Here is a 72,089-nt window from a genome sequence, read left to right as displayed (position 1 = left end):
TGCTAAAACTGAAAATCTCCTAAATTCTATCTTTATGTCACTTCTAAAACAGGATTATTATGCCATTAGGAAAAACAGATTAATGAATTATACTGATTAAGGTAAAAATTAAGTCTGCATATTACATTAATTAAAAATAGAACTTCCCATAATTCAAAGTATGATTCCTGTCTTGAAGAGTATAATTGTTATGCTATCAAGGTTCACACATTCATCCCTGTTAATTAGACATAATTTACATACACATTTTGCTAATCTTAGTCTGTTTTGACTTGAATGAAATTTTTAATCTTTCTCAGTACAAACTTGTGAGTTTTATCGATACGAAGACAATACTGGTAACTTTACCCCAGACCAAATTTTGGCAATGAAGCACACTTTCACCCTCTCGGTAATCTTTCATTTATTAAATTGAATTTAGATTTCACAAATTCATCAGAAACTCACCATGTGACAAAATGACATTTTGCATCAGGCTGCTCCATTTGTGGTAGTTTTTAAAGGTCCTTATTAATCATGATCCTTGGTCAAGCTGCTTAATAAGTAGTAGAAAACAGTGATGGAGACAAGCGCATCAAGGACAGCTGCTTGGCTATTGTGAATAATTATTCAGAATAACTGTAATTGGGAACAAAGCCAAAAATTAAAAAAATCCTTTCTAGAAGGTTGCTTGTGATTAACCAGATGACTATGTGAAAAAAAAGTCTTATTAAAATATTTTGTCAATTGGTACAGCAATTAACACTCTTCCTAAATGCTATCCAATAACTTCTGATAATAAGATGAGAAATGACACATTTCTGTGCTCTTTTGGTTCTGAAGAAGAGTCACACTCAATTCAAAATATTTACTTAGTTTCTCTCCACAGATGCTGTCTGACTGGCTGAGTTGTTTCAGCACATCTGCTTTTATTTCAGATTCCCAGCATCCACAGTATGTTGCTTTTATTATAATATAATTGATGAACAGTTCACTTTCTACAGTTTTGCAACTCCCAGAGGGGTTATCATGGGGGTGAAATTCATTTTTCAGTGCTTCTCTTGAGTTAAGTGATCTCTGTGGAACTCCCTGAATGATTTATTTGAATCCCTGAACTGGTTCCAAGGGAGCTGCAGGGCTGACCATGGTACACTCCCTGGACAGTATCCAAGATGGAGGTTAAGTGGAGGAAGGAGCAGAATGGAGCTGCCAAGTATCCAATCTGAATTTTGTGCGAGGAAGTGTTACTCTCAGTTGTCTCTGCCAATGGGAGAATAACAAACCACGTATAGCTGAAATAGTAGGAACTGCAGATGCTGGAGAATCTGAGGTAACACGGTGTGATGCCGGATGAACACAGCGGACCAAGCAGCATCAGAGGAGCAGGAAAGCTTGACATTTCGGGTCGGGACCCTTCTTCAGAAAATATAGCTGAGATGAAAATATAACATGCAACTGAGATGGGATTAGATAGTAAGGAGATGTAAATGCATGCAAACAGCCTTTCACGACTCACTAGCAATATTCTCATTTCACTGGTTGAATCTTGTCAATAAAATCAGACTCTTTTTTTCAAGAATCTCATTTTCTGATCTTAGCATATTTTCCCAAAAGACTTGGCATTACCCACATTGTTCAAGGGCTGGAGAATTCTGGTATCATGTCGAAGACATCTTCTTGCAGATACTCATTCCAAACTGGTGTCTTCTTTCTTACTATTGTCAGGGCCATGTGATCAACTGTGTTATCATGATTTGCATAAATCTCATTATTTGGGGGTGCAAACAGTTAAATATAATTTAAGAAGAATTGCACTGACCATCTTGAGAAATGAAACAGCAAAACAGCAAAGTTAACACAGACTTCATCAAAGTGGTCAGATGGCACAAGATTGCTGATTGAAGAGGAAAAGAGATATTTAGAACAGGATAAGGTACAGATATATGGGAACTGCTGATGCTAGAGAATCCAAGATAATAAAGTGTGAGGCTGGATGAACATAGCAGGCCAAGCAGCATCTCAGGAGCACTCCTGAGATGCTGCTTGGCCTGCTGTGTTCATCCATCTTCACACTTTATTATCTAGGGTACAGATAGTTTGGTCAAGGCCTGCACATGTACCTAAAGCACATCATGTGCCAATTTGACTGAATTACATTTTATCATTTATGTTGTTGATTGATGCCCAGAAACCTTCTGTAACAATTATTCAGACAAATATATTCAGAAGTAAACATAAAAAAAACCTGTTTCAAGAATTTAAGATAACAAGGTGTAGAGCAGGATGAACTGAGGATGAACTCAGATTCTCCAGCATCTGCAGTTCCTACCATCTCTGTTTCAAGAGTTTGATTTGTTTACATTTTTAAGGTCTATTTTTATCTGCCCATCTCTAGAAGTAAGATTCAGGACTTTATAACACCCAAGTGTAATTTAAATGGAGCTCCTGCAAGAAGATGGTGGGAAATATATGGAGATCAGTGGGTGGCAATGCAATATAATGGGCAGGGAGCAGGGGGAACCAGGGGGATAATTTCTTCAATTAGTTAATTTGGTCAGGAAGAACCTGATGTGACAACTGCCTTTGATGGTTATGTGCCTGTCTGTCTGCACCACATCCTACTCAGAGTGTCATTGTATGGACAGGCTTTACTTTCCGAGAATTAAAATGGCGTGAGTGCCTAGCAGAACACAGCTGTGTTTTTGGCGTTAAGCCCTTACTTATGTGTAGCAAACTGGTGCAAGAGACAAGATGATATTGTTATGGACCAGACCAGATCCCCTCTAAACATTTTAAGAAGGTAGCCTAGACCTAACAATTTCTTAATTTAAAGGCAAATATGAAGAGCCATGTTCCAGGTGCAATGCATACTTGATGTTAATTAAAACAAAACATAATTTATTTAATCACTACAGTTAAAATTCCAACAAAAGAAAGAAGAACCTAGAATAACTGAACTCTATTGGAAAATTTAACTGAATAATAGATACAGTAACTATTATTTATTAACTGTTCCAATATAGTGACATTTGATAAACACATTGCTTGGCAAAATGGAAATTCAAACACAAATTCTCACAGTCAGTTATCTAATCCAGGAGGAAGAAACATCAAGAGAAAATTCAGAGAGAGTAGCAGCCAGGAGACACTTATTCAAGCTTGCAACTCTGCTGAGATTCCAATAGCTTCAGATGATACTGAAAAACCAAAATCCTGACCTGTGAGAGCTGGTCACGTTAATTGAGGCTCTTAAAAGAAAAATTCAAGGCCTCTCAAGATGTTTACTCAAGTGCTATCACCACCCAGCTCATTACCTCTTGTTCAATTTCTCTCTTAAACAAATAGCAGGACAAAAAAATCTCTTAAAGGCACACCATTGTCACAATATTAAAACGATAAGAACATAATGACAAAGTGGTAAGAACCACGGCATCAGTTCAAACACTTCCTGATGATTACCACCGCCACCTGAATTTTCCAAACAATCCACTGATGGATCAGTATTCCTCTGTGTTGGCCACCTCTTGGAGAAGGGACTCACGGTGGGAAGGGTGCAGAATTTGTTCTCAGTGCGGGCCTTTAGCTTCTATCACTGAGTGTGGCTGTGCAGCATTGACCTGGTTATGTTTTAAAGGACATTGTTCCTAGTCTGGGTCTGAACAAAGGGAAAATACACTTGACTTCATTCTCACTAATCTGTCTGCTGCAGGTGCATCTGTCCATGACAGCATCAGTAAAAGTGATCACTGCACAATCCTTGTACAGTCTCATTTTCACATTGAGAATACCTGCCATCATGTCATGTGACACTACTGCGGTACTAAATAAGGTAGACGGCAAGCAGGCATTCATGAAGCACTGTGGGGCATTTGCTTGGGCAGAATTGGATTCTACCAGCATTGCCCAGCAGATCTCAGATTCTACCATTGCCATCAACATTGGCATCTAAATGACAGTTGGGAAAAATAGCCCAGGTATGCCCTGTATGCAAAAGAACAGGACAAATAACATCAAACCACTCATCAGGAAATTGATAGATGGTGTTATCATGTCCTAAACACTTGCTTATCTATAACCTGCTCACAGATGTTTAGTTTGCATTCTTCCAGGGTCACTCAACTCCTGACCTCACTACAATATGTACAAAAGAGTTAAATTCCAGAGGCGAAGTGACAGTGACTCTGCTTGACATCATGGCCATATTTGACCAAGTTTGGCATCAGTGAGCCTGGGAACAACTTGAATTGAGGGAAAACTCTCTGCTGATTGGAGTCATACCAGGCAAAAAGAAATAATGCTGGGATTGTTGGAGGTCCGTCAGCTCCTGGAATTCCAAGAGTAGTGTCCTCGGCCCAACCTTTCAGCAGCTTCATCAATAACCTCTGCACATAAGGCCATAAAAGGGTGGTACGGTGGCTCAGTGGTTAGCACAGCTGCCTCACAGCGCCAGGGGCCTGGATTCGATTCCAGCCTCGGGTGACTGTCTGTGCGGAGTTTGCACATTCTCCCCGTGTCTGCGTGGGTTTCCTCTGGCTACTCCAGTTTCCTCCCACAGTCCAAAGGTATGTAGTGCAGTTGGATTGGTCATGCTAAATTGCCCATAGAGTCCAGGGTGTTTAGGTTAGGTGAGTTAGACATGGGAAATGCAGGAGTCTGGGAATGGGTCTGGGTGGGATGCTCTTCGGAGGGGTGGTATGGGCTTGTTGGTCTGAACAGCCTGTTTCCACACTGCAGGGAATCTGTGATTTCTGTGAGAAATGAGGATGTTTCCCAGTGATTGCACAATGTTCAGCACCATTTGCAATTCCTAAAATATTGAAGCAGTCCATATTCAAGACCAACAAGATCTAAATAATATCTTGCTAACAAAAGACAAATAACATTAATTGCCAGGCAATAACCATTTCTAATAAAGAATCTATCCATCTCTCCTTGGTATTCAATGGCATTGCCATCACTGAATCCACAATTATCAACATCTTGGAGTTCTTTTAATGAAGATTGAAAACTGAACTTGTGGCTGATTGAGTAGGTCACAAACTAGGAATCCTAAAGGCAATAACTCACCTCCTGTCTCCACAAAGCTTGTCAACTATCTGGATGAAACAAACCACACGCATGATGAAATAAATGTACCCCACTTGCCTAATGAGTGCAACAATCAAGAAGCTTGACACCATTCCAGACAAAGTAACCCAGTTGATTGACACTATATTAACATATATTCACTCCCTCCACCACGAGTGTACAGTGGCAGTAGTGTCAACCATGTATAAGATACACTGCAGAAATTCACTATGGGTCTTTAGACAATACCTTCTAAACTCGTAAGTATTGATGTCTCGAAGAACAAGGGCAGCAGATACATGGGAATGCCACCACCTGTATTACAGTCAGAAGCAAAATATTTGTTTATTTTGCCCTCCACTTTCCTATTTTCCACTGTCAAATCTTCATTGTCACAGTCTGAATGTGCAATATTCATTTGATTTTCTCTTTTCTTTTTTAGTTACATATAGAAAATGTTGCTATAGATTGTTACATTCTTAGCTAGCTTCCTCTCGTGCTTTAATTTATTTCTCCCGATTTACTTTTTATGCATTACTGCTGTTCTTTATGTTCTAACCAATTGTCTGACCTGCACCCAGCTTTGTACAATTTCCTTAAATATGATGTTTTCGTCAACTTCATTAGTTAGCCGTGGATGGCTGTCTCAGGTTGTCATCATTTTTCTCCATAACAGGTAACCATATATACAGAGAAACCTGAAATATTGCCTTCCACTGCATCTCTATCTGTCTATCTCATAATTATGATCTAACCTCAGGAATTCAGTCTTTAACTAAAAAATGTGATGATCACCTTAAAATGTTGAAATTTAGTGAAAGGTAGCATCTCTTATTCAATGAAAATCAGAAACCCGTATGGTGTAATTCAGGAATATTTGGGCAGCTTTATGTGATTTTATTGCTCATCTTATTTGCAGGTACCATTGAGAATGTGTGTTCAGTTAGGAATGTTTAAAATGTTACTGTTATCTGATCTCAGGCACACAATAGTTGGATAAATGTGTTCATGGTATTGCATGAGAAAAGATTATGATGTCCTTCCTGATTCAATATCCCTCTAATGACGTGGAATACAGTCTGCTGTGCATGTAAAGAATGGCCACCATACCCAAGTGATGGATAACTACTAATAACCATGGAGTGTTAGCCAACAGCTGATTGTTTCAAGTAGTTTTGTGGCTGAGAAAGAGGAGGTAGAACATTGGCTAAAAAAAACCTTTTATCAATTTCAGCGGCTACCTAAAAACTTTTCACTATACTCATTGAGTATATGTGACAATAGAGGCTAACTCTAATCCCAATGTAAAATAGGTATATATATCATTATTTTCTAATAATATTATAATATTATTTTTGTTTATTTTTAATAATTATATATTATATTGGTTATATTATATTATAAATTATATTAATTTTACATATGTTCATGTTAGTGATATAGTAAACATTGCAGGAAGATTTCCCCTCTTCTTCTACTTCTCTTGAAATCATGCATTAATTTGGAATAAGTTGTTTTCATCATTTTGTGAGACACAATGAAGTGAGACACCTTTCCTTCATGAGGACTGACTTACAATAGTGTGTCAAGTGCACTGAAGCCTTCCCTCCCCTGCATCATGTCCTTCACCATCCATCACATGGTCACATTTAAATTACGTCCCAACCTGACACCAAACGTACATTTGCTTCATCCTTGTTTCCTTCACAGCAACCAGTTGCTACACTTTCTTCTCAAGCAATAGCCTTTGCAGAATCATGTATTTCTCTCCTGTCTCCTTTTGTCCCTCAGATTTCAGCCACTTACTTTGTTTTACAGCAGGGTATAGGTCAGTTGGAGGCACAGATAGAAAAAAGGCAGATGGAGTTTAACCCAGACAAATGTGAGGGGATGCATTTTGGAAGGTCAAGTTATACAGTGAAGGCAGAACGCTTAGGAGTATTGATATGCAGAGGGATCTGGGTGTGCAGGTCCACTGAAGGTGGTAGCGCAGGTAGATAAGGTAGTAAAAAAGGCTTATGGCATGCTTGCCTTCATTGGAAGGGGCATTGAGTACAAGGAGAGACAAATTATCTGCAACTTTATAGAACTTTAGTTAGGCCACACTTGGAATACGTTTCTGGACGTCACACTACCAGAAGGATATGGATGCTTTGGAGATGGTACAGAAAAGGTTTACTAGGATGTCGCCTGGTTTGAAGGATTTTAGCTATGAAGAAAGGTTAACTAGGTTGGGCTTGTTTCATTGGAACACAGGAGGTAGAGAGGCAACATGATAGAAGTTCATAGGGTTATCAAGGGCATGGCTAGAGTGAGAAGTATGAGGTTTTTTCCAGGGTGGAGGAGTCAATTACAAGGGGACACAGGGCCAAGGTGCGGGGAGGCTGGGCTGAAGTTTAAAAAGGATGTGCAAAGCAAGTTTTCAGACAATGGGTGGACAGTGCCTGGAACATGCTGCCGGAGGAGGTGTTGGAAGCAAACACAATAGCACCATTCAAGAAGCATCTGGATGAATAAATGAACAGGAAGGAAATAGAGGGATATGGATCCTGTAAGCGAAAACAGTTTTAATATGGAAGGGCAAAATGTGACAGCACAGGATTGGAGGGCCGAAAGGTCTGCTCCTGTGCGGTATTGTTCTTTGTTCTTTGCTTTGAACAAATACACATTCTTCTGATATTGAGTTTTCTAATCCTCAGCATATATACCTTTGCCAGAAGCTCATTACATGAGAACTCTCCTTTGCAGTTGACACTCAGTAAGTCTTGGCACTTCTCCATAATGAAAACGCGGCTCCCAGGACCAGAGTCAATAACAGCCAAACTGGTGATCTTCTCTGTCATGCCCCAGAGATCAATAGCTCCAGTAGAATCTAGTGAAACGACAAGTTTGAAACTTTAAGCTTCCCCCAGATGGTCCCTGTCTGCCTACCTGTATACACTGGTGCACCTCAGGAAAATCAATGGATAATATCAAGCACTGTGAAGCCTGTTAATGCCCAGTCAAGAATTTTTTTTCCCTGTTTTTGTATCCCTCTGTGCTCTTCTCAGTTGCAGGGTTCTGAGGAGGACAACTTTTCTGAGGTGGCACTGTCACAACCTCAGATCCTTTAAACACTAACCCAGACATTGACTAAGAAGATGAAGGGAACTGTATGTAGTGAATCACTCTGCATAAGGGTTTTTTACAGGGATTGTTTAACCTGCAACTTCATTTCTACAGCTGGAAGTAGGGTCCTGCCTCTAAACTGGACCATGGCATCTTACATGGCATCAGCACCCTTCAATTCACTCTGAACAGTGCAGCCAGCTCCAAGGTTGCATTTGGGCTCTGCCAAAACAATGGATAATTGCAGCATTTTGAAACTTTGGGGAAATATCAAACAATTAAATTCAAATTGTGCCTTTTATTAGCTTGTGCATCTGTTATCCTGCAAATCAGTGTGACTGGGGAATTGCAGCTCTATGGGAACAGCAGTAGTGCAATAGGAGCAGCACTTCTTGCCTTCTAGCATTTCTGCTCTCTCATCTACCTCTCAACCAGTACCTGTCATGGTGCCAGAAAAACAGCTGAGTCAGACTGTGTCTCTGCTGTGCTCAGAAGTCACAAGGCCATAAGGGAATCAGTAAGCATAGCTATAGCCCCTCTGTACACCGTTGGCTTAGTAGAGTTAATAAAGCTTTTAAGAGAAACAGTTTGGGTTGATAATTAAATGAGAGAGACATTCAAGACAATTAATGTATTTGACATTAAACTGAGTTGCGGTGTTTTATTCAGCAGGTCATGTGTTTGTATTGTCAGTATTTAATTGACAAATAAATGAACATTTTGAAATGGTTTTGCTGTTCTTTAATAAACGATTGGAAGTGGTAACAGAGTCCACTCAGAGACGAGGGTTCTGTGGAATCTGCTCGACATGGGACCACTGGAAGTGTTGGTCGATTGAATTACACCTGGGTCCTCAGGCCAGGTTGTGCCATTACCATTGCACTGCCAATAGTACCTAAATGAAGTGAGGAGTTTGAGAAGTGGGACAGTGACATATAAGATAATGGCTCTGGAGGGTTAATATTGGAATCTGCATTAGATTCCACCCAATCTGATGACATCATACAATCTTGGGTGGAGAATTGCGTCCAGCTTGAGATCCTGATCATTTCGGACGTGTAGTCTCTGGTTTATGATAAACTAATCACTATATTTAAGTAGTCAATGTAACTTGTGTATATTGCTGGAATGCAATAAACTACATCTTGTTGTGAAGAAAATGTCTATTGTTAAGATTCATTCGTGGCTCACCCTCGAGCTCTTTGAATCTAACAGGTCCTTAGGATCAATGCAGAAAGGGGATCTCAGCAGTGGTTTTACCCCAACTATCATCTGGCAGCTGTTGGTTCTACAATACATTCAACACGATGAATACTGACGAGATACATTATAGGAGCAACATTTTAAACAAGTGAATTCGACACAGAAGAAAACAATAGATTAAAAGACTCATGAGTTTACCACTTTAAGAATAGTCAATCAGTTAGCTACAACCTTTGAATTGACATTTATGAGATTAACAGTCCACCAGGTAACGTTATGGGACAACTAATTGAGTTAGCAACGACCAGTTCCCATATGCAGGGAATTCAGGATATTAAGGGCTTCCTACATAAGGTAATGGACCAACTACCTAGTTCAGCTGTCATAGCATCCTCTGTGAAGGATATCTGAAATATAATAGGTCTTTTTGTGGAGAAATGATTTACACAGGAGATCCACATCAAGGTCAATAGCAAAGACAAAGACCTACAAATCTTCCAAATCCAAAGATAACCATGGTTTGGAATGATTGTAAGAACTTCAGACTACATAAGATTGGGAAGTCAGAGGCTGGCTTGGAAATGGGGTCGTGGTAAAGGAGAAAAAAATGAATGCATAAATACAAACAACAGGAAAAAATCTTGAGGTTAAAGTCACATTAGATAGTGGTTCAAAAGGGTTACTAGTGAGACTACATTTGGCTCGACTCTATCAGAAAGTCAACTATTCTGCTTGAACCTTCTCTTCCAAGTTACCCTAGCTTTTAATGTTAGATATATACTAGTGTTACATCAGTAATAAACCTGTCAATTGGCTTGATGGAAATGATGTTCATTGATTGTATAACTTTGTTTTTCCTCACAAACTCTGCTGACTTTTGCAAACTAATGTTTAATGATGTTCGTAATGGAAAACATTTCTGCCAATCCAGATAGATACAGGTTTCCATCTTACTGACAGTATCGAATAAATTTATTATGTTCAGCATAACAAATCTCAATAGATTTTTTGTTTGGTTAAATTCTGCTAAGAAACATTGAACAAGTAGAAACCTAGAAAATAGGTGTAGGAGTAGGCCATCCAACCTTTCTAGCCTATACTGCCATTCAATACGATTATGGCTAAGCGTGCAATCTCAGTATCCCATTCACACTTTCTCTCCACATCCCTAGATCCCTTTAGATGCAAGAGCCACATCCAGATCCTTCTTGAATATAAGTAATGAACTGGCCCCAAAAACCTCCTGTGGGAGAGAATTCCACAGGTTCACAACTCTACGCATGAAGAAATGTTCCCTCATCTCAATCTTGAATGGCTCGCCCCTTATTCTTCGGCTGTGGCCCCGGTTCTGGACTTCCCCAACATTGGGAAAACTCTTCCCACATCAGGCCTGTCCGTCCCATCAGGATTTTATATGTTTCTATAAGATCCTCCCTCATTCTTCTAGGGAGTCTAGGGAGTCCCATCCAATCTGTTACTCACACTGGCTTCCATCAGGTTGCTCCTCAACCACCTGCTCCTTGGCTGGTTGATCTTTGACATTACTTGCTCTGCCATTTTAAGAATACTGATGTCAAGTCAGGCCTTCCTGCTGTGATGGAGGTTCGTGATTAATGATTACTGTTTGGAAACTTGCATTATGAAGTGGGCAGAACTGTGTAAAGTTTAAAATTTCATTTGTATTTCTGTAGTTTGTAGGTTAAGAAGATAAGGAACAAATTATGGATTATATTTTGTGTTCTCTGCATTATGTTGGGAAGTTGGGAAGTGTGAAGATTTGTTTATATGCACCCAAATAAGGCTTCTGCAAGTCTCAAGCTGATTAATTTGCTGCCTTTGCAACAAGTGTAGAATAAAGGGAAATCAAATTGGGCAGATCGTCCATGACACACAAGCACAGATACAGAAAGCATATTTTTTAAGAAAAACAAAACCATACAGAAAGTTAATAAGTGAGCAGATTTCTTTCAGGAAGAGGAGCAGGCCAATCAGAGAGAAAAAGTTTGTACCAGCAGCAATGCATTTCAGCAGCCTTCAAAACAGAAAGCACAGAAGCAAGAAAATCCTGGGTGACTTCAAAGTTAGTAAGAGAGAAGTTTCAGTAAAACAAGATTTTAAGGTGTCAGAGAGGGACCCATCTGACAAAGCTGTTGAATGTATTTAAAGAACACATGGAGTCATAGTAAGCCTTGCAGCAAGTAAACAGACATTTTCATCTAACCAGTCCCTGCTGAACGTAATCCCAAACTAAATTAGTCCCACCTTTCTGCTCTTGGTTCATATCCTTCCAAAGCTTTCCTGTTCATGTACCTATCCAAATATCTTTTAAATGTTGTAATTGTATCTACATTCACCCCTTCCTCAGGAAGTTCATTCTATGCATGAACCACCCTCTGTATGAAAAAATTACCTCTCTTGTCTTTTTCAAATCTCTCTCCTCTCACCTTAAAAATATACTCCCTAGTGACGTAAGTGTGTTGTATCTGCAGTTTGTTTAAGGGCTAAAGGAGAGGCACATACTTAAGAAGATCAAGTCAATGCAGATATTTACTGGAAATAAATCATACATAGCCACGCTGACAGAACAAGTAAGATTCAGGATTGAGAGGAAACCTCTCAGCGGGAAGATATCGTCTGAACCCTAGGAAGGGGCAGGACAACTACCAAAGAAATGAAAACAGAGCAAAGTTGTATTGACACAGAGAGGCAAGAGACAACCTTGTAGTGACCAGCATTCTCTGTTTTTGTTAGTATTTCATTTGCAAAGTTGACTGTCAGCCTTCTGCTTGTTATTTTCCATAATCCACAAGGATTGAGTTGACTTTTAGTTTGATACATCTCTGCAACAGAATGTTACTTATTTTCTTTCAACTGTCCTTTTGATCTGCTTAGCTTTGTGAATGCTTAAAAAGTGTTTGCAGACCTTGTACTCAGCCAAAGTCAGAGTTAAAGCAATTGTGATTTACTACCATTTCCACTACCTTATTCTCCTTGATACTTGCAATAAAATGGTACTTGTGTCAAAAATATCTGAGTCACATTAGATATGCCACTCCCTGGCATATTCGATTGAGCTGTCCATAAGACCATAAGACATTGGAGTGGAAGTAAGGCCATTCGGCCCATCAATTCCACTCCACCATTTAAATCATGGCTGATGGGCATTTCAACTCCACTTCTCTGCACTCTCCCCGTAGCCCTTGATTCCTTGTGAGATCAAGAATTTATCGATCTCTGCCTTGAAGGCATCCAACGTCCTCCACTGCACTCCGTGGCAAAGAATTCCACAAGCCCCCCACTCTCTGCCTGAAGAAACGTTGTCTCATTTCTGTTTTAAATTTACCCCCTCTAATTCTAAGGCTGTGCCCACTGGTCCTAGTTTCCCCGCCTAATGGAAACAACTTCCTAGTATCCACTCCTTCTAAGCCATTCATTATCTTGAAAGTTTCTATTAGATCTCCCCTCAACCTTCTAAACTCTAATGAATACAATCTGAGGATCCTTAGCCGTTCATCATACTTTAAACCTACGATTCCAGGGATCATCCGTGTGAATCTCCGCTGGACAAGCTCCAGTACCAGTATGTCCTTCCTGAGGTGTGGGGCCCATATCCTTAGACCGCTTCTCATGTACCTTACATGCTCACTATTGCTACTTTGCTACAGAATACAATGAGACTTCACCGAATCTTACAATGCCTGACCAACCTCACTGACAATTCCTCCAATACTAGGTGTAAAAATCTGTTCCTTCCACGCAGATCCATAACTATGGTGAATTGCATTTTGGCCATTATCTACCTCACACTCTTAAATGTGATGGTGAGGCTTTGAGAACTGCAGATGTGGGACATCTTCCCTGAGGAATGTAAGTACATGACCTGGATACTGCCGTTGCTAGTTCAAGCAGCATATATGGAGATAACCAACTGGATATCACAACTTCTGCCTGCTCCCCAAGATCTTACTGTTATTTTTAATTTCCATCAGAGTAATCTGTAGCACCTTGATTGTAATCCTCAATTTGTAGGTGTGCGGTACTCTGAAGAATGAAGCTGTCTTGAGCCCCACACTTTGCTGACTACAAGAGAGATTTCAGGTCTGATTTAGTGCAACACATGTCTGCTCTGGTCAAGGCTGCTCCACATCTTTCACTTTGGTGAATGCCCTTACATCCTGTTGGTAGAATAAAACAACAACTAATGTTAGAATGGTGAAATATATATATATTAACAAAAGTACAGATTATATATGATGACTGAACACCCATTGCATTGATGTGATCCTAGAAAGTTTACTTTTCCTTTCCATCCCATTACTTCTGGGTGCTTGGGCTTTATAGCTGGCACAGAGGAATTCTGCCAACTTGGATTACTTTGAAACTTCAAGACATTGGCAGTCATTGCCCAGGGCTCTGGACCAGGGTAGCCCTGACTCTAGAGATTCCCCTGCGTAGGTACAAGCTTTCATTCCTTGGCCTGAGCTGCTGGAGGCAATAGAGCCACTGGCAGATTGAAAGTGGAGGGAACAGACACCTCTGACATGGCCTGATCTATGTGTCTTTCCATTGCTTCTGCTGGCACCAGCCTGCCCCATTGAACAGAAGGATGGCTTGGTTGAGGTACTTCATTCATGCTGTCTCCTTGCGATTAGTGTTGAGTGCATGTGACTTGGGCAATGGAGATCCAAGCATGTATCCAGAACCCATTAAGTATTCAGTTGACCTGCGTCTCCAAGCCATCCACCAATCTTTCCAATGGTACAGCCAAGCCCTCACTGTTGGAGCAATTGTAGGAGAAAGAGTGTGGATGGATTCCTCCATCTTTTAGTTCAATCTGCTTGAAGGTCTTTGCTAGATCTGTCAGAGGTTCTCACCTCCCTCTGCTGATTGACCAGCTCATATGGCTCAGTGCAGGATACTTCCTCTTCCAGAGGCTGAGCAGGAGCCTCACTCCTGACAGTCCTCCAAGTGCCAAAGATGATAGCTGATATTTTACCTCCATCAACTGTGAGTCTGTGTCAGTGATGTGCATGTTGGACAGTGCCCTCTCATCTGTGTAGTCCAATCTAGTGAGAGTACGCACCGTGGAATGGCGGAGAATCAAATCCTCTGCTATGATGCCTGCAAAGCCCTCCGAGAGTCAAACCATATCCTGCATTATGCTCAGCATAATGCAAGGAGGTTTAAAACATTTTAAATAAGAATGAGGAAAAGAATTTCAATAGGCTCTGAACCTTTAAAAATTTTCACAATGGATCATTGAATTGTGAAATGGAGCAGAAGCATACTAACGGGTTATTGATTGAGATGTTGGCCTGACACTGTGGGCACTTCATGCGTGAAAGAACTGACTGTAGGATTTCAGTTGTGGAACCAAATCCACGATTCAATAATGTTTTTACTGGATATACCTTGGATGATTTGCTGGGCAAATGCTGCATGTTATTTCAACAAATAACAATTCTGGGCAGCAGGAATCTCATGTTGTTTTTAAACTCATAAGATCCTGAAACTCCCTTGTGAATTCTGTCTTGCGACTGAAATATATGTTCCCATTGAGTGCAAGTTAGTTTGTGCCAAAGTCACTTTGCTTCCTTGTTTCTCTAATAGGCATATGGACACAGATGTGTTATTATTTTTCTTCAGAATATTTGGAATGAAGAAAACAAAGGGAAGTTGGTCACTTTGCCTACAACCAGTATCATATCAAAATAATCTCTCTGCCTGTTTCAATGGATTTTAAAGATTCATTTTGTCAGAAGGAAAGATTTCTACTTGGCCTGACCCTATTTGTCCCTAAACCAATGCTCTCAATATAGTTAACGCTAATGTTAATCATCTTGTTGTTTATCAGATCATGTAAAATTTAATTGGATGGTTAATGATTGGTGATGGAGCCCTTTGAAACTTCCTAACAATGTGAAAGCTGTTGAATCAAGATTGTCCAACATGCCCAGTGGGCACCAGGCCAGTGCGCCATGGTTTCTATCCCAACTCGACTCAATTCAAATAGTTAATTGTAAGTGGCCTCGTCGCCCGGTATTTAGGGGACCATCCATCCTTCAGGAGGTATTCCAATGTACCTTCTGATAAACACCCACGTGACAGGATGAGCCTGTGACAATGCTGCCTGAACAGTACATCAGCCTCTTCTTCTCTTCTCACCTGGTTTGTTGCCTTCTAGAAACCTAGGGTTTGTTTCTCACTTTCCCTTTGGTCAAAAACCCTGGCATCTCTTCCTTGGTTCAGATTTGTAGGTCATGCCCTTTGGCTATTTCTAGACCCACAATCTGACCTGCATGTGATGCACAGGATATGTACTCACCTTCCACTCGTCAGTCTCTGTGATGTACCCCGCTAACCATTAGTCAGCAACCATAAAGTCACAGAGTTGTACATTCAGAAACAGATCCTTTCGTCCAATATGCCTGTGCTGACTGGATATCCTAAATTAATCTGGTACCATTTTCCAATATTTGGCCCTTCCAGTTCATGTACCCATTCGGCCTTTTAAACGTTGGAACGGTACCAGCCTCCACCACTTCCTCCGGCAGCTCATTGTATACACGCACCACCTTTTGCATGAAAAAGTTACCCCGTAGGTCTCTTGGTCCTAAATCTATCCCATCTCCTCCAAACCCCATTGTTCACCAACAACTCCTGCCATCTCAGTGATAGTGGTCTAACAATCACTCATTAGAGGTTCATTAACTCTCTGATTTAGTTTATTTAAAATACTATAACATATTAGGCTAGATACTCCGATCCAAGGCAGATATCTTAATTCTGGCCTTGATGGAATTGCAAAATATCCACTTATCTTGAGATGACCTTCTAGAATGAAATGCCCTTTTGCAGTGGTCAGTATGCGATACACTGTGATTTACATCGAGGCATACAGTTGTACAGCACAGAAATAGACTCTTTAATCCAACTCATTCATGCTGGCCAGATATCCAAATTAATCTAGTCCCATTTGTCAGCATTTAGCCCATTTCCCTCTAAATCCTTCCTATTCATGTGCCCATTATTATGGACCATGCCAGACGCCCACAAAATATTTTTAGAAGGTAGGCTAGGCCTTAACTTTTTCTTATTTTAAAGGCAGATGTGAAGAGGGCATTCGAGATGTGATGCAACTGGTCAAACAACTCAGCTTAAGGCAAAACAAAATTTATTTAAACACTACAGTTGAAACACGAGCAAAAGAAAGCAGCATTTAGAGTTAACTTAATGACTGGAAAACCTAACCGACCCAACACAATAATGGCAATTAACTGTTCCAATATAGTAACATCCCACAAACACACCCCTTAGCGAAAAGGTAAATTCAAACACATATTCTTGTAGGCAGGTGGGAAAAACATCCACAAAGTGATTTCAGACCAAGTTAGAGGAATCCTTTTCAGAAGCTTCAACGCATGTTGTAGTCAAAACATCTTGTGATAACACGATGTGAAGCTGGATGAACACAGCAGGCCAAGCGGCATCAGAGGAGCAGGAAAGTTGATGTTTTGGGTTGAAACCCTTCTTCAGAAATGAAACAAAATGATCTGGTGCCTGCTGCAGCTAAAAAAAAGGAAAAACCTGAACTGGGAGAACTGGCCACTCCCCTTATGTTGTAAAACTGCGAGTCCCTCGACACTTTGGTGTCTCTGTCCTTACAACCTCTCTTAAAAGAAAACCAAGGATAAAATAATAAAGTGTGAAGCTGGATGAACACATCAGGCCAAGCAGCATCTCAGGAGCACTGAAGAAGGGTCTGGGCCCAAAACATCAGCTTTTGTGCTCCTGAGATGCTGCTGGGCCTGCTGTGTTCATCCAGCTTCACACTTTGTTATCTTGGATTCTCCAGCATCTGCAGTTTCCATTATCACCAAGGATAAAATAACCTTTTTATAGTGACAGCATCATCACACTCTCCGGATGCCTGTTAAATGTCGTGTAGAGTCAAATCCAGCAGCACTGCCAATCACTTTGAAAGATCCTGTGAAATGGTAAGTCTATCAGATTTGTGAGAGGATTGGGGTAACAGGTGGGTGAGGAGGGTCCAGTGGGGGTAAGAGTGGGGTTATCAAATAAGGAGATGCTGTTGGATCAAGCCAATGTGGCTAATAGTATCAGTAATTGGGGATTTGTTGCCAGGTAGGAATGTGGGGTCTGGAGGGGTAAGGTGGGTGTCAAACTAGTGGTGAATATCTTAGAATTCCTACTGTGTGGGAGTAGACCATTTGTCTCATCAAGCCCACACTGACCCTCCAAAGCGCATCCCATCCAGACCCAACCCTTTAACCTTGCATTTCCCATCACCTGCACAACCCTGGAGACTATGAGCAATTTAACATGGCCAATCTACTAACCATGCACATCTTTGGACTGTGGGAGGAGACTGGAGCTCCCAAAGGAAACATTCGCAGATACAGGGAGAATGTGCAAACTCCACACAGTCGCCCGAGGGTGGAATTGAACCCGGGTCCCTGGCGCTGTGATGCAGGAGGCACTGAGCCACCGTGCCGCCTGATCATTTCAGGTCAGGTCGGTGGGATGTCAATCCTTGAGAGGAGTTTTTCTGGGTCAGATTGAAGATCTGATGACTTTGCGAGGGTTGATTAATTCTATTGGTTAGTTTATTTAAAATGACAAAACACAATTATAAAGCAGACATTACAAAGCAAGTGAATTCCAAGTGAACCCCATTTCTGAAGAAGGGTCTCGACCCCGAACATCAGCTTTCCTGCTCCTCTGATGCTGCTTGGCCTGCTGTGTTCATCCAGCTCTACACTTTGTTATCCCTGAATTCCAAGTGTGCAGCTTTCAAATCCATAATAGACACATTGACGAGCAGAGTTGCAACGATGCAAAGTCAGAGTCAATGGAGTCCTTAAATGCAAAATCTCTCAGAGGCAAAGTACAGAACACAACACATAACATTTACGAAGCATATAGACTTAAAATGCCAGGACCCATAGGCTAGGGACAAAGTGCAGGTTAATGGGATTAGTAAAGTTTAGTTTTGGTTGTTGCTGTAGATTTGGTGCATCAAAGGCCCTGTTTCTATGTTGTAAGACTCTATAACATTATGACTTTACCTGCACCCAACTCCAGCATATTATTTAATAATGACACCTACCCCCACAGTTGTCCAACATCCCCACTCACCCCCACTGTCCACCTACAGCTTCTCTCTCATGGTTAGCAACAAGCTGTCTTCCCTTTTTTGTGCAACACTTTCTCTTCTCCATTATTCCCCACTCTACCCCTGCACCTACACCGCACCCCAGCCACCCTATTCCCATTTTCCCCCAACCATACCAGCTTTTCTCGAGGAAACCCTTATGATCTATCCATCACCAGTCCTGTGAATGAGAATGAAGAAGAAATGAGGCCTCTTGAATGTAAAGTTTCAGTGCCCCAATTTGATTTAAGTTGATTTGATTGTTTTATTGTTGCGTGTATTTTGTTACAAAACACAGTGAAAATTGTTGTATCATGTCGCCACTCTCTGGTGCCATTTTAAAACGCAGACAAATACACCAAAACATAGAAAGTGAAGGCAGAAAAATGAAGAAATAAAGGAATAGTGTTCAACTTGAAAGTCCTTCTTGTTAAGTGCTCCGTCATTGGCCATGGGCCTGGTGGGCAGGCATGAGACCCCTTTGCCACGCTCTGCCTTTGGAATGTAAGTTGCCAATCTTCAGCACCACTTGGCCACTGCTGATGTCCTCTTTGCTATGAGTCCTTGCTGGACCTTGCCAATGCAGACCCCCATCGATGCTGCTTGGGTACTGCAATGGCCCAAACTCGATTCCACCGTCACCATGAGTCTGCCTCAAGCCCACTCTTGCCGAGGCATCTGCTGATGATGCTGCTGCCAGCCCTCGTGTTGGGCCCAAACTTGCCTCGGCCACTGCAACCGTGATTCTGCGCCGGATGCAGACGCCACCCAGAACCCAAACTTGCTACCGTTGCAGCAGTCAAGAGTAGGTTGTCGGACCACCTTGTTTCCGAAACCATCGCTGGCCGGGCCTATTCCAGTCCATGCTGCTGGGCCCACTCACTACCGTGAATAGATGCTGTCACCATGACCAAGTTCAACCCAAGAGATTAGTACAATAAAAGTGTTAAAAAAAAGAAAATGTTGAGACAAAAAAACAGAAGTAAAGAAAAGAAATGCAGACAGAGCGGACAAGCCCCGGAGCTCAGAAGCTCCACTCCATTGCCACCATACCGGGAGTAATCAATGCATGCATTTTCTTTATGTTCTTGCTGTGCCAGGCAGCAATTTCTGTATCAATCTGAAAGAGGACAAATAGGTACAAGCGACACAACATCATTTTGAATCGAACTGCAGGAGGTCACAGCACAAAGGCATTTTTCTTTCTTTACTAAATTTTGGTGCTTGGAAGTGCAGGTCTGGTCTTAAGAAATCCACAATATACACTGTGGATCATGGTCAGCCTTCGCCTACTCTGTTCCAGTTGGTCATCTGCCATCAGGTGACATTGACTTGCCTGGAAGCCAGTGGATGGTGCTACTGGTAGCTCTCCGATTTGACCATCCCCAAGCCCACAGCATGTAAGCTAACTTTTCCAACAACTTGCATTACACCCTAGGAGGATCAAACTTTCATGATCCTACCAATGGCCTAATAAGGCCAAACTGCTTTCTAAATAGAGATAACATATCAAAAATATAACCTCTTTTTTTAATACACAGAAGAGCTGTCATACACAACTGAGTAACTTTCCCATCACCAAAAATACTGACATTTTTTTGTTATTTTTTAACTCCTAACTACCACCAGTTATTACCTGCATAGCCAATTAAATATTTATGTGCAAACCATCAAAAGTGAGGGGCAGGTAGGCAAAGAGAGGAGAGCTAAATCTCAATGGAGTTGGAGGTGGAAATTGTGTATCTCCGTGGAACATATAACTTCTTGGAGGAAGTTCTGAGAAAGGGTCACTGGGCCCAAAATGTTAACTCTTTTTTCTCCTTCACAGATGCCACCAGACCTGATGAGCTTTTCCAGCAACTTTGTTTTTGTTCCTGATTTACAGCACCCACAGTTCTTTTGGTTCCTGTATAACTTCGTAGTATTTTCAATGCACCTGTTCAGCAATGTTATGGTTCACCTCTCAAGCTGGTGGGACCTGAGCCCAGGCCTCTTAGCTCAGAGGTAGGGACAATGCCACAGTGCCAGAAGAGCCCCTAAAACATGATGTTTTTCTTGCTTTGCTACATAGGTTTCTTTAATCAACCCTGTTCAAGGATGTTATCACCCATCTCCTAGAGCAAGTGAGACTTGAACTTGTACCTCCTTTGTCAAAGGGAGGGACACTACCACTATCCCACCAGGGCTCTCTAGGAACTACTATTTAATAAAAAAAATTTTGCATGAATGAGGGCCCACCCTTATGCTATTTTGGTTTTTCCTTCAACTGTGCCGCAAGGGGGGGATGTCATCTTACTTTTTTTACATGTTTCCCAAATTACCTGTGGTTAATTTCCATGTTTTAAATATAATTCTCAAAATTGATGTAAAATAGGATGTAAAAAGACCTGGGCACATAACATTTTTGCTAATTGGTGACAGATAAATGAATGAAATAATCACTGCTTTGATGTACAATTTTTGTGTTATCCAATGCATTCCCGTGTAATGACAAAGATGTGAAGCTCTAATATATTTTCAGTGCTTAAACATCCTGATATATTCCAAACAGAGGACTCTAAATTCGCAGAAAACTAATTGCTGTACATACAGCAAATCAGCAACAGTTGGCTATATGTGCACCACCCAGGAGCAGGTATAGTAGAATCCTTACAGCATGGAAGCAGGTTATCCAGCCCATCAATCCTCCAAAGAGCATCCCACCCTATCCCTGTATTTCCCATGGCTAACCCATCTTGTCTGTGCATCTTTGGACTATGGGAGGAAACTGCAGCATTTAAAGGAAACTCTTGCAGAGATGGGGAGAATGTGCAAACTCCACACAGACGGTTGCCTGAGGGTGGAATTGAACCCGAGTCCCTGAGGTAACAGTGCTAACCACTGAGATGAAATTTCTGAAACAAATTAGTCATAGAGTCATAAGGCTTAGAAATAGGTCCTACAGCCCACCATGTCTATGCTGACCATGAAGCATCAAACTACATTAATCCCATTTATTTTCACTTAGATCCTAGCCTACTAGGCTGTGGTATTTTAAGTGGTCATCCAGATGTTTCTTGAAGTTCTTTTTTTCTAAATGATACTAGAAAGCTTGTGAAATTATAGCTAACAACACTGAAAAAATAGGTCTTCTTTGAAAATATAATCAAATTACCACTGGTAATTTACAAATTATTTCAAAGGCACAATTTAAGTTTCCATTAAAAGTTTCGATTAAAAAGTTTTGCTTTTGTACAACCGAAAACGGCTTGTTTGTGTGATTTTTGAAGTTACGAATGATACTGGAGGTGTAAATGTTACATTATTAAACAAAGAATAGTGTGTTGCTAAGCAACACCAGCAGAAGGAAACTTCCTGGTAACCTAGAGATAATGGGAACTGCAGATGCTGGAGATTCCAAGATAATAAAATGTGAAGCTGGATGAACACAGCAGGCCAAGCAGCATCTCAGGAGCACAAAAGCTGACGTTTCGGGCCTAGACGATCTGATGAAGGGTCTAGGCCCGAAACGTCAGCTTTTGTGCTCCTGAGATGCTGCTTGGCCTGCTGTGTTCATCCAGCCTCACATTTTATTATTTTCCTGGTAACCTAGTTCACTTGAGGTATAGAATGAATAGATTTCTCAACTGTTAACTTAAAAGAAGGCACTCACAATTATATAGCACCGCTTCCAATTGTCCAAAAACCTTTCAAAAATATAAGGGAAAGGAGTGGGAGTAGAAGCCACACATCCCTCAAACCTGATCTATGAATTATATGTAGGCTAAACTTTAACGTCAACTCAATTTCCGTCCTGTTCCATGTCCCTTGTTTCCCTTAGCACAGAAGAAAATCTATTGGCCTCAGTTCTGAATATTCTCATTGAAAGACATCAACAGCCCTCCTGGGTAAAGGATTCGAATGATCCACAATATTCTAATTGAAGACTTTTACCTCAGTCCTTAATGGTGGGCCCCTTATCCAGAGATATTAAGACCTGTGCCAGATTACCAATTGCCCACAGTGACTGAAACACCAATGATTAGATTAGATTCCCTACAGTGTGGAAACAGGCCCTTCGGCCCAACAAGTCCACACCGCCCCTTGAAGCATCCCCCTATAACCCACACACCCCTGAACACTATGGGCAATTTAACACAGCCAATCCACCTAGCCTGCACATCTTTGGACTGTGGGAGGAAAACGGAGCACCCGGAAGAAACCCACGCAGACATGGGGAGAATGTGTAAACTCCACACAGACAGATGCCCGAGGCAGGAATCGAACCCGGGTCCTTGGAGCTGTGAGACTGCAGTGCTAACCACTGGACCACCGTGCCGCTCTGAATGAGCGTGCTTTGAAAATAAAACATCTCAATGGCTTGGCAGTGTCCCGGCATTTTTGGGTGGGTGGAATTTTCAAAGTGATGGCAAAGGAGAAGAGGAGAGTCGGGAGCCTATTTATCTCTAATTAATTCTTGAGAAACACATTAATCAGCCACAAAGGGAAAAAAAATGATTTTCAGTTTGTAAATCACTGAACCAAAACGATCTAGTGCACAGCTATAAGGCTCAATGCAAACAGAAGTCAAAAGTTTTATTTTATTCCAAAAAGGTTTGGGAGCTGGGCTTCTTGCGGTGGATTATGCACATTGCCTAAGCTTGGCTCTTGCATCACTTTTGCACTCCTTCCCTCAAGTCAGTGACAGGCCCCTTCGTAACAGCCTTTGTTGCATGCTCTGTGTAGGTAGACCCTGTCTCCTGGTTACAGTTGATGTCACTAACTAGGCCCAGAGCTTCCCTCTGGCTCAGTCAAAGTATTTCTATTTGACAATTGCATTAGCTGTTGTGCCTGTTCTTTACAATCCTTTGTGTATTTTAATGAATAAAAGCAATAAAATTTCTCTGTTGTCAAATAAACCTTTGAATTTGTCATTCAAACTATTGAAAAATCATTGTCATCATTGTTAAATTGTTACTTCAAAATGTAATGACGATTCTTTTTCCCGCTTTTGTTTTAATTTTTCAGTCAATGTTCTTTAGGTTTGGTCCTGAAGATTTATCTTAATTTGCTGTTGTTAACTTTATCATCAAGTAAATAGAGTCATAGAGATAATAAAGTGTGAAGCTGGATGAACACAGCAGGCCAAGCAGCATCTCAGGAGCACAAAAGCTGATGTTTCGGGCCTAGACTGAGGTCTAGGCCCAAAACGTCAGCTTTTGTGCTCCTGAGATGCTGCTTGGCCTGCTGTGTTCATCCAGCTTCACACTTTGTTATCTTGGATTCTCCAGTATCTGCAGTTCCCATTATCACAGAGTCATAGAGATGTTCAGCATGGAAACAGACCCTTTGGTCTAACTCTTCCATGCCAACCAGGTATCCTAAATTAATCTTGTCCAATTTGCCAGCATTGGCCCATATCTATTCCTGTTTATTTACACATCCAGATGTGTTTCAAATGTTGTAATTGTACCAGACTCCATCACTTCCTCTGGCAGCTCATTTCAAACATGCACCACCCTCTGTGTGCAAATAGTTGCCCTTTCTGCCTCTTTAAAGTTTTTCCCCTCTCAACTTAAACCTGTGCCCTCTAGTTTTGGACTCCTCCACCCAGGGAAAAGAACTTGACTATTCACCCTATCCATGCCCCTCATGATTTTACAAACCTTGATATGGTCACCCTTCAGCTTTTGACACTCCAGGGAAAATAGCTCCAGCCTATTCAGTCTCTGCCTATAACTCAAACCCTGCAACCCTGGCAACATCCCTGCGAATCTTTTCTGAATCCTTTCAAGTTTCATGATATCCTTCCTGTAGCAGGGAGACATTGTTAACTCACTGTTAGTATTCTTAACTTTGCTCCTTACTTGAAAAAATAAAGTATTTTTTTCTGCCTCTTAAGGGATTAAATCTGCTTTGGGTAATAATTGGTTTCTTTCCATGGATGCTCAATTTCAATTTCTCCCCCTTATCCACTATTGTGTTCCTACTGCCCTCACTTTTTAAAAACAAAACCTTGTTTTCCTTTTAATAGTAATAAAAGACTTTTTGTGACTTAACATTTTGGTCAGTTATCTGGTAGGGTTTTCTCTTCAGAGATGTTCCTTTCACAGCAGCACTTCAGCATTGCGCCTTTTTTGGTTGTTAGCTGGTGTGGAAGCTGCACCAACAATTTTGTGATTAATGACTTTTTGTTCTTCCTTTCAGGCAATCTCAGCTCTGAAATAAAACAATGAACTATGGATGCTGTAAATCTGAAACAAAAACAGAAATCGCTAGAGAAACTCAGCAAGCATGGCAGCTTTCCCTGCATAGGTGCCACCAGAAAGGTTGACTTTCTCTAGCAATTTCTGTTTCTTTTTTCCTTATGCCTGTTTTGTGATCTTTATTGCCATGATTTTCTAAGTAGCATATCCCATTACTGTTACCATCTTTTATTGATGGTTTAATGCCACACTATGAGATTGGGATCAAAACAGACTAATCAAGAAGAAGACAAAGACAAACTCTCTTTCTATGTAGACTTCAAAGTAACACTATTTGTCACATTTTAATTAAATACTCCTACACTTTGGTAGTGATGCATATATCAGCCCTGATTTTCGAGTTACTTCAGGAATGGACAAATTGATCTTTTTTTATGTGTCCATGTCCACGTGCTCTTAGACTCTCTGAAGTGCTAGTCTAGTGTAGTAAACTGTTAGATTCTTCTCGAGAGTTCTAACTCACCACGAAATTTATGATCAGAGACGAGCAGCCAAATGGCATCACCACACATTTTCACAAGGATTTGGAAACCCATTTATAATAGAAAAAGCTGAACAGCTGCAAACAATAAGCAACATAATGCCATTTAGGCAGCCATATCATTTTATTATGATAGAAATGCTGCATTAATATGCTAATACTTTTTAAAATGCAACTGTAAGTCTCATAATGCACTGCTGAGTTAGTCAAGATAAAATTTGCAAATTGCAAACCAAGTCAACAATAATGAATCATCCTATTATATAAAATTGATAGCATTTTATATCAAAAGAGCAAATGTGAAGAATTGTCTTCTGACCAACTATAGACATTTTGATAGTTGTCTTTTAAGTAAGTGGTCCTTAAATTTGGAGTTTACTGCATACACAGGAAGCATAAACTTACTATGTAAGAACTTACTGTGTGTGTTTACATTTTCATTTCTCTACTCTACTTAGTTGTCTTGATTTTCAAATTTTACAGAAAAGACCCCAGCAGAAATAATTATTTTGAGAACATTGCTACATTGTTAACACTGATGTGTCAATCAAGCTGAAATCTGAAAACAGGATTCTTACATTCCCTCAGGAAGTGCTATGGATTGGAGGAGGGAATGGTCTATCAAATCAGGGATTAGGATCATTGGGTCTAAGGATTTCAGGGATTGGGTTAAATTCGAACTGAGTCTATGGTTTTTGGATAAAGATGTTGTTTATGCTTTGGTGCATGTTAGTTTCAGAGGAAGGTTGCGGCGTGTTGGGAATAAGGCTGCAAGGGTTGTTTGGCCCTGAGAGGTTGGCCACTTGGCTTATGTCTAAAGGGAGGGGGGCTTTGAGTCTATGAGACGTGTCTGGTGTCTGTTTGAGCTTGGTGAGGTAGTGAAGGGGATCAATGGTGAGTCAGCAGGCATCAGTTATACAGTTGGCCAGCATTTGAAACAGATTTTAATCCCTTTAATTTCTCCTGGCTAACTATTTGGGTCAATCAAAAATAACTGTCCACAATCCCCAACTCTAACTCAAGTTAGGAATTTTTTTTGGAAGGCTCCAGATAACTGTCCAACTTCCAGGGTCATCTTGCAGATCCAGCCATATTGGCTCTTTGATTTGATTTGATTTGATTTATTATTGTCTCATATACTGAGATACAGTGAAAAACACTATATTGCGTGCTATCCAGGCAAATCATGCCTTACTTAAATACAACAGGATCATAGAACAGAAAGCAGAATACAGTGTTACAGCAATAAAGAGGCTGCAGAGAAAGATCAATTCTAACATATGAGAGGTCTGTTCATAAGTGTGATATAAGTGGGGAAAAAAGCTGCTCTTAAATCTATTTTCAAACTTTTTTACTTTCTGTCCAATGGAAGAAGATGGAAGAGAGTATAATCGAGCTGGGAGAGGTCTTTAATTATGTTGGTTGCTTTCCTGAAGTCGTGGGAAATGTAGATGGGCTCAATGGAAGGAAGGCTGATTTGTATGTTGGACTGGCCTGCATTCACAACTGTCTGTAATTTCTTGCAGTCTGGGGCAGTTCAGTTAACATACCAAGCTGTGATGCATCCAGACAGTTGCTTTCTATGCTGTACCTATAGGAATTTTTAAAAGTCAATGTATGCCCCATTTTCTTAGCCTTCTGAGGAAGTAGAGGCATTGGTGTGATTTCTTGACTGTAGCGTCAATGTGGATGGGCCAGGACGGATTGTTGTTGATATTTACTTCTAGCAACTTGAAGCTCTTGACCGCCTCTACCTCAGCACCACTGATAAAGATAGGGGCATGTCCTCCACTCCACTTCCTGAAGTTGGTGACCAGCTCCTTTATTTTGCTGATGTTGAGGGAGAGATTGTTGTCTTCTGCATGTTCTCTCCCCACAGCCTCTGCCTATTGCTTTGCAACATCTGTCTTCCCATTGGAAGATCTGGGCCTATCTCTGGAGCGGGCTTTGAAATTGTAACCATCTGACTTAGAATTGGGAGAAGCACCATTGCATTTCCATTGCTATCTAAAGGAAGAGGTTGCCAAACAGCAAAGTGCCTAAGAAGCAAAGTTGCCTGGCAACTGAATGGGATGTAAAAGCTTTGACCAGTGTGTGATGAGCAGAAAACAAAGAACTTTTTTTATTAAAGGGAAGATAAAGCTTAGTTTCTGTTTCAAATCTACCAGCGACTGCATAAAAAGATACAAAGAAAACTCTGAAATTTTAAAAGAATATTGTAAGAATTTAATCTGATGTAGAGGCTTAGAGTCATAGAGGCCAACATTGGAGAAATGATTCGAGAAGCAAACCTCAGAAAATTTCTTGCTAAGTGTTAGAATTTGCCTGTGCTTAAGCTTCTCTATATCCCTGATATTTGTGCTCCTGCTATTTCTTGCATCCTGTAGTAAAAGACATACCTGCTCAAATGCTTGCTCTAGCAATCAACGCAGCTATTCACCTGAAAAAGACTCCATACTTCACCAGGACTAAACTGGTGCATCCTGCTTCGCCAATTCTCTTCGTCTCAGAGATGATGCCAGATGTATTAGCTATCTCAGTGAACCTCTCCAGTTTACCCACTCTAAATCCTTCCAGCTCCATTTTATCTATTAAAAACTGTTTCTAGTTATTAATTGTTTTTCTTGATCTCCATCTTCCTAGCTGAGTCTTTTCTTTCATTCATTCTATAACTAAGAATTACCTCGTGATATTCTTTCCTTTAAGAAATCAAGAACTGGAGTAAATGTAAGTTATTGATGTCAATGCAGAGCTAGAGAATGTAACACAATGATGCCAATGTCTTGAACTGGACCACTTTGAATGTAAATGCAAAATCCCGTTCCTGTTACTTTTACAGAGCTTTTAACCTCTTCATTTTATATAGTTTGCCATGTCCATTCACACACAAACAAATTTAATGGCATATCAATTGTGTACATGTGTGTTAATATTCACCAAATTTAATTGTAATTTTCAAGTATGCAGTAAAGTTAATACATTGAACAAGCATTGGACAGAGTTTTGAACATATAGACCATTTTTAGATGCATGATAGGTACGAAATGTGGCACAATGTGATGCATCACTAGCACTTATTCTAAATTAAAAACACACTCTACTTATTACAAAACATTCATAGTTTCTGTATCGACAGCTTCACAAATTATTACACTTCCATCATTGTAATGACACAGCAGCTTTTCCTGACATAAATGGATTGCAACTATAGAGGAGATTTTGCAAATTTTTATTGTTGTTATTGAACTATTGTTACTTATTAAGTTGTAGTAGATGAATTCCTTCCCCATTGCTTATTTTGTTTTTAGACCTACTTTAGTCATAACTGCAAAAGTGGTATATTTTAGCGATTTGTCTTGGAGAGAATTTAACATTTTAGTTTTGTGACTCTTGTCATTGTAAATATTACAGGAATTTAAATGCACATTAAAATGAAAAAGTTGCAGAAAGAGTTGAAGGAACAACTACCTCTCTGTTGCCTGTGCACATTAGGAATGTGGTCTGCCAAGAATGCTAATTTTTCTTCTGATGTTTAGAATGCCAGTGAAGCAGAGAGCTGTTATGATGAACTGTTAATATTCACAAATCCTACGAAGGTTGCGCTGTGATCTTTACCCTGAAAATTTTAAAACAAAAATCCATACAAGAGTCTTAAGTGCATGGCTGTTCTTCAAGCAGGTAGGTTTGCTCCATCTCTCTCACTCTCTTTGTCTCTCTCTTCCTTTGTGACTCAAATTTATGGACTTAGCACTGAAATCATGAGCCTTGGCTTTTTACCAATAGCTAGAATTAATTGCAGGGGATACAGACAGAATTAAGGAGGCAGCCTAGAATAGATATCTATCTAGCAGCCAACACCAACCGTCTCCATTCCCTGAAACCACCTACCTCAGCTAGAAGTTGTCATTGTGAATGAGTCATTACTCAAACTGCAGTATTTGGCACACTCATCCATAATGGCATTCCCTAAAGGAAAGTAGAAAGATAACAGCAGAACTTGCTACACAAAGTATTCCCCTCTTTGTATTTTTTAATAAATTTATCTCCTATCTATTGGGAAATGTCTTAGTTTCATTAGCATATTTTCATTCCCCTAGAGACCCAACACTTTGGGCTTCTGCTTGTATCCTGACTTATTCTAGTGATTAATATTACAGGACAGCTCTATGTATCTTGGATCAGTTCCATCCATTTCAGTGAGAGTTAGTGTTTCAAGCTGACCTTGATATGGATTTGGAAGTATCAGAGTGAAAGGTAGCTAGTATAGATCCTATTGTTTAGTTCTATCCGCCAGTCCTTTAAGACTCTCTCTGTGGAAAATAATACATTCTTAGAAAATATTCATGCTATGTGCACATCGGTGGCAAACATGAATTATTATGACAAAGTGATGGAGATCTGTCTTCTTCAACTGTTGCAATTTTTGGCGGTAATGGTTTATCCTAGGTGTCATTAGGAAAGCTGTTCCAGGATATTGACCCAGGAACAATGAAGTAATGTTGATTAAGTTTCAACTCAGGATGGTATGTACCTTGGAGGGAACAGACCAGGTGGTGGAGTTCCCATCCGTTTGCAGCTTTAATTGTCTTTCTAGTTAGCAACGTTTGCATGTTTAGAAGGTGCTGTCAAAGGAGTCTACTGAGCAGCTGCTGTAGTACATGTTGTACATTGTAAACACAGCAGTAATTGTGTGTCAATGGTGAAGGGAGTGAATGCTGAAGGTGGTGGATGTGGTGTCAATAAAGTACATTGCTTTGTCCTGGATGGCATCAAGATTCTTGAGTGTTGTTGAAACTGCATCTATCCAGGCCAGTGGGAAGTATTCCATCACAGTGCTGATTTGTGCCCTGTGGATAGGCATTGGAGAGACAGGAAATTAGTTATTCACTGCAGAATTCCAATGCTATGGCTTTTTCTTGCAGCCACACTATTTATATGACAAGTTCATTTCAGTTTCTAGTCAATAGTATCCCCAAATTGCTGGTTGCTGAAGATTCAGAAACTTATAATAACCATTCATGTGTCCAGCTTCTACATATCTCTGGTAAATATCGTATTCTGAAAAATATAAAATGGAGGTGACATTGGTCTCCAATGATTGTGATTAATGAATTAATGAATGACAACCTATTTAACACTGCTCAATTTTCTTTTCCATTCTCCAAATTGGTGCTAAAATACTATTTGGCCCTTTTGTATTATTGCCAAAGGCAAAACTCATTTCAGTGTGCTTTGTTGAAATCATAATTAATAGTTGTACACTCTTGCATTCGAAAACATTCATGTAGCAACTTCAGTGTAAAATTCATTTGCGTCAGAACAAAAATACACCATATTCAGTTCAGCTACATAGTATGGTGCAGATTGACAAATATTGTAATGATTCAGGTGTTTCAAAAAGGAGCATTCCCGACCCCACCTTATTTCCATTCACAATTTGCAATTAAATGTAAATATGTACATGAAAACTGCTTTTACCATTTTATCATGGTGAAATCCTCAGTCACAAGTGAGTCAGTGTAATGTTGTGTAGAATTTAAGTTAGAAACTGCACCCAGTGGAGAAAGAAAGATACGATTGGCACAAAACATACACAATGACTATTGCTATGAAATTGGATTGTGCATGTGTTTATGAGTCATGTCATCAATAGGAACCTGTTAAACTATTAGCTGTGGCTCACTTTTGATAGCACACTTACATTTGAATGATAAGATTTGTGTTCAAGTCTCCCTCCAGGGTGTAACCACAAAAATCAAAGCTGATGTTGTAGTGTTGAGGGAGCATTTCAATGATAGAGGTGCTGTCTTTCAAATGAAATTTTAAATCAAGGCTCTATCTGCCTGATCAGATAAATCCCATTGTACCATTTGAAAGAATGGGTGAATTATCTCAAGCATCCTGATCAATATTTATCCCCAGCTTCATATAAATGCGTAAGTTATTGAAGGGGAAGGGCATATTGAAAAAGTGTTTGATAAAGTGCATCGCACCTTAGGCTTTATTAATACTGTACACAGAGCACAGAATTATAGAAGTTATGTTGAACTTTTATAAAGGGGTAGTTTGATCTCAGCTGGAATGTTGTATCCAGTTCAGGGTGCTGTACTTTAGCTAGAATGCAAAGCCATTTGAGAGAGAGAACAGAAGAAAATTCTTGGGATGATGAACTTCCTGTGTGAAGATAGATTTGAGAAGTTAGGACTGTTTTACTTGAAGGAAAGAAGGCTGAAAGAAGATTTGTTAGAAGCATTTAAATCCATGAAGGGTCCAGATGGAGTAGATATAGAGAAACTGATCCCACTTGTAAAGGAGAGGGAACAGAATTAAAGAACTAAATTATGTTGAGACTTCTTTCTTTTTTGGCAGATACTTCTACTTTTTGTCTGCTTATTCCCTCAACCATAAATTACTCCAAGGAGATTTCATATATGCCCTGTCTTGGTGCAGGTGGTTAAGACAGAATTGGTAAAATCAGAGTTCTTTAGAGTGTGTCACACCTTTTCTAGAACCCTGATATAATGTGAAATACTTAAAGTGAAGTTTAAAACACTCACATTGTCTTTGGATTCTCAATTAGTCTTGTTAAAAGCAATGAATTTGACAAGAAAGTTAACGTCATGATGAAGAGTGTCTCACTTTGTCTAAGAGGCTCTTTCATTGGTCCCCCACAGCTGCTGCACTGTCAACTGAAGGCCAGTTTCACCAATGAAAAGTGTGATCACACATGCAGGGTGGCCATTTTAAATTTTAATTATGGTCATGTGAGAAGCAGCAGAAGATAATGTTCATTTTCTGTTCCACCAACAGTGCACTATTGATTAAGTTCCATGTAGCTGTGCGCATGTTCTACTGCTGCCATTTATATGCAATTCATAACACTGAAAGGCAGTGTATTTTGTAGCTTATGTCTTAAATTTGAAGTCAATTTATTCAATTTATTGGATTTTTAAATAAATATTAAGCCCAGAAAGAATGTCGGAAGAAGCTTTGCAAAAGGCCCCACACAGGTTCAACATTGCCCACGCTCTGGCATGGTAATTTAATGCTAGTAAGTTAAGCTTCACAATTAAGTTAAATGAAGCAATATTAAGTTACTATTTTAATAGCTTTTAATGAGTCATTTGACCTTTTTGATGTGCTTATCTCAAAGCGGGCAGACACTTTTGCAGAAGTAGTATCCAAGCTCTCAGTAACAGGAAAGGATTATATGTTACTCAGAGAAAGCGTACATACATTAAGCCATTTTATACAGAAAGATGACATAGCCACAAATTCTGTAAATTGAAATGATTAGACAAGCATGACCAAAAATAAACAACATGCCTGCTAGTACCAGAGATGCTGAGGATAATGTAATGCTGAAAGGCATGAGTCACAATACGTTTCGGAAGAGTAAGGCAAATTTTCGACATGGTCTTTGTGTCATGAATGGATGAGAAATGGTGTGGAAGGGAAATAAGAGGTGGGGAGAGGTAGAAGCATGATAGAACCGGGGTCGTGCTGTACATTTTTATCATTCTGAGAGAAACTAATATTTTAATCACTAAATCCATAGATTGTGTTGAGTTTGGTTTAGCACAGTAAGTGGCTATTCAGCCCAACAGATGTATGTCAGTATTCATCTTCTATACCCATCGTCGTACACTCTGCTTCAGATTATTCAATGGACGTGCCCTTCTATTTCTTAGATGCAGTTATGCTATTTTCTCAACTAACTCATGTCAGCCTTTTGAATGAGCATCACAAAGCAATTTGAATGTCAATCAGTTGAAAAACAAATCTCCAGGCAACCATTCCCAGCATGAACTCCATTTTGACAATGAAGCTAAGCTTCATTTCTTTATTTTTCTCTCTTTTATATTTTATAGTTTTGTTTACCTATGAGTTCTAAGACAGCATCAGGGAGTGGCGACACTACACAACACTTTCCACCGTATTTTGTAACAAATTACACGTGATAATAAACAAATCAAATCAAAGATGTGAGTCTTGCACTAAGCACATGTTTAACTGGCAATGTAGGTCAAGATCCTACATTTCTAAACTCTGAGATGCTTTAGAACCTGAAGCATTGTTAAAAATGTTATCTGAAATGTTTCTTTAAAGGAGATGAAATTTTAATATATTTTTCAAATAACACATCAATCCAAAATGATTCTTTAGGCATATTTCTCATCTATATTTCAGTTAATGACTGGATCTTGGGATGAAGGCTCCATTACTGTTTCGGAAGAGGAGGATGATGATTGATGATTTTGAGGTGGTGGTGTAGTGTGGTATAGGTAGACATTATATTGTTAATACACTCTTCAACATTTACAGACCGCCACACAATGCCACATGCATCAGGGAAATGGTGCGAACTGTTATCATCGAAGTTGGTTGCAAAAGTGTTAATCATTGCTACTAACTGTTTTGGACATTTCAACATGGATCTACCTTAAACATCATGGAACTACCTTAAAAAGTCACGCTGATTTCAAACTTTTTGTATCTTGTTCAAATGTGATTATTTTATTGGTCTAAAAACTTTGAATTCAACTGCTAACAATGAGAAGCAGCAATTGCTTAATGAGATTCTGTGTTTTTGAAGTATTTTGGTCACTCATCATTCACAAAATAAAATGGGAGAATAATTTTGACATGAACATGGATGTGACAAACATTTGGGACTGTATCTGAAGGGCAAAACATGGCTGTAAGGATCTGCATGTCTGACAGACCTCCCTTCTCATGGAACTGTCCCATCCATGGCCAGGTTGCCAGAATGCCATGAAAGTTTCCCCTTCTACAAGTAACAAGACTTAGGAGTTACAACTGACTGCAGTAAAGCTGTACATTCTGACATAACAGCACTACGCAAAGAAACACTGCTGTTGCTCTCACTACCTTTTGTTTTGTTTTGTTTTTTAATCCCTCTACAGGATTCAGGCATGAATATTAAAATAAGCAGTTATTATCCATCCCTGATTCCCCTTGAGAGGTGATAGTGAACTACCTTTCCTAATTCATCTGAATGACTTGCTAGACCATTTCAGACTGCAGTTAAGTCCCTCCTATATGTTCTGAAGTCACATATAGCCAGACTGAATAGAGATCAAATCTTCTTTCCTTAAAGAGATGCCTGTCTTTGGTATTCCAACATGGTGGCTCAATGGATAGCACTGTTGCCTCACAGCGCCAGGCACCTCTGTAGCAACTGTTTACGGTGAGTTTACACATTTTCTCTGAGTCTGCATGGGTTTCCTCTGGCTGCTCAGGTTTTTTCCCATCGTCCAAAGTTGTGCAGGTTAGGTAGATTGGCCATGCTAAATTTCCCACAGTGTTCAGGGAAATGCAGGGTAGGTAGATTAGCCATGGGAAAGGCAGAGTTACAGGGAAGGGTGAGTTTGAGTGGGATGCTCTTCAGATGGTTGCTGTGGACTTGATGGGCCAAATGGCCTGCTCCCACACTGTAGGAATTCTATGATTCTACGACAGTTTCTTAGTCAACATAGCTGACATGAGCTTTGTGTCTTATATAAATTTAATTTAAATTCTCCAGCTGCTGAGGTAAGATTTGAATTTGCGGCTCTGATTCATTATTGTTGTTATTGTTATTATTATTATTACTTAATGACATTTTACACCAAAAAAAATGTTTTCAGCCTTCAGGCTGAATTGCAGTGCAAATTCCACTGGAAAAGTTCATATAAAAGCTAAGTAGTCAGGTAAATTGTAAAAAAAAAGTGTAACATTCATGTTATAATAAAAATAGACAAACAAAGTGAACAAGGTAACAGGGAAATGTTGAGTAGCAGGTGAAAAGAAGGGTGAAATAAAATTACAAATGTATTCAAAACTGAAATGCACAATTTTTACATTACAAATACTGAAGTGCACACATATTTCATCAGTTAAGTAATTATTTGAGGACCAGAACACTGCGAGGCTACATCAGTACCTTTTCATCCTGAAGCTTAAATGACTAAATTTAGTTGAACATCAGTTACCTTGATTGATTGCTTCGTTGAGGTTTCTGAATTAATAGCTCTGTAAGATAAACATCAAGGTGGCCTACACCTTTAAAATGAATACAGAAAGTAACCTTTAAGTAGTCTGTGAAAAAGGACTATTTGTGTGGAGTTTGCACATTCTCTCCAAGTCTCTGTGGGTTTACTCTGGTTTCCTCCCACAGTCCAACGATGTGCTGGTTGGGTGGATTGGCCATGTTAAATTGCCCATAGTGTGCAGGCTAGGTCGATTAACCATGGGGTTTGCAGGGTTTGGATAGTGGGTTGAGTCTGGGTGGGGTGTTCGTCAGAGAGATGGTGTGGACTTTTGGGCTGGATGGCTTGTTTCTACACTGTAGGGGTTTAACAAAATTAGGTCATTGCAACTTTCCCTTAACTCAGAAGATGAATCCTTATAGTAAACTTAGAAAAAATAACCATTAGTTAAAATTTCATGGACCAGAACAATAAAACTCTTTGTAATTGAATGTTTTACTTTAGCTTTTTACCCAGACAGAAAACTACGAAGGATCAAGGAGAAAGTCTCAGGGCAAACATTAATCTCTTAAACTCAACTTTTGATTTCTATAACCGAGTGGAGCGTTTACTTATATGAGTATTTTTTCTAACAATTAAGGATCATGTGAATTTTTTTTACAGAACTATTAAGAGTAATGTAACACAAACTTTGGTTCAAAATCCTTAGCACATGCAATGCAAACCTCCAGTATGTAATTTTTTTAAGACAGCCCTTAACCAGCTCTATCAAGTATTAATCACCAGGCATATTGTCCACTTAAATAAAATGTTAACAATTCAGTAAGATTACACATTGTTTTAAAATATTGTGAACAGTAGCCATTTCCAAGCCTCTGCTGTAACTAGCCTCTCAGTCTGTCACTTAGCAACTATCAATACTCAGCTAAGAAATTTGATCAAAAAGATCGAATCTACAGGAATTACAAGATGTATCATCATTTCACACTCAGACCATCACAATGATAGCGCAATGTGCCAAAAGAGGGGAGAGAGGTATCTCTTATTCTCAATTTGTTTATCAGCTATGAGGGATCTGGCCAGAATTTTACCTTTTCGGAGTTACAATGAGAGCCTCCCCACCCTCTCCACCCCCACCAGTGTAATTTCTTTGAGCGTGTTCTCCCATGACCCTATTCAGGTTGGTCACCTGTGGATGTTCAACACTCTGTGAGGCATTGTTTGACTCGGAGTAAGGCTTCCACTTCCACTTACAGTGGAAAATCCACTTCTGGGCGCTGACAGCTCACTTATTTCAGCAGTGCTTCTTACTGGTATTGTGTCTACTGTCTAAGTGAGATCTTCACTGGAGCCAGATATGGGAGCTTCAGAGGGCCCACCTAGTAAGCTCTGGTGAGGAATGTGGGAGACACAGCATACTGGAATGGACAGATAGAGGGGGTGCAGTCCATGGGTTGGGGAAAATGGTGACAAGGGCCTACAGGAGATGCTCCCACCCCAAATCCTTTCAACAGCCCAAGAAGTGATGGCTGTCTGCTTTCCCACTTGATCTTAAGCTCCCTAGCAAGGGAGATTTTTGGTGCAAGTTGGAAGGGGTCCTTAAGAGGTTATTATTAGGTTGGTTGAGCCTCAATTGGTGCTTGGGCAGGAGGCCCACACACTGCCTACCCCATCACTTAAAATTGAGCAGAGTGTGTCAAATTTTACGTTCCCAACTAACCTTCCAACCAACCAACTTCCAGGGGACCATAGCAGTCATAGTTGAGTGTGCATCTGTGGTGCTTAGCCTTTCCCTTAGCTGAGATGGGATATGTCACGAACGCAATGCACCCCGTTTAGCAGGGATGCTACCAAGTAGCAAAACATTCCCAGCAAAGGAGAGATGCTTCAAACGACAGCTGTGGTTGGAATTTGAATTGGAGATTTGTGAATGATGGGCCAGCTCGCCAAAAACAAGATTGATGATAAGTGAAGCAAAACAAATATCTCTGTATCTATGTAAGTCTCTTCTATACTCAAGCACTTCATACTGATCAAATATTAAATAATATACAATACACTTCTACAGGTTTTTTGCACAGAGAATTTATATATTTTCACTCATCAAAATATTCTTCAATTCTTTTCCTTGAAGCCTAGAGTGCAGACAGTTTGGTGCCCAGTTCTACTTTTTTTGAATGAGGGCATATTCGCGTTAGTGTCAGAGTCCCTGTTTTATTTCGTTTCCTTCATTCCTGGTAGAAGCCAAGGTGCTAATATGGAGATGAATGGATCATTCTTTTACCTCTCAGAAGTGGAACTATTCAAAATGCACAAACCTGAATCAAATGGTCAGTCAGAATATTCTTCAGAATTTAGTAAGAACTGTAGAGTCTGCAACAAATTGACAGGCTTTTTAGCCCAATCCACAGACATTTAAATTAACTCCCTTGCACCAGCAGAATCTATTCATTACTAGGGTCGGTCATGATTTTGTGTAATACCACATGAGTCAGCAACCTTTTTCATGTCTCTTATGATTTGAAGTCAATAAAGTGAAAACCACGAGAGATGTAATATTTCTACTGACTTACTGTCATCCATTTTCCATGGTCAGACAAAGACAATCTCCACTCCATTGTACAATTTGTTAACTTACACAAAGCTTACACAACATTGTTAGTGAATTATTCAAGAGAGAGTAATGCAGATTTCTGTATGTTCTGAACTGTTTTTGCTGAACGAAAAAGAATACCTGCTCTGTCCTTTCATGCTGGCATCTGGTTACTTTGGATTATGAGTGACTGCCATTATTGTGAGGGGGCCTTACCCAAAGGAACAGTCTGAGGCTCAAGGCAGACCATGTTGTTTCCATTCTTACAACGGGAGCGAGAACTACAGGAAGTGTGTTTATTTGAATGATATATCTACAATAGGTGCAATGCAAATTTACACAGAATTGATTTCTTAAGTGAAATTGAGTAATTGTGTTTTAGAAGATGTGACAGATTGATACACTACTGCAGACTTGGCACTGCAAATCATTTTGAGTATTAGGTCACAAATTATTCTTGCCCAAATGTCCGAGCTGAGCCAATCAATTACTCAGTTATGATGAGTAATTTTATGCATGAATGACCACAATGTACTGATCAGTAGCAACAAGAATTTCTGTTTATGCGGCACGCTTAATATAATACAATATGCATATCTACTTCACAGGAGCATTGAAATGCCAAATTTGACATTGAGCCAAATAAGGTGATATTAATCAGATAGCCATAACCTTAGCCAAAGTAGTTAACTTTTAAGGACAGTCTTTATAGAAGGAAAGACATAGAAGCATGCAGAGGGATTTAGCAAGAGAATTGTAAAACTTGAGACTTTAGCAGATGAAGGTACAGCAACCAATGATGGAATGATTAAAACAGCGATTCTTATGAGGTGACCAGCATTCATTGCCCATCCCTAATTGTTCTTGAAAGGTGTGGTGAGTTGCCTTGAACTGCTGCAGTCTACCTGAGGCTTATAGACCCACAATATGATTAGGGAAGGAATTTTGGCCCAGAAACTATGAAGGAATGGCGATGTATTTCCAATTCAGGGTGGTGAGTGGCTTGGAGGGAAACTTGAAGGGAAACTTGAAGGGGGTTGCGTTCCCATGTATGTGCTGCTCTTGTACTTCTGGATGGAAGTGGCAGTGGCTTTGGAAGGTGCAGTCTATGGAACTTTGGTGGATTTCTGCAGTGTATCTTGTTGATAGTGTGCACTGTTGCTACTGAGCATCAATGGTGGAGGGAGTGGATGCTAGTGGATGGGGTACAAATCAAATGGTTGTTTTATTCTGGATGATGCCAAGTTGGATGGTGCTTGAGTTTTGCTGAGGCTGCAGTCATCCAGACAAGTATTCCATCCATCTCCTGACTTGTGTCTTGTAGTTATTGTATATTATCTATAACTTATATGTTATTTGTTATTCTATAAAGACAGACAAGAAGTAATTTTAAATCTTTCTTTTAATATTCATTCTCTAAAAGAGGGTCATGCTGGCTAGACCAATGTTTATTGACAATCTCTAATTGCGTTTGAGAAGATAAGAGCAAGGTGTCTTTTTGAAACACTGTCATTCATGTAGTGTTGCTATATTCACAGCACCATTAGGGAGAGTATTCCAGGATTTGACCTAGCATCAGTAAAGGAATCACAATTTCCTGAATATCAAATGGTGCATAAAATTAGAAAAAATGCAGAAACTGGAAGGTTATAATATCTGGATGCAAAGTGATAAAGGGTACAGAAAAATTGAAATAGCTCAAATACTGGGTTCTGGTTCATAGACCACTGTCACCAGTACTAGAGAGTGAGGGTGTTGTGCCAATGGAAGAGTCTATATCTGAACCATTCCGAGGTCAACATTCTTGTGATCTGCATAACTGGGGAAATGGGTAAAGTTCTAACTGAAATAGGGTGAAAGTGATCAATAGTGGTGTATCAAAGCATAAACAAAGTTTTTCACTATATTTTGGTACACCTGACAATAAAATCAATCCTAAACTCAGTCCTAAATCCTGAGAGTAGAGACAAGGTAAGAAAGTAAATTAGTGATATGGAGAATAAGGGTTAGGAGGGTCAGAAATAGATCTTTGTCTGATTGCAGGTTGTAATGAGCCAAGTTCCACTGGGGTCTCTCTACAATCTAGAATTTACATCAGTGACTTAAATGAGGGTCACAGCAACCTGGAAGCAAAATCCATTGATGACACCAAGAGAGATAGATTCAGGCAGATTCAGATAGGCTGAGTTGCCAGGTCTGGGAACTGCAGTGCAATGCGGAAAATGTGTGCACTCTGGCAGGAAAACTAAAAGTGCAGAGAACAATTTAGTTGATAATAACAGGAGATTTCCAAACTGGAGAGGGATTTAAAAACCGAAAGAGCTGCAGATGCTGTAAATCAGGAACAAAAACAAAGTTGCTGGAAAAGCTCACCAGGTCCTCAGAACTGATGGTGGCTGGAAAAATGTCAGTTTATATGCAGAAAATAGGGAGGTGGGTGGGGTCGGGAGTAACCAATACAATAGAGCCCAAAGAGGCAAAAAAACGTTGGACAGACAAAGGAGTTGCTAATGATCAGGCTATACCCCTGATCTATACCCTCCCAGCCTGATCGTTAGCAACTCCTTTGTCTGTCCAACGATTTTTTTGCCTCTTTGGGCTCCATCGAGTTGGTTACTCCCGACCCCACCCACCTCCCTATTTTCTGCATATAAACTGACATTTTCCCAGCCACCGTCGGTTCTAAGGAAGGGTCACTGGACCCGAAACGTTAACGCTGTTTAGATCCTTCACAGATGATGCCATGACTTAGTTTTTGTTGTAGAGGGATTTAGTTGTTCTAGTGTATGAGTCACAAAAAAGTTAGTATGCAGGTACGAAATGTAATTAGGAAGCATAATCTATACTTTATTATGAGAGGAATTGAACATAAAAGTAAGGAGATTATGCTTCATTTGTGCTTCATTTGTACTGGACATTGGTGAGACTATAGCCCAAATACAGTGTGCAATTTTGGCCTCCTTATGTAAGGAAGGTCGTAAATGCATCTGAGGCAATTCAGAGGAGCTTTATTGGGTTTGTGCTTGGAATGACTGAGTTGTCTTATTAAGGCAGGTTTAACATCCTGAGTGTGTTTCCTCTGGAGTTTAGAAGAATAAGAGGTGACTTAATTGAAGTGTATTAGATCCAGAATTAGTCTTGACCATGTGGATGTGAAAAAGGGTGCTTTCTCATGTTGGTGAGGCACTTATTTAAAATTCGGACTCACCCTTCGGGAGAGAGGTAAATTTTTAAACTGAAAGAGTAGTGTAGTTTTGGAACCCTCTCTCTTTAGAGGGTTGGAGACAGAGTCATTGAGTACTTTTAAGCATGAGTTGATGGATTCATGTCAGGCAGAGGAACCAAGTTTTATGAGCCATCAATGTGAAAAGCCATGTGAAGATGCATTCACTGACTTTGACTACCCATGCAGATTCATCGTATTTCTTGTGGCATTGGAGCTTCAGACGTTGGTGATTGACCCCGGGCTATTGACTCAGGGAGACTCCTGGCCCTTGTGAAAACACTCTGTCTGTCCTCCTGCTCAGCTCCATCAAGAGGGGCCTGTGGATCTGGAACCTGTCTCTGTGCCCTGGTGTTACAATTTCTTTATTTAGATTTGACAGCAGGATGCTCTGGTTGCATTCACTGTCAATTCCCTGCAAATGGGAGAGATGCATTTTAGGACACTGTGTGGCATCAACACAATGACTGTGTGGCTCGCTGTTGAACACACAAGCAGCTGGCAGTGTTTTGAGGTGTTTAACTGTACTGCGCTGTCAGGTAAATTCACAACTCCATTGGAACTGATGCAAATTGTAAATCTAACACCTGAATGTGACACAATTCATCTTTTAAACTATGTAATCACATTCATTGAGCATGCTTCAAAAACCCATCCATTGGGCTGTTATCCTTTAATCTATAACATACTGAAGAATTAAATAGTCTACTAACAGACATAAAAACACATCAGATTTTCCACTAAATTGTAAGTCAGACTTTTAAAATTTCATCTGTATCTGAATTATGGAGATTTATGCTAAATTGAAAATAATCATGTTGGATCGTGCAACCATCTTTAAGTCCTCCCAACCGTGTTATTTATGTTGTATTTCTGGCTTCTTAGCTCTTAAATAGTGATATGCTGAGGAAAAATGTGAATGTATTATTGAGCACTTACCAATAATTTTGGACGCTGACACATTTGCAAGCAATGCCATGCTTCTGGTTATCCAAAATGCCTCAAATTATAATTGACAAGTAAATAAAGGAGTTAAGCATGAACGAATGGCTGCTATAGCAACAATCACATTATTAAATGAGGAAGAAGTACCTGGCATGGTTACAACCTGCACAAATGACAATGAAGGACGGAATGATTAATGTGTTCAGTAGAAAAGTGGTTTATTGTACAAAATGTAATCATTTAAAGCCACTAAGCATTCTCACGTATCTGAGGATCCTTAATCGCTATTGCTTCCCTTATTCGAGAATACACGTTCAGGAATCAATATCCTCAGTTTCACACACAAACACTTAAATAACCTGTGACCATGCAAACACAAATGTGAACACTTAATAATCTGTAACTGAGCACACAAAACTCTTCTGCCTCTCGTTTGCTTTTACTTCCTTCAAGATGTTGTGTAAAAATCCACCTGTTTGACCAAACTTTTGCTCATTTGCTCTCCTTTGTCCAGTGGGAGTGTTAATTTATGTTTGATAATATTCTTGCCTTGGGGCATTTGCAATATTAAAGATATAATGCAGATATTTACACCTGTTAGTGGTGCAGTTGACATTGTTGAGGATGATGGGATCTGAGGCTCAATGTTTGTTATGCCTCTGAGTACCTAAGATTACAACCAGTCTATGAGAGATAATGGGAACTGCAGATACTAGAGAATCCAAGATAACAAAGTGTGGAGCTGGATGAACACAGCAGGCCAAGCAGCATCTCAGGAGCACAAAAGTTGACGTTTCAGGCCTAGACCCTTCATCAGAGAGGGGGATGGGGAGAGGGTTCTGGAATAAATAGGGAGAGAGGGGGAGGCGGACCGAAGGTGGAGAGAAAAGAAGATAGGTGGAGAGGAAAGTATAGGTGGGGAGGTGGGGAGGTGGGGAGGGGATAGGTCAGTCCAGGGAAGACGGACAGGTCAAGGAGGTGGGATGAGGTTAGTAGGTAGGAAATGGAGGTGCGGCTTGAGGTGGGAAGAAGGGGTGGGTGAGAGGAAGAACAGGTTAGGGAGGCAGAGGCAGGCTGGACTGGTTTTGGGATACAGTGGGGGGAGGGGAAGAGCTGGGCTGGTTTGGGATGCGGTGGGGGAAAGGGAGATTTTGAAGCTGGTGAAGTCCACGTTGATACCTTTGGGCTGCAGGGTTCCCAAGCGGAATATGAGTTGCTGTTCCTGCAACCTTCGGGGGTTGCCTTCCGGAGACACCACTCTCTCCATGACTCCCTTGTTGGCTCCACACTCCCCTCCAACCCCACCACACCCGGCACCTTCCCCTGCAACCGCAGGAAGTGCTACACTTGCCCCCACACCTCCTCCCTCACCCCCAACCCAGGCCTCAAGATCACTTTCCATATTAAGCAGAGGTTCACCTGCACATCTGCCAATGTGGTATACTGCATCCACTGTACCCGGTGTGGCTTCCTATACAGTGGAGAAACCAAGCGGAGGCTTGGGGACTGCTTTGCAGAACACCTCCGCTCAGTTCGCAATAAACAACTGCACCTCCCAGTCGCGAACCATTTTAACTTCTCCTCCCATTCTTTAGACGACATGTCCATCATGGGCCTCCTACAGTGCCACAATGATGCCACCTGAAGGTTGCAGGAGCATCAACTCATATTCCACTTGGGAACACTGCAGCCCAATGGTATCAATGTGGACTTCACCAGCTTCAAAATCTCCCCTTCCCCCACCGCATCCCAAAACCAGCCCAGCCTGTCTCTGCCTCCCTAACCTGTTCTTCCTCTCACCCATCACTTCCTCCCACCTCAAGCCGCACCTCCATTTCCTACCTACTAACCTCATCCCACCTCCTTGACCTGTCCGTCCTCCCTGGACTGACCTATCCCCTCCCTACCTCCCCACCTATACTCTCCTCTCCACCTATCTTCTTTTCTCTCCATCTTCGGTCCGCCTCCCCCTCTCTCCCTATTTATTCAAGTTCCCTCTCCCCATCCCCCTCTCTGATGAAGGGCCTAGGCCCGAAATGTCAGCTTTTGTGCTCCTGAGATGCTGCTTGGCCTGCTGTGTTCATCCAGCCTCACACTTTGCTATCTTACAACCAATCTATGCCTGCTTGTGGAACATAAGTATCACCTTATGAATATAAATGCTTTTCAACCTGTTCAGCATTGTCATTACACATTTCTGGAACAGGTGGGATTTAAACCCAGGTCTCCTAGCTCAGAGGTAGGAACACTACCATTGTACCACAATTCCCTTTTCAAATGCAGCTGTGCTGTTTTCAATTTTAGTCTATCTTTCAATGTTATTGCACACCTCTGAAATAGATAGGTCTTGAGCCCATGCCTCTCAGTCTGGGGGTAAGGACACTACCTCTACACCACAAGATGACCTTACAAATGTGGCTTTTCATTCCCAACTCAACCTGTTCAGTGATGTTATTACCATTGGAGCAGATGGGACTTGAGCCTGGGCCTCCCAGTCCAGGGTTAGAGACACTCACCACTGATACACAAGAGGCCCCCAGAAATGTGGCTATGTAACTCTGACAACACATGATAGCAATAGAATGCAGTCACCTCTTTGCTCTTTTCAACCCCTCTTTTGGTGCAATGTTACAGCCCCCCTATCTCTGGGTGAGGAGATCCAGGTTCAAGTCCCCCCAGGCCTAGAGATATGTGTGAACATCTCTGAAACGTTGATTAGAAAATATTTTAACCATCGTGTTCTGAGCCAGGAGGTTTAGGTTCAAGTTCAACTTACTGCAGTGATGTGTAATAACATCTGTGAATAGCTGATTAGAGATTTTAAGCCCTTTGTTGGCTACAAAGATTTTTAAAATGATTTTTTAGCATGTAGCTATGTCACACTTCAATGAAAACATAATCCACTTGTTCAAAATTATGGATCTAATAACAAGGTTTTCTAGAGTGAAAGAGGAAGGAGTTTTATTGTTTACCTAACCCTGAGAAAATAATAAAATACACCATCAAACAAACACAGGTATAAAGTTTTTCAAAAAGGGTTGAGTATCAAGTGCAAAAAAAATATACAGTTTAAAATATCCCTAGTGTAATTTCCTGTGTGGTTAGCTTTAACATGAGACCATGGTTATTTAATTGTTGACTTGTATCCTCAACAATAGCAAAATTAGTAGATATCTTTGAATTGTCCAATTTGCTTTATAAACAGGGTTTGCTTTTCAAGAGATACTGATGGAAACAGAGAGAAAAAGCAAGCTTCCAAGTTCTACCATTCAGAATTCATACTTTTCTCCCTTCACTCTTCTTGAAAGCAGCCAGCTGTAATGCAGTTTGTTTCTGTTCTCTCCATATTCTGTCTGACTTAATTACTTTTTTGCAAACTGGATAAACTGTGAGTGACCATCATTCCAATATGTGAAACTTCCAGAGGAGGTAAATCAAATAGAATAGATTGAGCTGAGTGATGACTTCAGTCATTCTGATGACAATAATTTAATTTCAGACTCGGTTTTGTCCATAGCTGATTTCGTAAACTGGCTCAACCTGGTCAGGCGATCACTATGTCCTTCTTATTTAGTGTTTTACCACTTCCCTATAACCAGTTTCATCCAGGTGAGGACATAGGTATCATAATCGGATGATGGAAATTAAAAGTTGAGAGCCCATTTTTGGGTCTTTTGATGATATGGTAAAACTCTTGAGGGCACATGCAGATCTTTGTGGGGGTTGTGAGTGGCATGGATGCTGTTGGGGGGTGGTGTTAAGTTGCATGGAAAATTACGGGAAAAAGTTAGAGGTGGGGAGGGGGCGTGAGGACACAGCAGGGTCTATTAAAATTTCCAGAGGAAGTAAAAGAATTGTGTATGAGTCAGGAATCTAACCTCAGGCAGAGCAGATAAGGGGACAACAACGAGAAGGGGAACATTCAGCATAGGCCTGAAGGTGTTGTTCTTAAATGCAAGCAGTATACGAATCCAGGTAAATGGGCTTGTTGCGCAGATTGAAATTAGCAGAAATGAAGCAGTGAGTATCACAGAATTGTGGCTTCAAGGAGGTCAGGGTTGCAAACTAAATATCCAAAGATACACATCTTTTTAGAAGTACATGCAGATGGGCAGAGAGGTCAGGGTTATCTTGTTAGTAAGAAACTAAATTAACAGCAAGAAGTAAGATAGAGAGTGTCGAATCCTGATGGGAGTGGTGTGCAGGCGTCCTCGCTATAGTCAGGATGTGAGGTTAAGAAAATAAAACAGAAGATAGAAAAGTATGTAAGATACAGTTTACAATAATCATAGGTGACTTCCATACGTAGGCTTTCTGGTAAAATCAGATTGAAAGCAGACTTCAAGAAAAGGAATTTGTAGAATATCTACAAGATTTATTTTGCAGTGTTTTGTGGTAGAGTTAACCAGGGATCAGGCAGTTCTGGATTTGGTGATGTGTTATTCTGAGAGAGAATTAATTAGGTGAAAGAACCACCCCGTGATTAAATTCACCCTGCAGTTTGAGATGGAGAAGGTAGAATCGGGATGTAGCAGTATTACAACTGAGTGAAGGCAACTACAAAGACATGAGGGAGGAGCTGGCCAGAATTGATTGAAAGGGGAACCTAACAGTGAAGATGATGGGACATCAATGGCAGGAGTTTCTGGGGGTCATTTGGAAGGCACAGCAGAAATTCATCCCAAGGAGGAAGAAGCATGCCAAGGGGTTGATGTGTCAACCGTGGCTGACAAAGCAAGCCCGGAACAGCATAAAAGCAAAAGAAAAAGCATACAATGTGGTGAAGATTAGTGAGAAGCCAATGGATGGGGTAGCCTTTAAAAACCAGCAGCAGGCAAATAAGGAAGCAGTAAGGGTGGGAGAAGATGAAATACAATGGTAAGCAAGCCTGTAGTATAAAAGAGGATTGGAAAAGTTTTATTTTAACATGTGTAAGAGGTAAGAGAGAGACGAGAATTGACTTTGGACTGCTTGAATTTGAGGCTGGAAAACATAGAAATGGCAGAGGAACTGAATAGGCAGTTTTCATCAGTCTTCACAGTGGAGGACACCAGCATTATGCAAGAACTTCAAGAAAGTCAGGAGGCAGAGGTCAGCATAGTGGTCATCACCAAGGCTGGGGAAGCGGAAAGGTCTGAAGGTTGATTAATCAGGCCAGATGGACTACAACACAGACTTCAGAAGGGGATAGCTGAGGAGACTGTGGAAGCATTTGTGGTGATCTTTCAGGAAACACTGGAGCCAGGGAGGATGCCAGAGGATTGGAAAATGGCTGGAGAGGAGGGATAAAGGATGGCAGCTGATGATTTGTGGAGTTCCATGGGGTCTGTGTTGGTATTCATGCTGTATATTAATAACTTGGACAAAAGAACTAATGGCAGCATTGCTAAGTTTGCAGATGACACGGAGGTAGATTGAGGGACAGGTTGTGTTGAGGAAGTGGGCAGATTGCAGAACAACTTGAGCAGGCTAGCACAGTGGGCTAAGAAGTGGCATTTGGAATACAATGTGGGAAAACATGATGTTACGCACTTTGGTAGGAAGGAGAGAGACATGGGCTATTTTTGAAACAGGGAAAGGTTTCCAAAACCTTAAAGTTAACATGCAGGTTCAGTTGGCAGTCAGGAGGACAAGTGCATTGATAGTATTCATTTCAAGATGGCTATAATGTAAAAACAGAGATATACAATGTTAGCAGTACAAAGTTCAGGCCAAATTTGGAATATTATGAGCAGTATTGGGCCCCGTATTTAAGGAAGGATATGCTGGCATTGAGTGAGGTGGGGTTCCAGATGAGGTTTACAGGAATGGTTCCAGAGATGAAGGGCTCCTCATCTGAGATATGGTTTTGGAGTCTGGGTCTATACCTGATGGAGTTTAAAAGAATGAGAGGGGATCTCTCTGAAACTTACAGAATGCTGAGGGGCCTGGAAAGAGTGAATGTGGAGAAGATATTTCCATTTGTAGGAGAGACAGGGACTGAAGGCCACAGCCCCAGAGTGTTGGGATGATCCTTTAGAACTGAGATGAGGAGGAATTTCTTCAGCCAGAGGTGAATCGACAGAACTCCTTGCCAAGGTGGAATAATTGTGTATATTTAAGGCAGAAATGGATTGATTCTTAATTAGTAAGTGGAGCAAGGGTTACTTGGAGAAGGCAGGAGAATGGTAGAGCATATGAGACAGGGTGAATGGCCTAATTCTGCTCCTATAGCATGACCTACGATCTTGAGTGGCACTAATTTTCACATCTTACCAATCATAATACAATCTCTTTATCTGTATTGTTTACCTCTTACTTCACAACCAATTACCGACATAAAAATGCAAAATTAATTATGCATAAGGTGCAAAAAGCCACTCGGCATATGGTTCCAAATGTACCAAATAATCACTTCCTCTTGAATTTACTAACATTGTTAAATTGAATAGGAGTAAAAAGCTACTTAGAATGTATAAGAACATAGGCACTTTTCAATAAAAGTTTCAGTTTTTTTGTTCTTTGAAGAACAGCTACCATAAATCTACAAGATTATTTTATTAAACCATTTTAAGTTAGTATTTTAATTTTATGATCTACCTTAGCACATAGCCCCATGAATCCAATTTGGCAACATATTATTTAATTCTGAAAGAAAATAATACACAATGATGAAATCACTGTGTTCTATCTATATCCCCAGGAATTCTTCCACACACGGGTCTGTCCTTCTCTCATTCAGGCCTGTGGGCTTTGTGAATATTTTTGTTCTTAGGTGCCAGTGTTACTGGTCAGGCTGGCATTCATTGCTCATCACTAGTTGTCCTTGAGATGGCAATGTTGAGCCATCTTCTTGAAATATTACAGTTCATGCAGTGAAAGTGCACTGCATTGTCAGATAAAGTGCATTGATGAGGGGAACTGTGATATATGCTCAAGTCAGGATTGATTGATTTATGAATACAGGAGGTGCTGCAGACAAAGTATTGCTGAGTTACTGCCATCCTTTCTGCAGATAGGAAACACTGCAATCATGAAATACGGTTGATGGAGGGAATACATAGTGTACTTGTGGCTATATTGTCAATCAAATGCTGTGCTGTATTTTTCTCAAATGACATTTCTCGAGGGTTGTTTGAGCTACATCCAGCCACGGAAGTGAAGAGCATTCTGTCAAACTCCGAGTTCGTGACTTGGAGTTGGGAGAGATGCTTTGGGGACAAGGAAGGGAGACATTTGCCACGGAATATCAAAGTTCTGATCTGCTGTAGAAACCACAATGTTATGTTGGTTAGCCTAGTAATTTTCTTTTATCACCACCTCCATCACGCCCCAATGTGTCGCCCCACCCTCCACAAACTCACAGATCTTGGCGCTGAGAGACTCTTTGGAAATGAAATAGCATGGTGTCAGCTTTTCTTCCAATGTAACAATACAAGTTTGGATGTTTTCCAAGGCTTGGGTAGAAGGAGTAAGGGGATGGTTTCATTACCTAAGGAACTGGGAGCAGAACAGAACACCACTATCATCAGCAAACATCCCTGGTTCTGATTTTGATAGCGGGAGGGTCATAGGTAAAGCTATGAACAATAGTCACAGTTTGAATGACGTCCAGAGCTTGCTGCATATGGACATGGACATGGACTGTTTCAGGATTTGCAGGGCTATGAATGCTGCTAACCATTTTGCAAACCCTGCTTCATTGAATCACAGAATCCCCACAATGCAAAATCAGGCCATTTGGCCCATCAAGTCCACACTGACCCTTAGAGCATCCCACCCACACCCAACCCCCTACCCTATCTGTGTAACCCTCTGTTTCCCAGGGCTAACCCACCCAATCTGCACATTCCTGAACACTGTGGATAATTTAGCCTGGCCAATCCACCTAATCTGCACATCTTTGCACTGTGGGAGGAAACCAGAGCAACTGGAGGGAATCCGCACAAATATGGGGAGAGCATGTGAACTGATTTTGGAGGGAGGAATCCTCAATGAAGCAGATGGAAGTGTTTGGAGTTAGATCCCTTACCTGAGGAGTTCCTGCAGTGATTGGTCTCCAACATTCCTCTATTGTGCTAGGAATGAGTCCCATCAGTGGAAAGATTTCCCTTTAAGTTGAATTGACTTCAAATTTCTGAGGACTTCGCAATAATATTTTTGATCAAATGTTGCCTTTATATCAAGGGCAGTCATTCTCAGCTCACCTCTGGAACTGAGCCTTATTGTTCTTTGTTTGGATCAAGATGCATTGAATTCTGCCTTGCCAAAATTCAAATTAAACATCGGTGAGCAGGTAAGTTTTAAGTGTTGCTTGATGCTACTTCCAATGATCAGAAAACAAGCGAAGGCCAAGGATGAGAAGATCTTTGTCAGAATGGTCCCCTCTAGAGCCCTGGTTCAAATCTCACCTGCTCTAGAAATATTTTTTACATCTTATGTATTGATGCAACACATGATCCAAAAGACCATAAGAGGCAAGAGCAGAAATTAGGCCATTCAGCCCATTAAAACTACTCCACTATTCAAACATGGCTGATAAGCTTCTCAACCCATTCTCCAACTTTTACCCTGTAACCCTGGATCCCCTTAACAATCAAAAAACTACCTATCTCTGTCTTAAATATACTCAAAGACCTGGCCTCCATAGCCCTGTGTGGTGGTGATTCATAGATTCACCATGCTCTGGCTGAAGAAGGAGCTGAGGAGTCTGTAGAAGGATTTAGACAGATTAGGAGAGTAGATAAAGAAGTGGCAGTTGGAAAGTGTGAGGTCATGCACTTTGATAGAAAGAAGTTTCTCCTTATGTCTAATGTAAAGGGTCTTCCCTTTACTCCAAGGCTATGCCCTCAGGCCCTAGCGTCTCCTGCCAACGGAAACATCTTCCCAAAACCCACTCTGTCCAGGCTATTCATTATTCCATAAGCTTCAATTATATTCCACCTCATCCTTCTAAACTCTATTGAGTCTAGACCCAGAGTCCCTTTAACATTCCTCATGTTAAGTATTTCATTCCTGAGATCATTCCTGGGAACTTCCTCTGGACCTGCTCCAGGGCCAGTACATCCTTCCTGAAGTACTAAGCCCAAAGTTGCTCACAATATTCTAAAAGTGGTCAGACTGGAGCTTTATAAAGCATCAGAAGTACATCCCTGCTTTTCTATTCTAGTCTTCTCAAAATAAACGCCAGCATTGTATTTGCCTTCCTAACTAATGACTCAGCCTTTAAGAGAATCCTGCACTAGGACTCCCAAATCTCTTTGCACTTCAGATTTCTGAATTTTCTCCCCATTTAGAAAATAACTATGTTACTATTCTTTCTATCAAAATGCATGGCCTCACACTTTCCCATGTAGTACTCCATCTGCCACTTCTTTGCCCACTCTCCTAACCTGTCCAAATCTTTCTACAGCCTCCCCACCTCCTCAATGCTACCTGTCCCTTCACCTATCTTTGTATCGTCTGAAAACCTAGCCAAAATTCCCACAGTTCCTTCATCTAGGTTATTAATTTATAAAGTGAAAACTTGTGTTCCCAAGACTGACCCTGGTGGAACATTACTAGTCACCTGCTGCCAACCTGAGAAGGGCCTTTTTTCCCCATTCTCTGCTTTTGCCGGAGAGCTACTCTTCTACTGTGCTCGCACCTTGCCTCTAACACTACGGGCCCTTATCTTACTCAGCAGTCTCCTGTGTGGCACCTTGCCAAAGGCCTTCTGGAAGTCCAGGGAGGTAACATCCATTGGCTCTCCTTGGTCTAACCTGTTCGTTACGTTCTCATAGAATTCCAGCAGATTTGTAAGGCATGACACCACCTTGATGAAGCCATGCTGACTTTGCACCATTTTATATGCAATTCCAAGTATTCCAAAATCTCATCCTTCACAATGGACTCAGAAATCTTACCAATGACTGAGATCAGCTGATTTGCCTGTAATTTTCTGTGTTTTGCCTTACTCCTTTCTTAAAAGGGGGGTTACACTGGTGGTTTTCCAGTCCTCTGGGACCTTCCCTGATTCTAGGATTTCTGAAAGATCACCACTAACACCTCCACGGTGTCTTCAGCCATCTCCTTCAGAACTCTGGTGTGTAGTCCATCAGGTCTAGGTGATTTATTCACTTTCAGACCTTTCAGTTTTTCGAGTACCTTCTCCTTGGTGATGGCCACCATACTCAGCTCTTCTCCCTGACACTCTTGAAATTTTGGGATACTACTCATGTCTTCCACTGTGAAGACTGATGAAGGGTACAGTGCCTCAGCCATTTCTTTGTTCCTTCTAAATTGTTGGCTGTGTAAGCATGGTGATTGGTGTACTAATAAGTTATGCAACATTGACTCCGAGCTCGAGAAGTTACTGTTGCATATGGATCTTGAAGGGTCATGTAGAAGAAAATAAAATGAGAGAGAATGATGGAACAAAAACAATGTTGCTGGAAAAGCTCAGCAGATCTGGCAGCAGTCCTGTGAAGGAAAAGCAGAGTTAAAGTTTCGGGTCTAGTGACCCTTTCTCAAAACCCGACCCGAAGTGGTAACTCTGTTTTCTCCTTCATAGATGCTGACAGACCTGCTTAGCTTCTCCAGCAATTTCTGTTTTTGTTCCTGATTTATAGCCTCCGCAGTTCTTTTGGTTTTTATTTTGAGAGAATAATGGTTGGAACTCCTGTCCAAAATGATGGTTTGATTAGCAAGTGTTGTTGTGGTGGTTGCTTTTTGAAGTGATGGGAGGCGATGGCCTAGTTGCTTTATTGCTGACCTGTTAATCCAGAGAACCAGTTAATGTTCTGGGGGCCTGGGTTCAAATCCCCTGACAGCAGATAGTGGAACTTGAATTCAATTTTGAAAAAAAGTCTGCAATTAAGAGTCCGATGATGACTATGAATCCATCGTTGATTGTTGCAAAAAAAATCTAGCGCATTAAGGTTCTTTTGAGGAAGGAAATCTGTCATTCTTATCTGTTCTGGCCTACATGTGACACCCAACCCACATCAATGTGATTGAATTTTAACTGCCCTCTGGGCAGTTAGGGATGAGCAATAAATGCTGCCTAGCCAGCAATGCCCACATCTCCCATGAAAGAAATAAAATTTAAAATAAGTGATGTACTTTTATGAAGTGCATCCACTTTACAATGTAGGAAAACATAGCAAGTGAAGTACAATCTGTGAGCCACAAAGTTCAGTAAATAACATAAATGACATGATAATTTTGTGATGTTCTTTGAGGGTTAAGTGCCGGCCAGGCAACAGAAATAAAGCTTCTCTTGCATTTTTCAGATTGCTGTTTGTTTTCCCTCTGGGGGGAGCAATGTGGCGAGGGTTTTAGAACTCCACCAAAAGGTGATACATCCACCAATGCAGCACCCCTCACCTCAACAGTATGCTGAGGAATCAGCCCAGTTTCTTTATTCAGGTGTCTGGAGATGGGTTTGAGCCCCAGACACTTGGCATCAGTGGTATGTGTCTACCACTGATGTAAGTTATGAAGGTTGTTTAGAACAGAGTATTTACTGTGTGTTCCTACAATTCTAGACTCATGTGCTCCCCCAAATTCCTTCTCCCCACAGATGGTCATTCATTATGGCCACCTTAATCCTAAACTCTGATATTCACTCCCTAAACTTGCTTTTTAGCCTCTCTACCTCTTTCCTTTCTTTTAGAATTCCCCTTAACACCTCCTTCTGTCTCATAGAGTCATACAACACAGAAACAGACCCTTTGGTCCAACCAGTCCATGCTGACCATGTTCCCAAACTAAACATTGTACCTATATCCACAACTTCCTCTGAAAATTCATTCCACACACGAACCACTCTCTGTGCAAAAAAAAGAACCACCCTTTGGTAACTTATTCTTTTGCGCCTTGAGGTGGTATCAACATTTTTTTCTGACAACAATCCTGTTTAGTGCTCTGTGACATTTGCATTTGAAATGTCACATGAATGCAACTTGGAGATTGCAAGAACTGCAGATGCTGGAGCCAGAGACAGGACAGCGTGAAGCTGGAGGAACAAAGCAGGCCAGGCAGCATCAGAGGGGCAGGAAAGTTGACGTTTTGTGATAGACCCTGCAGAAAAAATGATTTTTGTTTGAAGAACTGTCCCTATCTAAAATGCCAACTTGCCTGCTCCTCTAATGCTGCCTGGCCTGCTTTGATCCTCCAGCTCCACACTGTGCTGTCACAACTTGTTATTTTAACTGTACTAATTCAAAAACTACTAACTGGAGTTGGTGGCAATAGCATAATTAACAATCATCATGAGAGAAACTGTTCTTTCTCGATCCTCCTCTGACAAGACACAATTTCTGGAGAAACTTATTGCCATGATTGTTAATGACAGTGGACTTTGCCTGTTGCTGAGCAACAGCACCATGTCAAACTATATACACAAATTAGGCTTGTTTAGATATAATGGAGCTGCTGGTAAATTGAGCTCTTCATGTTGTTTATAACACACAGAGGAAAACAGCAAAATAACACACACAATACTAACTCACATACTCTTGTTTCTTTGCAGTCATCTCCTGCATGACATTGTGAGCTCACAAATCCTCAGTGAGTGTGGCCACATCACAAACTAAATTTTAGGATGTACCTTTCTGCCATGAAAGCAGAAAATACTGGGGATGCAGGGAGTCTGAAATAAAAACAGAATACATGGAAAATTCTTTAGCAGGTACTTTAGGCCATACAAAGTAAATTGTTTTGATCAATGACTTTTCTTTAGAAGCCTTCTTAATATTAAGTCAACAGCTCTGATAGTAAATCCACAATAATTCAGAAAAGTGGACAGTGATTGCAAGCAAAGCTCATGTCTTACAGCAGCATGGTTAACCATATGGGGAGATTTACCAGATCTGCACAGTGTAGGCTATGGTGAGAATTTTTGGAAGATTGGGTGAGGTGTTGAGTAAGACCTTCTTGACATTAAGAACAAAATGTTGCATTTTCCAAACCAATTGTGGACATTGAGATGCAGTTCGCAGTTTTGAGCAACAAGAAGCTGATTAACAAGGATTATTTGCGCATCATCACCTGGATCACTACCTAATCTCACCTCATTAACATGCAGGCTTGCATTCTTCCAACTGCTACATAGAAACTAGATGTTTAGAATTCCTGATGTACGCCTGAAGGGGTACCTGGGACTCCAGCTCGGTGCTTGTTCCTTCAAAACTTCATCTTGGACACCCAGCATTAACATCTGAGGGCACTGCTCCGCTCGCAGTGTCCACGTACAGTCACCATGTGGTATTTCTGTACAGACACGCTGCACCTCGGAGTGGACCAGCACTTCTCACAGCAATGCTGCTGCGAGGACACTTTACGCACAGGGACAGATTCCCAGCTGATGGGTTGGAGCTGGCTGCACCTCAGTGCTGATGGCTCACACTCCAGGTGTCGGCGAGGCAGTTACTTCAGCAGAGCCAAACACACTGGATTTTGGTGGGCCCAGAGCATGGAACCCCAGATGCTGGTGAATTGGGGGCAGCAGTGGGTCCAGGCACTCCTGTTTGCAGGTGAGTGTGGGTCCAACATGGGACCTGGAATCCCTTTGGCAGGGTGGGCACAGTGACAGAGATGGTACCTGAAGTGTGGCAACTCTAATGTTGGTGGGTGTGGCATAGGAGACCGTGCTGGTGTTGTTGGTCAATCGGCTCAGGGATCAGGACTCATGGTGGAACAAAAGACGGACTTTGCTTCAGCTTTACCTTTTTATTCTTTTCATGCTTGAAGTATTCAAATGGTACCAGATTCATTGAATCATAGAATCCCGGCAGTGTAGAAACGGGCCCTTCAGCCCAACAAGCCTACGCTGATCCTCAGTATATCCTGCCTAGACCCATCTCCCTATAACCCACCTAACCTATGCATTCCTGAACACTATGGGCAATTTAGCATGGCCAATCCACCTAGCCTGCACATCTTTGGACTGTGAGAGGAATCCAGAACAGCCGAAGGAAACCTGCATTGCCACAGGGAGAATGTGTAAACTCCACACAGACAGTAGCCTGAAGGTGGAATTGAACCTGTGTCCCTGGCATCATGCTACCTCACTGAGCCACAATTCTGCCCAAAGTTCTCGTACCTTGTCATTGTGTGCCACTGTGGCAAAGTTCAGTGTATTACATAATATATTTCATCAAGTTGTATCTTTATCTTCTTTCCCAATCATAGCAGATTTAGAGAGAGGACACATCTCTGGTACTTTTCTAAAATAGTTTTCCCAAAAGCTTTTATAAATGGGACACAATGTAGCAAATTGGCCAAGGCTGTTGATTTCAATAGGGCTCAGGTTGTTAAACTTGCAACTATTTCTAGATTTCAGCAGTAATTCTGGCAGAATGGCATTCATAACCCAGAAAATTACAGCATTGTAATAGCCCCAGAGGACTTTGTTGGTGACACCAAGCAAATTTGTCAGTATTTGTGTGGTGCATTGAGATTTATGTAGAGATGTAACTGAACACATTATTCTGACATTAGTATGATCAAAATCACTACCCTAGAATGAGCATGTGTAGGGATAATCCTAGACCCTAAACCTGAAAGCTGCATTTAACACACTATGTGCAGATGTAAATAGAAGATTGTACCAGTAGATGAAAATTGAAGATCCTCGCTTTGAGATGAGGAGCAAGCACCCTCAGGGACAGTGTATGTGCAGATATCCATAACCCAAGATATTCCAAACCGGGAGTGACATGGCAGGTTTGGCTTAAAACACAAGATAGGGGAATTTATTCCCTACTATGATGCTGCAGGCCTGCAAATTGTGGTCAATAGGTTTTCAGTTGCATGTTTTGTGAGCTATAGGAAGAAAAGCAGAAAAAAGAACCATTTTCATTTGAGATCAAGTTATTTTAACAATGCTTTGCTCCCTAGTCCTCCAGCTCTCTGGTCAACTGTGCTCCATTTCATTGATCCCCATTCAACTCTTCACACTCATCACCCATCCCTTCCTTTTCCTGTGTTTATCAGCCTGGTCAATTACTCATCAAAATATGCTTCAGTCACGGTTTGTTTAATCACAACAACATAACAAATGAGCTGCTGTGTATTATGAAGGGGTTGAGTAATGAGTTATGATTTCTTTATTTTTACTCGTGTTTTACAGTAAGAAGCACATTTTGTCAGTCTTCAAATGTTAATATTAACATATTAGCTGATTTATGTATGACCATTCATACTACCATTAACTGCCTCAGCTTTGTAAAAGTTTTTAGATACTCAGCACATGGAATTTTGAATGACGTTTCCCTTTTCTGTTCAACCTATTCAGAGATAGTATTCCGCACCTCTGGTACAGTTGAGATTTGAATCATAAGACGGTAGATATAGGAATTGAATTTTAGACCATTTGGCCCATCATGTTTGCTTGACTATTTGATCATGGCTGAATGTTTCCCAAGCCCATTCTCCTGCCTTCTCCTCATAACCCTTGATCCTTTTACTAATAAAGAACATGGAGTAGATTTGTAGCTCGGGTTGTGGGTGTTGAGGTTGTTTGGCTCGCCGAGCTGGTTTGTTGATCCGCAGACGTTTCGTTACCGTGCTGGGTAACATCCTCAGTGCAGTCTCCAATGAAGCATCACTGTGTTTCCTGCCTGGTTTTTAAACTCTGGGGTCCGTTGAGCTGGATTACCTCACTTCCGGAAGTGAAGCAATCCGGCTCAATGGGCTCCAGAGTTTAAAACCAACTCGGTAAAACATACTGATGCTTCAGAGGCTGCCCTGATGATGTTACCCAGCACGGTAATGGAACGTCTGCGGATCAACAAACCAGCTCGGCGAGCCAAACAATCTCAATAAAGAACATAGCTATCTCTGTCTTAAATGCACCCAATGAGTTGAACTCCATAACCTTTTGTGACAATGACTAGTTCCACAGGCTAACCACCCTCTGGCTGAAGAGATTATTCTGCATCTCAGTTCTAAAAGGCCATCCCTTCATTCTGATTCTGTGACCTCAAGGCCTAGCCTCTCCGACTAGTGGAACCATCTTCTCCATGCCCTCTCTACCCAGGCCTCTCAGTATCCTGGAAGCTTCAATCGGATTCCCCTCATTCTTCTAAACTTCATTTGAGTACAGACCCTGAGTCTTTAAAACCAGACACAGCACAGGTGCTGCTTCATCCTGCGCTGCCAGACAGTGGATGAGATATTAGAATGAGGCACTATTTATCCTCTCAAGTGGACACAAAAGATCTCATGACACCACTTGTGAAAGAGCAGGAGTATTATCCTCAATGTTCTGATCAACGTTTGCCTCTCAACCAAGATCAGAAAAATGCATTCCTGTCACTAAAAGATTTATAAATACCGAAAGAAGTGCAAATGCTGGAAATCAGAAACACAAACAAAAATTGCAGGAAAAGCTAAGCAGGTCTGGCAGCATCTATGGAGACAAAGCAGAGTTAACATTTCGGGTCCAGTGACCCTTCTTCAGAACGGATGACAGCTAAGAAAATGTTTTTTTTTAATGCAGAAGATAGGATAGCGATAGGGGGTAAGGGATAAACGATTAAAACATTTGTGTTTTTGGGCACTCGCTGTGCATCACGTCGTTACCATGTTTCCTACATTACTTCAGTGAGCACCTTTCAACAATTTCCATTGACCATAAAGTGCTGATTTTACGAGTGGTGCTTCGCTAATGCAATTTTTCCTTTTTCAAGTGGATATAAAAGATCCCATAGCTCTATTTGATGAAAGAGCAGTGGAGTCTCCCTGGTGTCTTAGCTAATCTTTATCCTTCAGTCAACAACCCTAATGCAGATGATCTGGTCATTTATCTTAGCACTCTTTGTTGGGCTTTGCAGTAAGGAAATTGGCTGCCTTGTTTCCTACATAACAACACTGATTCCATAAGTCAAAGTATTTAATTGACTGTAAAGCATTTGGGACGTTCTGAAATTGTGGAAGTTGCTGAACGAATGCAAGTTGTTTCTTAAATATTCAGAACATGCTGGCAATGAAACAAAGGCTGAACGTAAGCGATCGAAATAACTTACCTTTACCATTCAGTTTCAAAGGTTCTGTGTAATTGTAACTTGTACATGCGGCCAAAAATAAGTTATGTAACAAGATAAATGGCAACAAAAGTTCCCTGGTGACTCTTCCATGCAGTTACTAACATTTATCTTGAAAGTAGTCTGGAAAACAGCTCGATGTTCTTCACTATCCAAATGCAAGGTATGAAGCAGACCAAATGCTGTGCTCCATGGTTTACAAATCCACCTTAATTTACTGGTAGACACTCTCTAACTCCTGTAAAGACCACATCTTTTTATTTTTCTGTATTTTTAACTGTGTACTACAATGGCAAAAGAAACACTGAAAAATCAAATGTAAGAGCTTTCTGGCTGCTAAGATACAGAGAGATTGCTAACTTGGACAACCAGCAAGGGATGCTGGGTACATTGGCCAAGTAAAACTCTGAAATCACAAAACCCATGCAAACACAGCAGCAAAGTGCTAATTACAGTTACACAATGTAAAAAACAGCAGTTATTCTGGACAAGTATAATTATCCACTAAACAAAGGAGGGCCCAGATAGAAAGGCACTGGGTCTGGCTACACAAAGAAAATAATAGCATGTCATCCAAATGATTAACTCTGTTTCAAACTATTAAGTGTATCTCCTTGTTTGGCCAGAACGATAGAAAATTTAAGAAAATCACCTAAAAGGTATTAAACCACGGTTCACCTGCTGCCCCATCCCCTTCCCTATTTTCTGTACGTAAACCGACATTTTCCCAGCCACCAACAGTTTTGAGGAAGGGTCATTGGTCCCTAAACATTAACTCTGATTTTTTTCTTCGCAGATGCTGCCAGACTCGATGAGCTTTTCCAGCATCTTCTGGTTTTGTCCTTTATTTCAATTGTATTTACATTCGTTCCCAATGATACAGAGCAAACAGGTGCAAGAGTGGAAAAACAACATCCACAGAAAGAGAAATCTGGAAGACTGGGGCAGCTGTAATAATTGCGGTATTTGAAGGTGTCTAGATGAAAGCATATTGGGCCATTTCATGGTGCACATTTTCACTCAACTCTCTGTCGATTGGAAGATGAGACATTTAGATTAAGGTTTTATATATCACAATACATCAATGGCTGGCTTGAGATAGCTGTGCATTATGCACTCTGATTCATTTGGAATGGGATAGATGCTTAAAAGCTCAGGGCTATATTCTGTTTCATTAATGTTGGCACTAGATTCCTTGCAGAGAATTGTGTCTCTGCTGTTTGGGATTCACCAGTCAGCCTAACATCTTGCTAGAGCAAACTCTTTGAAGACTGTTATCCTAAGATTAAAGAAAAAATGAATCTCTGGATCTTCAAACATAGCTGGACAAGGATGGATATGTACAGTCTATCTGCTCTTTTCATCCTCTTCTTTGCCTTCAATAAATTCAAATAGAAGCAATTAATCAAGTACAGGCCCACGTAATTACATTCTATGCCATTTAGCAGTCTGTCCATACCTATCAGAGAGCTACTAAAATTGCCCAAAAGACACAACGATTTGGCATTACCAAGGGATGAGGGATACCACATTTAACATAGTAGGCTAGATTTAATCAGTACAATGAAGATCTTGCTGACTGGTTGCAGAATCAGGCAGGGAATTCATGTCAGTTTCATGAGGGACAGTCAAAAGTACAGTAATATATTAAGAATTGCATTGTGCATTTTGTCCACTAAAGTCTACCTTACACACGTACCAGCAAAGCAAGTCTGGAAAGAGAAAACACATGAATCTATCTTTTAAACAGCATTTGCAGTTTCACTTCTTACTGAATCATATTATTTCATAATACACTGAAGATGGAGAAAATATGGAATGTTGTTCATAGCTTTACAACATTTTTGGAGGCATTAACTCATGGAATAAAGGGGATAGCAGCAAAGGAGATAGAAAATTGTCTGAAGGAAAAACAATAGAGTGTAATAGTTAGTAGGTACTTTCCAGGCTGGAAGTTTGTAATAAAATTCCCCAAGGCTCAGTATGGTGAACCCTTACCTTTCTTATACGATTTGATTCTTGGTGTGTGAGGGGCAGTTTCAAAGTTTTTAGATGTTACAAAACTTGGGAGATTTGTAAAGTGTGAGAAGAGCATGTAGAATGTGGATAAAGTTTTTTAGTTTGATTTGGGGGATGAGAAACTTCTCTTAGAAGTGAGGGCAGGTTCGAGAAGTTGGGACAGTTTTCCTTGGAGTGGACAAGATTGAGGAGCTCTGACAAAAGTTTTCAAAATCATGAGAGGTCTCAACAGAGTAAGTAGAGAGAAATTATTTCTGCTTTTAAGAAGATTGAGAACCAGAGGGTACAGATTTGAAGTATTTTGCTAAAGATGCAAATATATGATGAATTAAAGCTTTTTCATGCAATGTGTAGTTAGTGTCTGGAGAGCAACTGCTTGGAAGAATGGTGGAGGCAGGTTCATCTGATGTCTTCATGATGGTATTGAGGTATTATGTAAATAGAGGCATCAGGCAGGATTATGAGAATAAGGCAGGAATTTGGCATGAAGCCAAAATCCTCAGACAGGTGACGCTGACTCGGTAATCTGCATGAGCCACTGTGCACAGCAACAATGCTACGACTCTGTCGAGCTTTTTTTAATTTCCTTTTTTCCAACCTCAGCCCATGCTACACTATTTATGCTCAATGAGGAACAGCTCCATGATGTCATCATAAAGTTGCTCCAGTGCCCTAATGGTCTTACGCAACAGATCAGAAGCTGAGGAGTGCCCTCATGGAGGATATCAAAATAATGAGGGGCATGGTTAGGATGTATAACCAAGGTCTTTCCCCCAGGGTAGAGGAATGCAAAACTGGAGGGCATAAGTTTAAGGTGAGAGGGGAATGATTTAAAAGGGACATATGGGACAACTTTTTCCACCCACGGGGAACAGCACTTACAGAATGAGCAATCAGAGGAAGGGTGGCGGTGGGTATGATTAAAACATTTAAAAGGTATATGATGGGTACGTGAATAATAAAGGTTTAGAGGAATATGGGTCATATGCTGGCAAATGGGATTAGATTAATTTAGGATATCTGGTAAGCATGGATGAGTTGGATTGAAGGGTCTGTTTCTGTGTTATACAACTCTATGACTTCATATATGAGCAGATGGAGTTGATAAGATCATGATCATGTTCTGTGCCCAGAAAACTGATGTTTTTGAAAAGAGCTCAGCTTATTCCTGAACAGACAAGGAGTTTAATAGCTGCATTATGCTGCGGCACTGTTTTGTTTCTCCCTTACACTAGGGAGCCACACCATTTATTTCTTAACAGCCTTCCTGTCGACACTGCTTTCAGGTTGAGGATCAGTAGGCCACGAACATCATTATTTCTGATTATCCAGAACAAGTACAGCTTATCCATTAACAACTGGTGCAATGTCTTAAGAAAATTCTTTGCAAGCTTTCTCGATAAGTAATTCAAGATCCATAGGCAATTTAAAGAAATTGCCTATTTTCCTTACTGCACTATTTCTTGGTCAAATATCATCAATGACAGAACAGTGTGAGGGGGTGTGAATCAGTGTGTGATTACATGTTGAATAAAGGATGCTGAAGTTGTAATGATGGTTCCAGTTGTAGAGCTACTGAGAAATGTCTTCATGAGATAGAATTTTATTCTAAATACTGATGTCAATTTATTTCATTTCTTTTCAACACCACAGCCTCAGTTCAGGGTTTCTGGTTTTATGACTTCGTGGGCAATCTCAACTCACATGTTGAATCAGCTGCCTTATTAGCCATGTTAAATCCAGATTTCAGAATAAGTGCCTGCTATTTGCACAATGACTATTTAGCACTATTTTCACGCTTTAGCCCTCCTTGACTACATCACATTTTAAAAACGTATTAATTTGCACCAGTTCCAATTCCTCTACCATCCAATGCTCATTGACTGTTAGAGGTCTTAGCATTTGAATATGGGTTCATGGCTTTGTGCACTTGGATGAGATCAGTAAATTTCGTGCAGCACTGAATCAAGATCCTGTGAATATCAGTTTCCATTGGCTTCTCTTTACAGGAGTGGAATGTCTCCTGGCCCAATGCAAATACAGGGCTCCTTTCTTTCTTCCCACCTCCTCCAACAAAGTCTGCAGTGCACCTTTGTAAAATATTGTTGCAGGCTGCCTTCTCTGGTTAATCATTACACAGAACACGATGCCCAGGTTTCAGCACCTGCAGTAGCAAAAATGCACTTTCCATTCAAGAGGTACAGGCAAAGCAAAAGAGGCCAACCTTAAGCATTAACTATATTGGGCTCCCTGTTAAAGTTTGTAGTTAACAAACAGCATAAAGAGTGCAGGGAACATGCAGAAATATTAGATTTCTGCCAGTAACATAATGTTGAAGCTTTTTTCCTCTGCATCACGCTGAGGCAGTGCTGTTAACTGAAACATCACATTTCTCAAGCCTGTTCTTGAAGTGCGCCCAGTTTAAGTCCCTACCTTACTTCCCTCTTTTAATATACACCTGAAAACCAATATTTCTTTGACCAAACATTTTGTCACATTTTCTAACATCTCCTTATGAGACTCACCATCAGACTCCCATGATGCACCTTGTATGTTTTGCTACATTAAGGTTGTGCTGTCTATGTAAGTTGTTGATGCTTTTTTAGATTTGATATAACACCAACTACGTTAAAGCAAATTTTAATCGTATGAATGAATTTCTTGTTGCTGTTTATGTTGGTGCTGATGCAAGCCAGGAGATTACCTGAAGTAATGCGGGGGTCAAAATTAATTTTATTTGCTGTCAGGATCAAAAGGTTAACACAACAAAATTAACATTCTCATTTAAATCCATTCACATAACCTCTTATGTTGCTAGAGGTAGAATTAAAGCCGACAAAGGGTATTTGATGTAAGCCTTCATGCCAGACCAACTACAAAACAATGGCTTGCAATGTGAACAGAATGCTGACCAACAAACTGTTTTCCAACTGGTCAGAATTGCTGTGATGGTGCTGTGTTGTACATAATTGCTTAATTGCTTGTTAAGGGGCTGGTGCACTAAATTACATGCTTCATTCTATGCACCTGTGATGCACTGCAACTCTGTGCAGTGGGTGTTACAGTTGAGCCAAATTCTTGCCCATTAGGCTGATATAGGGAACTGCTGCTTTGAGTTTCTGCCAACAGATGATTCTCTACATTGAAGGTTGTTTGTATTCTTCTCCCAGCAACTGACTTGATGATTCATCTCACTTATTGAATACTTCTGCAAGATACCCTGTTTAGAAATGTGTAGCAATAATACCAGAGCTTGCTTTATGCTTTAAAAAAAAGCAGCTGAGTTAGATCATGAATAATTTGATAAATAAGTGATATTGAAATTATATATTAGTTGTGAATTAATAGTTGAAAATCTATTATCCTTGGTGAGATAAAACAATCCAAGAGATTTGAATTTAGTATCAAATGTTGCTTTGATGATCAAATTTAGTTTAGAAGTTTGGGTTGGACAGGAGCTTAAGTTATGTAATAATAGTAATAAACTTAATCTTTGACAGTTTTTTTTTCCTTCAGAGCAAAGCAAGAGAGAAGGGGCTGAACATTATATTTTGGTCCACATGGTAGATGAGTTAACAAAGTTAGATCACATGGAAGCAGAAAGAACAAACCTTTTGGATGCAAAATTGGCTTGAAGGTAAGAATCAGAGGCTAGTGGTGGAGGGTTGTTTTCAGACTGGAGAACTGTAACCAGCAGCATGACACAATGTTCAATGCTGGGCCCAATGCTTTTTGTCATTTCTATGAATGATTTGGATGTGAATATAGGAGGTATGGTTTGTGGTATAGTGGACAGTGAAGAAGGTTACCTCAGGATACAACGGGACCCTGATTATCTGGGAAATGGCTGAGGAGCAGTAGATGGAGTTTAATTTAAAGTTAAGGTGAGGTGCTGCATTTTGGTAGGGCAGATAAAGGCAGAATTATACAATGGTAAGGTCCCATGGCGTGTTACTGAACGAAGAAACCTTGGGGTACAGGTTGATAGAAACTTGAAACCAGAGTTGCAGATAGATAGGATAATGAAGATGGCATTTGGTATGCTTGCCCTTTTTGGTCAGTATGCTGAGTGTAAGAGTTGGGAGGTCACTTTGTACAGGGCATTAGTTAGGCCTCTTTTAGAGTACTGCATTAAATACTATAAGAAAGATGTTATGAAACTTGAAAGGATTCAGAAAATATCTGTAAGAATGTTGCCATGGTTGCAGGGTTTGAGCTATAGAGAGAGGCTGAATAGGCTGGGGCTATTTTCCCTGGAGTGCCTGAGGCTGTGGGGTCGCCATTATAAAAGTTTATGAAATCATGAGAGACATAGATAGGGTGAATGGACAAGGACTTTTCCCTGCGGTGGGGGTGTCCAAAACTAGAGGGCATAGGTTTAATGTGAGGGGGCAACGTTTTCACAGAGAAGGTGGTGTGTGCATGGAATGAGCTGCCAGAGTAAGTGGTGGAGCCTGGTACAATTCTATTTAAAAGCCATCTGGATGGGTACACGAATAGGAAGGTTTGAGAGGGCTATGGGCCAAATGGGATTATGTTAATGTTGAATAACTGGTTGGCGGGGGTAGTTTGGACTAAATGGCCTGTTTCCATGCTGTATATCCCCATGACTCTTAAGTGTTGTTTTTTGTGAGTTTCATGGAAGGGTTTCTCTCCGTGAAATCTAGCATGTTTTCTTGCACCATCATCCTAAATTCAACTCATTACACCTGCAATTAATTCACATTTAACTCAAATGCATTTGAGGCTTATATACAACACCCTCGCAAAGAGGCAGATTGTTGGTTTTTTTTTACTTTACTTAGATGATGGTGATGCCGATTAAAACAAGCAGCTTTCACCCAACATGAACTACCCAATGCCATCTCCTTGAATGCAACTGAATGATTTGCTATTTCAAGAAGCAGTTAAGTGATCTATTGGCCAAATTAGCTATGGAGGGCAAATTTCATTCACTGATGAACATTAGTGAACCAGATGGGGTTCTTAAAACAACCTGAAAGTTTGACGATTATCACATTACCATTTTAATTTCAGATTTATTTAGCTAATTGAATTAACATTTTCCCCAGCTGCCACAGTTTATATTGAGCTCATGTCTGCAGAATTTGAATCCAGGCCTCTGGACTATTAGTCCAATGATACAACCTTTAATCCATTGTACAGCATATGCTATATACTAATTGGTCCATATGCTCCTTTTACAATTAGAACAAAGTTGGCACACTGACTTCAGTTTAACATGGGGTCCACAGATTTTTCTGGTCTTCCAAAATTCAACTGAGAAACAGACAATCAGTGGAAACTGTGGGGCCCTGAATCAATCTTAAGTGGCAATAAATACTCTATACTAGCAGTTGACTGCTCACCTGCTAGTGGAAGGGATTTGTTCAAAGTTCTTTTGTTGAAAGGTTACTTTCAACACTTTAGAAGTATGCGCTATCATGTAAGGTCGAATATTGAACACGTTGCATTAGACTGGACCTTAGATAAAGACCAAGTTAAAACATGACAACCTATCACTCCAAGATCTTTAATTGTACACTGAAGAGTGGACGAGAAGGGGAGAGAGGACCGGGAAGGGCCAGCACGAGATCTCTAGTAGAGAGAGAGAGTGAGGACCCAGCAACAAGGTGTACATCAAGGAGGGGACAAGTGAAAAGGAAACAAGCAGAGGGGGAAACCAGCCCAAAATGGGCAACTCAAAGGAGGCACTATCCACAAAAGATCAACAGCAGAAGTTCACCAATCAGCAGTGTCTCAGGTGATGACAGATATCTGCAGAATCCTTGAAGAAAAGCTGAGTGGGTCTGAAGTTCATCTATCTCCAATATTTCCAGTGTCTCTGGCACAAAGCTATTGGCCAACTCCTCAGAAGCCCCCCACTATTGATCTGAATCAATTTATGTTCATTAGACGACTTGGACCAATTATCACTCAGTACCCACAGATAGGAAAGTATGGGAGAAGAATATCATTGATGCGAGAAAACTGAAGGGCAAAACAAACTATCAAGATGTAATTATGTCAAACAGCAATATGCATTATCTTTGAACAACCCTTAAACTTCCCCTTGCTGCTACTCCTGCACAGTACAGTCTATGCTGTTTGAACAGAGGAGGCAGATTGGTCACTCCCTGCTGAAATCAGCTGTGATCCTATTGAGTGGCCTATTCCTGTCCCTATTTCTTATGGTTTTATGGAAATGTGCTTGGTCATGTCTATGGTTTGGAAGCAAGCGATGACTCACTAAAGGCTGTTGCAATGTGAAGGGATAAACTCAGCTCTCAGGAGGTGGCTTACTGAGAGAATTGTTAGGTGTGATTGAGAGGTGGAAGTGTTTTAAATCAAGTCCCTACTTCCACATTGCCATAGTTTTCATCCCTCTTTTGGCCCAACCACACTTCACTATGATAACTCTATTAGAAAACACTTTAATGCAGATCAGCATTGTATGATAAGGAAAAAAAAACTAATATCTTTCAACTCAGGAATAACATTGGTCCTTTTTAATGAAATTTATATTTATTTCTGCTCAGTTGTGAGGTGTGACTCACCAGGTGACGTCCCAACCGTCTGTCCTGCTGAAGTGTGAGTATTTGAGAAGGGTCCCAGGTTTGCTTTCACCCCTGGGCGACTGTCTGTGTGGAGTTTGCACATTCTCCCTGTGTCTGTGTGGGTTTCCTCTGGGTGCTCCGGTTTCCTCCCACAGTCCACAGATGTGCAGGCTGGGTGAATTAGCCATGGGAAATGCGGGATTACATGGAAAGGGTAGGTGGTGATTCTGGGTGGGATGCTGTTTCGTGTTGTTGTATAGACTTGATAGTCCAAATGGCCTGCTTCCACACTGTAGGGATTCTATAATTCTGTGAATGGGAATTTCTGCAAGTGAAAATTAGCAGAGTGATTGGTGTAGGCTTATCCATGTAGAGAAGGTGGTGTTGGAGGGGGCTATATGCATGGGCATTGTATTAATGTTTCCACACCTGCTTATATCATTAAAGAATTTGCTGACACTGAACCCAGGGGGAAGAGTAGATTTTCTTTTTGTGGTGGGGCAACATAAGAAATGGCATGGCAATCTTTGTGCCACTCTGCCACTTTCAGTCCTAACACTATTAACATTCCTGAACACAAAAGGAGAGCAGGGTCAAACAGCGGAGTGCAGTTACCCAATGGATTCATTGAATAGGCAAAGGTAACTAATGAAAAGCTCACCCTCTGACCTCCCAAGATTGTCATGGGGTGGGCAGTCAGAAGGAACTCTGTGAAACTGACCACCTTTAATCTGGCAGGGGTAGAGCTGGCAAAATCAAAACAGCATCATGTTGCTCATGTTTAAATGTGAGCAGAGTTTTTAAAAACTTTACAAGGTTATTTACCCCTTCAAAGCTAAGTGCAACCACGTTTCTGATGAAAAGGCTGCAATGTGAATGCATTTACTGGTTTAAATGAATGTTTCTGTCATCGAGTTGAATAAGCTGGCTCGACATGAACAGACAATGATGAGTTCTATATATGTAAACAAATTATGCTGGGAACCCCATACTTGTGGATTTTATTTTGGCGTGTTTGAGTGGAAACAATTGGTTGGTTTAAGTAAGTCACAGTGCTTGGTTGTTTTCTGTTTGTTTGCCCACACAGTGTTGAGGCTGTTTTGTTGCCATGGCCCCTTGGTAACCATGGAGTTACTAGGGAAACCTACATTAGAGAGATTAACACTCACAGGCAATTATTGTCGTGATGTCATCACCAAGTTCAAAAATATGTCTCAGAAATAATGGGAACTGCAGATGCTGGAGAATCCGAGACAACAAACTGTGGAGCTGGATGAACGCAGCAGGCCAAGCAGCATCTTGGGAGCACTTGGCCTGCTCTGTTCATCCAGCTCCACACTTTTTGTTATCTCTAATAAGTTCAAAAACTTTTGTTTACTCCGCTGAGCTTAAAGAGCTTGACAGTAGCTTCGATTTAGAGTCAAACTATTAAAATAATGAACAGTAGGTTAAATTTAAGATTTTCTTAAAAGTCCATGCAAAAACATGAAATGATTCTGGTCAAACACCAATTAAACTTGACTGAGATACTAAGAACTGTAGATGCTGGAGTCAGAGGTAACAAGGTGTAGCACTGGATGAACACAGCAGGCCAGCCAGCATCAAAGCAACAGGAAGGCTGGCGTTTCAGGTCAGGACCCTTCTTCAGAAATGGGGGAGGGGAGGGGGTCTCTGAAACAGAGGGTTGGGGGTGTTGGGTTGGGGAAGGTAGATGGGTTCATGGGAATTGGTCAGTGAGGTGGGAGAGGAAACAGACAGGTCAAGGAGGCAGGGATGAGAGGGAGGGTTGGTCTTGGGATCAGACTGGGGCTGGGGAGATTTTGAAGCTAGTAAAGTCTACATTGAGGCCATTGGGTTGTAGGCTTCCAAGGCAGAAAGACAGCTATGCTGGCTTCGCGACAAATGACAACACTCTCAGTCATGAACCAGTTCAACTCCCCCCTCCCACTCCCTTGACGACAAGTCCATCCTGGGCCTCCTCCAGTGTCGGAACCTGGAAACTGGAGGAGCATCACTTCATATTCCACCTTGGGAGCCTACAACCCAATGGTCTCAATGTGGACTTTACCAGCTTCAAAAGCTTTTGAAGACAACTGAAGTGAAAGTGGAGAAGTTACTTGGAATAACACTGGTACAGAATCCAGAACTGTCATTTGGAGAACAATGCAGGCAGGAATATTGCTCTGTAGACTTTCAATTAACTAGTTTGTACAGCAGTCTGGAAACATAAGGTTTAATTCGAAGTTTTCTGAAGGTTACACTAGCCTACTCTCGATTTCAGGTTTTGGACAGGAGCTGCAGCGGTGATTTGAAGAAGACCATTCACATACTAACATATACAAAATAGGAGCAGAAGTAGGCCATTCTGCCCCTTGAGATTATTCAGCTACTGAGTAGCATCTTGGCTGATCTGATTGTACTTTGAAGGTTACATTCCTGTCTACACCTAGTGCCCCTTGATTTGCCTGCCTAACAACAATCTATTTACCGCAGCCTTGAAAATATTCAACAAATTCTTCTCCACTGGTGTCTGAGGAACAGAATTTCAAGTTGCACAACTCTTTGAGAGGAAAAATAAATCCTCATCTTTGTCCTTAAATCAGTAAATCTTAATGTAAAAAAAGTCAATAAAAATATCTCATACAAAATCTCCATTGAACCTAATTTAATTTTATTTGTAGTCATTCAAGAATGCCTAAGAATATCCTGGAATAACTAAGAATAGAATAAACTCCAATATTTAAAGTAAACTTCTACCTTACAGCCTCAGGCTAGTAAGATACCTTCTCCCACATTTTAAAAAAAAGTATACTTTCAGAGATATTATTGTTTGTGTTAGATCTCGCTTGCAAATGAATGTTTGCTCTTTGGTAAGAGTTTGGTCTTGGCAAACCAAGACATGAAATGAACTGCATGATTCAAAATTGCAGACAACACATGTTGTTGTTTGGTAGGACTGAGTACCGTCCTAGCAACGCTTGTTTGAATGTTTCAAGTGCCCACAGGGACATGCACATCATTGCCCTTCTTAGTATGAAGCCCAGTTTGGTTCATGTCACAGTGACTAGAGGCACAACATTCCCCATTAGAAGGGCCTTCACCTCTTTCGCAATGACGGTAGCAAACTAGTGATCAGGACTTGTGTGCCAGTTATCTAATTCCAACTAATATTTGAGAATTACCTTCCATCCTCGTTAGGAGCAAAAGAAAGATTTATGCTAATAGATGTCCAGCACAATTTCATAAATATAGCCCTACTTAATGCTTCATGTAGGGGGGAAAAAAGCTAGAATGCTGAAATTTTAAGGTTTGAAATAAGAGGGAGCTTTACTTTTGGGACACATTTATTTGATATAAGTATTTTTCTCAACACCATGGAATGAATGCAAAGCCGTCACTAAGCAGGAACATTATTGGTTAAATTTTGCAAGCAGCAATGCTAAGTGTGAAAAATTAATGGTAGGCAAAAAACAAGGACCTCCTTGACATATACTAGTAACTGATATAAACCAGTGTGATTAATTGCAACAGATAGACCTGAAATTGTTAAATCTAAACTTTTTAAAACATTTGGATAACAAGAATCAGGAGTTTTCTTTGAAAAAGAAATCTTCAGATTTACCCATCAGGTCTAAAGCATTTAAGGATGAAGGGGCTTCTATCAAATAACATTTTCAAATAACCATAGAGTCCCTATGGTGTGGAAACAGCCCATTTGACCCATCAAGTCACATCGACCCCTTGAAGACCATCCCACCCATACCTATGCCCCCATACCCTATCCCTGCATTTCTCGTGACTAATCCACCTAGCTAGCACATCCCTGGGGACAACGGGCAATTTAGCATGGCCAATCTACTTAACCTGCACATCTTTGGACTGCAGGTGGAAACTGGAGAACCCAGAGGAAACCAACGCAGACATAGGAGAATGTGCAAACTCCGCACAGCCAGTTGCCCACGAGCGCAATCGAACCTGTACCCAGATGCTGTGAGCTACTCTGCTGCACAAATTGGTGATTGTATATTTCATTCACCTCTATGTGGAGAATGCTACCCTTAAATTTAATTTTTCCCAAAAAAGCTATTTCAAGGAATGCTTAATTTGAAATTTCAAGAATTTATTACTCAGCAAATATTTCAAACTTAATTTTATAACTGTGTATACAAATCATCATTACACCACTCTAACTAGGAATTATTATCCTTTGTGTCCCTGAATGAGAGCACCTCAAGCAAGTCACACTAACAGTGTTAGAAACATGATTTAGCTTTTTAGTAATAAAGCAATTCATTTCTTGCTTTGCTTTCTTCAATTGGAGTCATGTTAACCTAATAGTGCAGGAAGCACATTTGTTTCATCTCAAAACTTTTTACAGTAATGTCTCGTCATTCCACCTTCTTTCTTATCACTTACTAAACAACTTTACATATATTCTAAATAATTGTGTCATCCATTATCCTTGTCTTTAAGCTTCTCTTTGGCCAGATTTT

Source organism: Stegostoma tigrinum, chromosome 6 (assembly GCF_030684315.1).
Source record: "Stegostoma tigrinum isolate sSteTig4 chromosome 6, sSteTig4.hap1, whole genome shotgun sequence".
In the NCBI taxonomy this organism is placed as follows: domain Eukaryota; kingdom Metazoa; phylum Chordata; class Chondrichthyes; order Orectolobiformes; family Stegostomatidae; genus Stegostoma; species Stegostoma tigrinum.
The sequence above is the reverse complement of the archived record's forward strand: the minus strand, read 5'-3'. Positions refer to the sequence as shown.